Here is a 69961-nt window from a genome sequence, read left to right as displayed (position 1 = left end):
TAAACAAACAATCGTCTGCACGTCCACACCATGCAAAATTATCAGATTTGTTTCCTAAGATGTTTTATTAGAGTTTGAAAGTAATTCGTCGTTCTTGGGCAGATTTGTTCATCTCAAACTCAAACAATTAACTACAGAGTCATTTTTCATGAAAGCAAGGCACATATCCAATATGACATCATTCCGAAGGGACCCTGCTAAGCATGAACTGAACAGAAGCTCCTACAAGCAACAAGGCCAGGTGCATCATTCATGATCAGGAAGAAATTTAAAACTACTACAATTGAGCATGAAAACGTACTTCTTAGTCAACACATGTTCAGTTCAGACTTCATAAAGAAGCTAATCCATATCCATACTGATGAAAATTGCAGAACAGAGGAAATGAGTGACAACATGTATATTCAGTTCCAACTTCCAAGGTTCCATGTTAAGTAGAAAGGATATTTTGACCCATATGAGTACCACCACTATTCTCACTCAAAATTCCCAGAAGAATGCATAAGTGTAAATAATACCCAGATATCCGAAATAAACATAGATATCTGTGTTTCTTGGGTTTAGCAGATATATTCCTTGCTCGGCATAAATTTAGATCAATTTTCAAGATCTTGTCATGCATCAATTACATGTACAGTAGATGAATAAACTCGTATGCATCAATCACCAGTTTCAAGGACCCACAACAAAAAATAGGTAGGACTAGCAAAGTTCTTACTAGACTTTCATAGATCCACCGTTTCCTATTTTCATATTACTGAATAAACATGTGGTAGTAACTGCAATGAAACAACTGCTACAAAAGTACACAGATCAGAAAGCTTTGCACAAACAATGACATGGGAATTATCACTTTTATTCAAGATGCTCTTCAGTTTGTTCAGAACACAGACAACTATCTTCTGATTTCTGAAACAATCTAGCATGTAGGCAGACTTGTTTATAATTGATGATCAGGAGAAATTTCAAGAGAACCATAATGGAGCACGAAAACTTACTGCTTCTTCAGCACTATCCAGTTTAGGGAGGAGCTATTCCATACTTTTGGAACTCTGCAGAACAGAGAAACGGAGTAACATTAGTCTCACTCATTGCTCACCAGAAGGCAAAAATGATAATTAACCCATCAATTGTCAAGATCTCATCACCCATCCATAAGATGCACAATAGATGAATGAATTCTTAGCACCTCTAACCAGTTTCAAGGACCCACCATAAAACGAAAAATAGGTAGCAGCAGCAAAGCGTACCTGCAGGGGTGAAGAAACTGCTGAATGGAATCAGGCCATTGGTCCGACCATCACTGCAATCAACTCTCGTGACTTCGGTAGATTGGATGATGAAGGTCTGTTGGTAGAATGCAAGGCAACCTTCTAGAGTATTCTTCATAAGACAATAAAAAAGATATTTTCATGGAGTATTGTAGAATTAGTAATAAATAAATTAGAAAACCTTGTAATACTTAAGAATTTTGTATAAGGTGGGGGGGGGGGGCAGGTATCACCACCCTATGATTCGCCTTGGCCTATAAATAGAGGAACGCCTCCTTGCCATGGCATCAATCAAAAGAGTATGATAGATGAGAATGGTGAGTGCTAGGATAGCCACAAAGAGATGGTGTGTTGTGTACTCTTGTTTAATACTATTGTGTTGTAATAAAGTGTTTTGTAAGTGTTAGTCTCCTAGTTCCCGAAAGTAAGAAAGCGGCTCTGCTGTCGAAAGAACTACATTGAGTAGCTAGAAATTGGAAAAGCTAACCAACTCTAGAGTGAGTTGGCGTGTCTTAGATGTAGATCCTCAGCATAGTGGGTATGTGGTTATATCCTAATTCTAGGATATGATACGGATATGGAGTAATTCGTTGAGCTCCATGACTATGCTTTCATCCGATCTAACACCTTCCTCGGGCTCTCTGACCATCGACCATTGGAGTATACTTAATTTGCAATTCAATCTAATCCCAACCCACATTTCTCTATCGCTGTGAGAACCCCATGGAAGACCCAGTTCTCTTCCGGCAGCTAGACCTGAGTCATAGTTTTGGTTGTGAGATCGTACCCTAATGCTCCCCGCCAGTCATCAATCACGAACCAAAGAATGTTCCCGACATGGGCAGGGAGCACAGGCTCAACACCCATGAGCGGAGAGGGAGGACCATAAGCAGGCGCGCTGCAGGTATCCTCATCTGAAGAATAGAAGTGAATGCGTAGTACCTTGGTGTTGGAGTCGAGGAAGACGACGAGGAAGTGCCGCAGCTACAATGGACGTGATCGCACTCGCCTTGCGCGGCAGCGCAGAGCACAAACGCGTTCCATTGGAACGCATCTTGCAGCTCATGGGCTATCGACAGCGCTGGAACAACCCGCCGCTCGTCCATGATGGGAAGCCAAACGTCAATGTCTGGAACCCAGGGCATGTCAGCCAAGAGGATGCGACCATGCCAGGCGTCAAGTGCGCCGCAGTTGCGATACTTGAGCAAGGTAAAATCGTATTCGTCCTTCAGTTATTTTCAAGTTTTTTCTCTTGAGTATTTTATGGCTGTTTTTTCAAGCACTAATTTCAAAGTTTAAGAAGTGCTTGTATGAGCTTTTTAGACTAAGGATAACAGGGTGTCTTGCCTAGTGTATATGTGCAGACAATTGATGACTAGTTCCCCTCCGTGCTGTGTAAGCTTTTTGGGTGTTCCAAGCTCCAGCAATCTAGCCATTTTGACTTCATCAGACAATCGATGACTACTTTTTCCTCATTACTGTATTAGTTGTTAGAATGTTCGACAGTCAGCCGTTTACACTTCATTTTGTGATGTAGCCCCGTCATAATACTTTTTGAACAGGATGCTCTTTTGCTACCACTAGTGTATGACATGAGTGATCACAGCAGGAATTGCTGGCACTGGATGTACTTGCTTAGTGCTCCTAATTTCCTAAACTTGGATTTATTTCGCCCCTTTGCGCTTTATTTTGCGATATACAAATGTATAACATGAGGGCATAAACGGTTCCTTTGTTTCTCATGTTCTGATCATCTTTTTACTTCTTTTTTTTCTGGGAAAGCCTGGGCTTAATTCGGAATGTGCTAAACACAATGGTATTCTTTTGTTTTTTTATTTAACATCCCAATTAGTATTAAAACCTACATCAATACATATTAGCAAAAATCCAAACTAAAATCATTAGTATACAAAACTTATGCTTAATCTTTTGTTTTGTATATCATATGTGGTGGAGTGCAGATGGGCGTCGGCGCCGAGGAGATGACGGTGGTGGCTATTGGAATGGGGCGGCCGTGGTAGCGAGCAGTTTGGCCGCAATGGCGGCGAGGAGAGGACGGTGTGGTGAGCAGATGGGCTGCGGCGGTGGCGGCGAGGAGAGGATGACGACGTCGAGCAGATGGGCAGTGGCGGTGGCGGCGAGGAGAGGACGACGACAACGAGCAGATCGGCGGTGTTGAGGAGAGGATGGCGGCGGCGAGCAGATGGGCTTTGAGAGAAGAGAGAGTATGGAGGAGAGAGAAACGAGAAGAGAGATAATAGAGGACATGTCAGCGCTCGGTCCTTGGAACGACGGGGGACTATTTGTGCCGTGTTTGGTTGTGGGTGAAAAAAAATTTCACGTAAATTTTTCGCCACTTTGACCCCTAATTAGAGGTATTAAATGAAGTCTAATTACAAAGCCACCTCCGCAACCATGGGTATTATAGTAATACTGTAGCTAATGAGGTCTTTGACTGTGCGATTAGAGGAGGATTAGAGCATGGTTACTGTAGCATTACTTTATTTAATCATGAATTAATTATGCTCATTAGATTCGGCTCGCAAAGTTGTACCTATCTATGAAAAGATTTTACAAACAGGCTTCATTTAATACTTTATACATACAAAATTCTCTTTTCGCGAAATTTTTTCGTTGTAACCAAACACGGGACCAGCGCGAATCTTGGAAACTACAGCCAAGCAATAGCGCAGCCGGCCGCAGACGGTCGAGAAAATACTGGGTTGGTGGAAAATCATACGCGGACCAGCCGGCTAATTGGTCCACGTACCGCTCCCCATTCATCTTCGTTAGATTGAATCTCGACCGTACACCCTGGATTCAACGGCCAGAATGCCACGACCGTAAACCAAATACTGTCTAAACCCCGGACGGTAATCCATCCCCAACCAACCCAGGTCCCCGCGCCCCTCGCCACAGGTGCCGCGACGCCGAGTGTGCGAGTGTGGCTGGTGCATGCGCGTCAACTGCCGCCGCGCTCAGACGGCGGCGGCTGATGGCGAGGGCCTCACTGGAGACAGCATTCACCGCGCCGTGACCCTTCTCCCGAATCCCAATACTCCCCACCACCACCGACCATTATACCAGGCGGCAGGCGCCCCTTGCCGCGGCTAAAGGGCTGTTTAGTTCCAAAAACGAAAATTTTTGGATGTCAAATCACATATTTGATTAGATGTCGGGAAGGTTTTTCAGATACTAATTAAAAAACTAATTTCAGAACTCACTTGGAAACCGCGAGACGAATCTTTTGAGGCCTTTGACCGCATCATTAGCACATGTGTGTTACTGTAGCACTTATGGCTAATCATGTATTAATTAGGCTCAAAAGATTCGTCTCGTCGTGTACATCCAAACTGTGTAATTAGTTTTATTATTTAATTACATTTAGTGCTTCATATATGTGTTTAAAGGGGAGGTGAAAATTTTTGGTAACTAAACCGACTCTAAGCAAAAATACAAAGCAACATGTACCCGCTAAGCGCTGCTTATCTGCAGCGTCCATTTCGCCTGCATGCAGCGCACCGAGATCCGTGTAAAGCTGCCTCTCCCCTTTATTCAACAGTATTTTTCTTTTCCCACCCCCGCATTCCCCAGGTGCGTGGGACCCCCATTTTTTTTATCCGTGCACATCATCCACCACACCCCCGTCACATGGCCCCCGCACAGATCCAGGCTCCCCAAAACTCGCCGGCGACCGCCCCCAAACTCTCCGGCGTCCCCAGCTCCGCTGGTGGTCGCTGCTCGCTGCCGTGCTCCCGTTGCTCACCAGGGTAATCCAGCTACCGCTGTGTACCGCCGCATTCCATTTCCGTCGCCACCGCGCGCTCCTCGCCGCAACCCAGCTACGTTTCCAGCCGAGCGCCGCCGCAAACCAGGGTGCTGCCGTACGGGATCTACTCGTTCTCGGCTACACGTGCTCGGGCGCCATCTCCGGCGCTCCGCCGCAAGTCTTCTTCGCATCCAGGTGTCCTTCCCCAACTCTCCCTATGTCCCTGGTATCCATCACCAGAGGTCCCGTCTTCTTGATTTCCGCCTATCCGGTGGGCACTATGGTGGAGGCTCACCAACAGTGCAATTGCATATGCTGCCGAGTATGTGCAATTCTCTACGCTGTCAAACTTGGGGTACATGAACTTTTCAAAAAAAAAAACTTGGGGTACATGTCCTCGCTGATTTTGTTCGCTTCCCAGTCTGCTTGTTTTCTGTTGGTATGCTGTATGCAAGATGAGGATATGGGAAGAATGTGCTGAACCAATACCGAATTGTTGTCAATTAGATAGGGCTGCCTGCTTCCGTAGCTCACACTTTTTCTACATATTTCGGGGAACATTTGTTGTTTCTTGCCTGATTTTTTAATGAAACTTTACTATGCATCTTTTGTATGAGTCTGTTCAGTTTGATAGTCATTTTATACCCTTGCAGATATTGTGGTGTGCTCAAACCTAATATATGATTACATTTCCAATTGGTGTGAGTTTCTTAGCATGATACATGCATGTGTTATGATATTTGCACTATTTTCCTACAGTTTCACAGTCTTGTCTGAGCCTTCCTGAGATTGGATTCAAGTGAACGTACGCAGATCAGAAGGCTTCCTACAATAGTATGCTTAGCAAATTTTGTGTAACTCACATTCTATTATGTTTTTTCATTGTCGTTACAAAGTATGTGAATATGACTCATACAATGCATTGATATGACTAGTCGGCTAGTAGCTCAAGTTATGCAACTAGTAGCTGAATCTGATACTTCCATGAACAAGAGATGCGCATACTCCCTTCTGTGTAATCCTCCCTATTTTTACTAATAATTAATTTCTAGTTAATTCACATAGTCAGTTCCATGGATTTTCAGCAAGCTGATTAATTATGCAAGCAAATTTTTTAGATGAGTTTTTATCTGACTAATTTTATAGTCTAAAGTGGGATGCTGGTTTCAGGCAATAGTAAGTACATGCATGGACAGATAGGTCTTATCTGACTAATTACTTGTTATATACTCCCTCCGTCTTGAAATTTAAGTCATCCTGGGAGTGTTTTACTGTGTCCAGATTCATAGAATGTTCAATGAATCTGGACATACAGTTTGTCTAGATTCAGATAATGTTCAATGAATCTGGTAAAATGCCAGAATGACTTACATTTCAGACAGATGGAGTATATCATCAATTACACTATTATTTCAATGTAATTGAGGTGTAAATAATGACCCCCTTAGGCTTCAATCCTTTTAAAATTTGAATTTTTATATTTACAGTTAGCACTTACTATTTTTTACACCATCAATTACACTGTCATTTAATTAAGGTGTTAATCATTACCCCTTTTATGTATTTGAATTTCAAAATGGTCCTGCCATTTTATTTTAATTTGAATCATTTTTATTTCCTAACTTATTTTCTGGTTCCTTTTATGTAGAACTTTCTTATACATCTAGCTCAAGGTTTTTCCAGATTCACACCATCAACATCAAGGTAAATGCTGTAATTATGTATCCGCCTTATATTATTTTATATTACATGTTGAATTTGGCAACGAACATTTTTTTTCCGAAAAGCTACTCTGTGTTCCATAAGTTTTATTTCTACAGTGTGTTGAACTTTTGTAGGATGTTGAAGAACCTACTGAAGAACTATCTTGGTGGAAACATGACTATATCCTCTTGTGCCGTCAACTGATGGGCCAGGGATTTGGGAATTATAGGTTTAATATGGTTCAGCTTGAAGAATTCATCGTGGCCTGTTCATTAATTAATGATGCTATAAAACTTGATGAGAAATGCTAAGAATTTAATCTGGTCGAGTTGGACACAGCCGTATCAAGGAGATCTTCCATTCTATTCGATGCTGATAACATTAGCTTAGTGGAGGATGCTCCTTTGTCACCTTATGTCTCTGAAATTGTCCCTAGGGACAATTACAAGAAGTGCAAGTGCTCAAACCATGTCAATGTCTAGAATTTGCTAATATGTGTTATGAGACATGGTTAAGTCTTTTACTAATTTCTATCAATGGCCATGTATATCGAGTTCATCAGGTAGTCTTTTGTAAAAATTATGAGTGTGGATGGTTGTCACATCAATATGATTGTTTCTATTACACTCGTTTTTGTCGATGACCTTTTTTGTCAGATGATACCTCTGCAATTTTCTTCTTTGTGTACATCATTCATTCTTGCTGCATACATATGTTCACAACTTCACAAACAATACGTCTAAAATGGTTTGACAGTGATAATGACAGTCAGTTTAGTGTTATGGATGTGTAACTAAAATCTAGTTATAGTGTTTCTGATATTTTTACACACATACCGAATTTAATTTTTCTCAACTTTTTCTGTACTATAGCATGACTGTCATCTCCATGCTGATCATGTGAACTGTCGTGCGGTCGTGCCTAGCCTATTCTAATCTCTTTTATGTGTCTGCATGCAAAGATTTTTTTCTTCACAGCTGTGTCTGACCATGGAAAAGTCAGATCTTGTATCGTGAGATTGTCATATATGGTCACATCAGCTCAGGCCATCATATCTCTAGTTGACACTTAGAAAATCAGGTGTGAAAGAAGTGAAAAACACCCTTTTTTTTTTTAACTTGCTCACTTTCTTTATTCATCGAAGTCTGGATCAGCGTATTCGCGATCCAACAACACTCTTACAAAACTTGGGAGGGGATCGAACCAAAGTATCGGTTGATCCGAGTCCCGTGAGAGGCCAAAGTGAGCTAACTTGTGAGCACAACGATTACAAGAACGAGGAGCATGGGTGATGCTCTCAGGATTGAAATGCAAAGATAGTAGTTCTCGGATCTCCCTGAAGATCACACCTCCCGGCCCAAAATCCATCGCAGAGGATTTGATTGCAAAACACCCGATTTTCACTGCCATGGATATTCGTGTGTTTCAGGACCTTCTGGCACCTGGGTGCCGAGGCGCGCAGAAATAACCGAGTGTGCAGTAGAAGGTCTTGTTTTAATCTTGAAATTAGTAATTTAGGATCCAGCGTTGCTGGTAGAGAGTATCCCTGGCAAATCGGCGAACAATGTGCATTGATGCATGCGAGGCTAACCGTGCCGTGTGTCTAGTATATGAGCCTCTACATTGCTTTTCACAATATAGCCAGCACCATCTAAACACAAAACAAGAGGTATCTTAATTATCTGCAGCGCCTGAAGTCAAATTGGCCCTCTAGTGGCAGGTCATCAAAAGCCAAGTTAAGGTACTTAATTGGCCACAGAAGGAGCTACTTTTAGACGGTGACAAACATTTCCATGACCCAATTAGCAGCACGATTCTCTCTGGTATACTTAATCCTTGCACGCTAACACCATGTGGTTTCTTCGTCACTAACAAAAGACTAAATCTTTTCACGCGGACATCGGTTGGTTCCTTCCTCACTAATAACAGATTTGCTGTCTGGTGGGATAAGTCTTTCGGAACTACTTTGAGCCACCTCCTTGACGTTGCATTTTGTGCAGCTTTAGTCATCAATTGTCTGAACATAAAGTTATAAACACAAGGCAGCTTGCCCCTATTGTCCTTCATCCCGAAAGCCTCATACCGCAAGTAGTACCCTTTAAATTTCTGGATTGCCTGTTAGTAAACAATTGAAGGGGGTGTCAGGTTGCAGCATTGCGAAAATGTGAGAAGTCTGATATTTTTGTGCACTCACGTTGGTTGTGTGGACCTTGTTGCCACCATCCAAATTCTTCATGCAGTACAAGGTGTAAAACCCAGTCTCAGACCTGAGAAAGAAAACAAAACAGTTGTTTTCTCTAATCATACGCAAGGCACTGGACAAATCAAACTTATGGGTCTGTATCAAGTACGTATTGCATGATCTATCTGAAATCTTGACTACCTTCTTCTCAAAGCAAGAAAAGTTGATGTCCTAGCCCCTGAACATATTGCTTATGGTGTAGACGATGGAGTGTTCTAGTAACTTGATAGTGTTTGAATGTACCATTTTGATAAAATCGTCATCAGCTCTTCCCGCGGATGGGTCAATAATGTTCACATAGTGGTCTCTAAGGTCCCATGCATAATAAACCCATGACCCCTTGACATTCACTGAAACCATTAGCCGTAAAAAAAAAATCAAGCCACACTTTTCATATTTTCCCCGCACACTGACAAGGTGCAGGAGTGCTTTGTATGCGCGGTTCGTACCAGGCAGCATTAGTACAAGTCGTAGTCAACCATGCTGCCGATGAACTGGCCTCTCTGTCGTGCTGAACACTCATATCTTCAGTATTGATGTCAGTTGGTACGACACAGCTTGAAGTAATCCCTGGAATGAACCACAACCTCCTGAGAACTTCCATTCTTCTATTCCTGTATCTGCTCCTGAGAACATCTCAGCGTTCGTTACAGCTAGCTGCTGGTACTTCCTGGCAGCTGTGAGGGTGTTTAAAAATTTGGTGCTGCTGAGCTTAAACTTGGTAACTGCATATTGAAACACTGAATAACTGAAATGTCACTAGCTATTTGTAGATCAAGGGTAGGATTGCTAGCTCTGAATGTAGAATTAATACATTTGATGAAGCTCGCATCAGAATGTTATTGCATCTTGAACAGGCATGAGAATACTGTACCATCGTTTGATTACTGCTGCAACAGGACCAGAAAACTATCGGCAGCCTTATATGAGTTGTATGAGAAACTGAGTGCTTAATATCACTCATTGCTGCAACATGTTTGAATTTTCCAACCAGGACGCAAACCTTGCATTCAACTCGTGATTGGTCAGTGCGGTTGCCAGCCTCCTGCTGGGCCAGCGGCCAGCCGCGGCCGGCGGGCGTCCGCCCCGCGCATCCCCATCCACCAGCGGCTCGGGAAACGGGTCGAGCCTGCGGGGCAGCCGGCTCGCCGGCGCAGGTTCTCGCCTCCGGACGCCGACGGATGGCGAGAGGTGCTCCCTCGGGTCGACGGCGGCCAGGCCGCTGCGGCGGCGAGCCGTCGCCACTCGCCTCCCACGCCCCGTCGTCGGCTACCTGCGGAGCTCGATGGCAGGTGCCTCAACTGCCTGTCCTACGACCACCGCGTGGCCACGTGCAGGTTGCCGACACGGTGCCTTCGTTGCCATGGGTTCCGGCACCTTGCTCGGGATTGCAAGCGGCCGCGATCCTTCCCGACCGGCAGCTCTGCTGCCGGGGTTGTCCCCTCCAGCTCCGCGCGGCGCTTAGTGCGCACGCGCCGGCGGTCGCGCAGCCCTGGCACCCCGCGCGGCGCGGGCTCCGAACCAACACTCCCGCCACCAATCTCTCGGGGGCAGTCCCCCTCGCCGCAGCCGTCCCCCGTGTCCTTCGACGTGGCGGTCCCCTCTGCTCCGCCGGAAGGGCGATGCCGCGGGGAAGCATGCTACATCGACTTCTCCGATGACATGGCGGCTGAGGAGGACCGTCTCCGCTTCGCCGTCGTGGCCCTGGCTGGCAACGCCTCTCAGACCGTCTCCCTGGAGGCGTTCTCTGCTGCCGTCCGGTGCTCCACCGACGTGGAGATCGGCTGCTTGGTTCGGCCGTTCTACCCAGAGAACTTCATCATCCTCTGTGGGTGCCAGGCTGTGCGCGACCGTCTGCTCGCCGCCGGTCGGACACCGGTTGGGGGAACCATGATGGTTTTCCGGCCATGGACGCGCCTGGCACATGCTTCGTCGACCATCCTTCAGATTCGGGTACAGGTCGAGCTCGAGGGTGTCCCGCCTCACGCCTGGAGCCTCGACACCGCGAGCAAGCTGCTCGCCCCGTCGTGCTGGGTGGAGAAGATCGATGCTGCGACTGCGTCCAAGACGGACCGTGCGTCGTTCAAGCTCACTGCCTGGACATCCGATCCTCCCTCCATACCCACGTCCAGACCTCTACACATCGCGGAGCCGGAACCGCCTATCGACCATGCTGATCCGGGGCTCCAACTGACTTTCGGCAACCTGCCAAGGTACCTGCGCCGGAAGAAGACCTTGGCCTACGAGGTCCTCATCCACATCAGGAGCACCGCCGACTTCACCCCTCGTTCGTCGTCAACCTCTCCATCTCCGCTCTTCTCCAATGGCGACAGCGGGCACGATGGAGATCCTGATCGTGACTACGGCGAGTCGTACGGTTCCGGGCCTCTGCTACAGGGCTTCGCGGTCCGTCGCGGCGTGGCAGATGACGCGTTCAGCGGGGTCATTCCCCGCCGCGGTGGTTACTGCTCGGACGGCGCCGCCTCGCTTGGGGTCGCTGGCGACACCCATGTGGCGGCGTCGGCGCCCAGTCGGCTGGTTGGTTCCGGCATGCCAGCTGCTCCGGCGCCGGTCGCCTGTATAACAGCTGCGGCCGGCGAGACCGCCGCCACGGCGACCTCCAGTCAATTCGGAGATGCGGCCGTGGCCCCACTTCTTGGGATTCTGCCGACTTCGTCTGCTTTGGGCCAGGGTGCTGACCTGAGCCCTGCCTGGCAGACGGGAAGGCACTTTTCTGAAAAGGAAGGTGCCGTTGGAGCCGCACTACCACCAACGACCTCCGGAGGCGACACCTCCCCCTGCCGTGCCCTGTCCTACTCCCGACGAGGGGGCAGGCGCACCAGTGGTGGACCCCTACGCCGATCCAGCGGTTGTCTGCTTCCTGGCAACTGCTGTCGATCCGGGGCCCTGTTTGGTTTGGCCTAGCACAAGTAGCACAAAAACTTTGACCAATAATTAGGGGTACTAAATAAAGGTAATTTACAAAACTAACTCCACAGCGCTGTACTACTTCGCGAGACGAACCTAATGAGGCCTTTGACCGTGCGATTAGATGATGGTTACTGTAGCATAACTATAGCCAATCATCGATTAATTACAGTCATTAGATTCGTCTCGAAAAGTTACACCCATCTGTAAAAGGGTTTTGCAAATAAACTTTGTTTAGTGCTTCATGCAAGCAAGATTCTTTTCTCGGGAGTTGTGTGCTACTTGTGCTAGATGAAAACCAAACGGGGCCCGGGGGCGACGGCGACCGATCCGATGCTTCTCGCACCGGACATCTGCTTCGGGGGGCACACGGGTTTGGCGACACAGGCGGACCGGGACACGACTGCATCGCCCTCCTACGAGCCGGTCGTGGTGGTTCACGTGCCGCCAGCCTCCCCGCTCGCCCCGGATGCCGACACATGTGCGACGCAGGTGGCCATGGGGATGACGCTGCCCACGGTGGCCCCTCCGGAAGCGGGGGCACCAGCTGCCCCCGTGCTCCTCTCCGACGAGGACGCGGCGGACGCTGCTTGCCCCTCCACTTCTGTGCAGCCGACTGTTGCGGATGCTGCGGCCAGCGCGGAGCTCGAGCGCTTTACCGCTAGCGTGCTGCGCCAAGTCTCTACGCCGCTGGCTCCTAAACCGTCGCGCCAGCGGACTCCGGCGCCGCCAGCTACTGACAAGCCCAAGCGAAGCTCCAGGCTTGCGAGCACTGCTCTTGCAAAGGTGCCGGCGGCCAAACGTGGAGAAGTGATCCTGATGCGCCGCTTCGAGCTCCTGGCGGACAATGCTCCTGTCTGTGACAGCGCCAGACGTGCCTACAGCAACGTCTACCAGAGCGGCTTGACGCGTTCTCATGCCGAGGCCATCAAGGAGATATGCCCTTCGAGGAGGACAACGTCGACGCGCGGATTGGCAAGCATCCCCGCCTAGATCCTTGCCCCAGCTCCCGGTTGTGATCGTCCATGGATAATCTAAACATTTTGTCCTGGAACGTCCGCGGGTTAAACTCTCGTGCCCGTTGCGACGATACGAGGTTGTTGGTAGAGGACTGCCGGGCTTCTATCGTTTGTCTCCAGGAGACGAAGCTTGATGTTGTAACCAACGCTTTCATGCTACGGTTGCTGGGAGTCCAGTTCACGGACTTCGCTTATCTCCCCGCTTCCGATACTCGAGGTGGAATTCTAATTGCCGCTCGCCAGGGAGCCGCCTCCATCTCCGACGTACACGTTGGCTGTTTCTCGCTGACAGTGCGTGTGCAAACTCCGGGTGATGAGGACCCGTGGTGGTTGACCTCGGTCTACGGACCACAGACCGACAACGAAAAACAGCTGTTCATGGAGGAGCTGCAAGCTATCCGCGGTGCCTGCGCTGGGCAGTGGGCCGTTGTAGGTGATTTCAACTTGATCATCTCTGAAGCTGACAAGAACAACGCCAGAGTTAACCGCAGGAACATGCGGCTCTTCCGACGGACCATTAACCAGCTGGAGTTGCAAGATCTCCACCTGCATGGACGATCTTACACCTGGAGTAATGATCGTCTCCATCCCACGCTGGTCAAGCTCGACCGCGCGGTTGTTTCGCTTGACTGGGAGGAGCGTTTCTCTTCCTGCTTCCTTCAAGCTCTGGCCTCCGAGTGTTCCGATCACTCTCCCCTGTTGCTGCAAACGAACGCTGCATTCACGAGGAAACCAAGATTTCATTTTGAAATCTTTTGGCCAAAATTCGACGGGTTCATGGAGGCAGTCTCCCGTGGATGGAAATGCCCGGACACCGTTCATGACCCGTTCCGGCGGCTCGATGAATTTTTCCGGCGCACGGCCCGGGAACTCCAAAGCTGGTCAGCCAAGCAAGTCGGGCACATAAAAACCCAACTGCTTGTCGCCAGGGAGGTGATACTCCGGTTGGAGCAAGAGCAGGATCGCCGCCAGTTGTCGGAGCTGGAAGCCGATCTGCGCAAGGAGCTCAAGCAGCAATGTCTTGGTCTGGCTTCCCTGGAACGCACCATCGCGCGTCAAAGAGCCAGGGTTCGAGAACTACGTGAGGGCGACGCAAACACCAGGTATTTCCATCTGAAAGCTCGGGATCGGCACAGGCGGAAATTCATCGTCAACCTTAGGAATGGTGACGAGATTGCTTTTTCTCATGATGAGAAAGCTGATGTCCTACATAAGTACTTCTCGAGCATCATGGGCAGGGAGGAGATCAGGGAGGCCTCCATCAACCTCGACACCCTAAACTTGCCCGCGCTGGACCTATCTGGTCTTGATGCACCTTTCTCAGAGGAGGAGGTTTGGGCGGCAGTCAGGGACATGCCTTCCGACAGAGCGCCCGGTCCAGACGGGTTTACTGGCGCCTTCTACCAAACCGCCTGGCCAATCATCCGTAGCGACATCATGTGGGCTGTCAACTCCTTTCACTCCTCGGCACATTCAAGCTTTCGTTGTCTAAACAATGCCTTGCTAGTTCTCCTCCCGAAGATCCCTGTGCCGAAGGAAGCAAGAGATTACAGGCCCATCACTCTTGTTCACAGCTTCGCCAAACTTCTCTCCAAACTACTAGCAAATCGGTTGTCAGCCTCGCTGCCTCGGCTGGTTGGGGACAATCAAAGCGCTTTTATCCGAGGCCGTTCCATATTGGACAATTTCAAATATGTGCAACGAGCCTCAGTCATGCTACGAAGGAAGAAGATACCGAAAGCACTGGTAAAGTTGGACATTTCCAAAGCTTTCGATACGTTGTCCTGGCCATTCCTCCTTGAGGTCCTTCAAGCCCGAGGGTTCAGTAACCGTTGGTGCTCCTGGATTGCCACTTTACTCTCCACTGCCTCCTCCAAGGTTCTGCTGAATGGTTCTCCCGGACAACCAATCCAGCACTGCCGTGGTGTGCGGCAGGGGGACCCCTTATCCCCCATGTTGTTCATCATCGCCATGGACGTCCTCGACCGACTCTTTCGGAAAGCTCTAGCTGAAAACATTCTGCAGCCGTGTGGTACCGAGGCAATCAAGCATTCCTGCAGCTTCTATGCAGATGACGTGATACTATTTGCCACACCTACGGCGCGAGAGGGACGGGCCATCGCCAGGCTGCTCGACATCTTTGGCAAGGCTTCCGGCTTGCATGCCAACTTGCTCAAGTGCTCGATCACGCCAATCTTCGGCGAGGCAACCTGCTTCACCGAGCTGCAGTGCGAACTGCCATGCCAAATCCAGCACTTTCCAACAAAGTACTTGGGGGCGTCGCTGTCTGTCAAGTCCCTACCCAAATCGGCTATCCGGCCGGTCATCGAGAAGGTGGCTTCTAAGCTTACACCTTGGCATGGCACTCTGATGAACAAAAGCGGTCGTCTCATCATCGTCAAGTCCGTGGCTTCGGCGGTCCCTATCTATTTGATCATGGCGAACTTCTTGCCAGCATGGGCAATCGAGGAGATCGACGCCATCCGCCGTAACTTTCTCTGGGCCGGCGGGGATCAATCGGCCAGAGGGAAATCCATGGTTGCTTGGCCTATCGTCTGCCGCTCTGTCTCGGCGGGAGGACTGGGAGTGCTTGATTTTCGCCTTGCCAACACGGCGCTTCAGACTCGCTGGCTCTGGTTACAGAGAACCGACCACGAGCGTGCTTGGTCAGAGCTAGACATCCCAGTCTCTGCGGAAGTACAAGCTTTCTTCAGAGCCTCAGTCCTTGCTGTGCTTGGGAACGGTGAATCCATCCGTTTCTGGTCTGACAGCTGGTTAGATGGAGCTTCCTTCGTCTGCTTGGCCCCCAACCTACTGAAACTTGTTCGAACCAGACCTAGAAATGCTAGGACGGTGGCACAGGCCATCGCCAACCGTCGCTGGATTCAGGACATCACTGGAACCATGACCGAGCCGGCTCTGCAGGAGTACAACTTACTCTGGGATCGCCTGGAACGCATCACCTTGCGGCCAGATGTCGCGGACACATTTGTCTGGAGGTGGACTGCCTCAGGCACATACTCTGCGCGCTCTGCGTACAAGGCCCTTCAGCTCGGGTCCTCCTCACTCCCCGGGCACAAACTCATTTGGAAAGCCTGGGCCCCCCTCAAAGTGAAATTCTTTCTTTGGTTGGCCTTCTTGGGCAGGTTGTGGACGGCTGAACGCCGTTTCCGTCATGGCCTTCAAGCGGATGCCACCTGCAGGCTGTGCGACCAGGACGAGGAGACCTGCGACCACCTTCTGTTCCGCTGCTCTTTCTCCCGTCAGGTTTGGTGGGAATTTCTGCGCAGACTTAGCTTGCAGAACATCACTCCACAAGCCGGCATGTCCATCTCCGAGTGGTGGGCACATCTCCGCAGACAACTCCCGATGCAAAAGCGAAAGGGGTTCGACTCCTTGTTCGCTTTGATCTCCTGGCAGCTGTGGAAGGGGCGTAATGATCGCACCTTCCGCAACGATAACCAGCAAACTCTCATGGTTTGTCGCTTGATCAAGTTCGAGGGAGACAATTGGATTGCCGCGGGCGCTACAAACTTAGGTTGTCTCTTTTGCGAGGAGTAGCCTTTCGGTCTTACTGTAGTCCCCGGTCGCTCTTTTCTGTAATATAGTGTTCGGTATTTGGGGCCGGCGTGTTTCACACGACCGCGCGTTGATGTAATTTGAAACTATTTTCCTTCTTAATACAAAAATGCGCAGCTCTCCTGCGTATTCGAGAAAAAAAACTCGTGATTGGTGAACGTTGGCACCTGATAAAAAGTCAGCTGCTTTATTTTCAGTGGCATTGTCACGATGCCGACCTCATGCCTGTGCGGGGTCCACCATAAGACCGGCAGCGGCAAAATACACTACTAATGCCCTTAGAGCAACATCTGTGGGTACATTACTTAAATCGACATTGACAGTATTTATTGGGTGATTTGATTATTATTATTTGTTAAAAACACGTTTTCTATCCTTATAAACTACAAATCCCATGTGCATATCCGAGATGCAGGTGTGCTAAAGAAAAATTCAAGTTGAGTGTATGGCTTCCAGAAATTCCCTGTGCGTCTCCTCACGCTCGTGCCGCTAACTATGCAGCCCGTTGCAAACAGCAGGGGTGCAAATTGATAAACTTAAGTGTACCTATGACCCTCTTTAGTTTTAAAATTTTGTACTAATTCTTCGGAATGAAATCTCATTTTGAAGAATTAGTACAAAATTTTAAATTAAAAAGGGTTGGAAGCCTAAGGATCAACAATTGACACCAGAGCAAACAGACGGAGACGCCGGTTACGTTTCGAGGACGTCGACCTCGGCGATATCCACGCTGGAGACGCCTTCGGGGCAGAGCATTCCCGTCACTCTGGCCACTTTGTGCTGCGGCATCTGACTGATCTTGAGCCGGTCCTCGTCGCTGAGCTCCCAGTCGAAGATCTCGGTGTTCTCCCTGAGCCTCTCCTGCTTCCAGCTCTTCACCACCATGCTTGCGCCTTGCTCGTAGACCCACCTCAGCGAAATCTGGGGGGAGAGAAAGCATGCCGATGGGATGTTGTCAGTCACGCTGCTAACACGATGCTAACAATGCTCCGATCCAGCAGTTTCAGTACACATGGAGCCTTTCATGGTGAGAAACTAAGTGTATCGCAAAACTGGATGAAGAAGCATTGGGACTTTGGGAGAATACAGTCGATACCTGAGCCACCGATTTCCCTCTGGCCTGCGCAATCTCATGTAGAACCTTAGACTCTAGTACTGTGGATCCGAATTGGCCTCCCAAGGGAGAATAAGCAGTCACATGGATACCCTTGTCTTTGCAGAACTCGATTAGTTTCTGCTGCTGCCAAGATGGATTTAGTTCGACCTGCAGAGTGTTATCTCATTCATCAATATCTCTGATACTGTGACATGTGAGACAGTGTGGACACTTGAGAGTTGAGACTAGAGAGCAAAGCCAGATACAATCATACAAATTAAGTTGGCTCGAGCTCTTCTGCTCTAGCATATAGTAGCATTTTTCTTTTTATATTTGTATGAAGTATAGCACCCCCTCAGCTTCACAGCACTTGTTTTAGAGCTGTGGTAGATAATGTGACCATCTTACCCTCTAGTAAGTTGTTTAAGGGTAAGACTAAAAATAAGCGAAAGTTGTCTTTGTCTAGGAGTTGTGCAACAACAGCAGTTATTTTACGATAGTTAGAAATACTAGAAGAACAAGTGTTTTGAACTATGCAAGTATAATATTTTTCTTGGTTGTCGTATCTACTATGAAAAAGGAACTGCTGCCATGTGTGACTATTCATCAATCGATCCACACGAACCTGATTCACTGCTGGGGGGATCTTTGCTGTCGCAAGCAGCTCCTTGAGCTTCTTGGTCGTGAAATTGCTGACGCCGATCATCTTAGCAAGGCCCAGCCGATGGCACTCCTCCATTGCCCGCCAGACGCCGGCCAGGTCCAGGGGAACGATGTCCTCCCTCTTCATTGGGAAGTGAGGCTTGCTAGGCTTTACAGCCATGGGCCAGTGAACCAGGTACAGATCAACGTACTCCATTTGAAGGTTCCTGCAGATGAAGAGATCAAAGAAGCTTCAATTCTGGCTCGTTTTTTTTTTAAAAAAAAGAAGAAGCAAGCTTCAATTCCCGGAGCTTGACATCCAAAGCAAAGCACAGTGATTATTTTGGTGCAATTGAAATTGATACTCTCAACTCAGCTGTCGCGGAATTTTAACTAAAATTCTACTGGAGTAAATTCAATAATCGAAGAGTTATTAAGAAATAAAAACGAGCAGCGAGCTTGATGGCAGAAAGCTACCGCAGGCTTTCCCTGAGGGAGGGGAGCACGAGGTCCGGGTGGCACTGCGTGCACCACACCTTGGTCGTGACGAACACCTCCACCCTGGACGCCACGACGCCGCGCCGCGCCGCCTCGGCCACGGCCTCGCCGACGGTGCGCTCGGAGCCGTAGAACGCGGCGGCGTCGAGGTGGCGGTAGCCGAGCCCCAGAGCGGCGAGGACCGCGGCCCGGACGTCGTCCTCCACGAGCGGCAACGAGAACGTGCCGAGATGGTGGAACGCCGGGGCCCACCGGGAACGCCGGGATCCTGGGGGAGCGAGCGGCGGCACTCCCTGGTGGCGACGCCATGGGCGGCGGCGGCCGCGCGCTCTGCTCTCTCTCTGCTCGATCTGTCGAACGATGGCAGGCAGGAGTTGACTGCTGAGCGAACGAACCGCACCGCCCCCCCCCCCCCCCCCCCGGCTTCCGACGCAAATGAAAAGAGCCTCGTGAACCGCGAGGGTAGGTAGCATTTAATCTGGCACGCGCACTGCTGTCATGGTCAATGGCTCGTTTAGATGCACTCAGGGCAAGAATAGTGGTTGCGCCGGCCAGCCGGCTGCATGTGAGGCCTGCCGCCTGCGCCCACGCCCGCTGCGGGCTGCAAGCCGACGAAGAGCTTCATCCGGGCCCATCAGCAGCGAGCAGCGTACTCTATTCAGCCGGCGACGAGCGGAGCGCCCGTTTTTCTCTCTCTCCTCTTCCCTCTCTCCTCCACATTGGACTTCGCCGGCTTGCAGCCGATTATAATACCTGCTCTCATGCACCCAAAATTTCAAACATTGCTTTCGGCAGACTGGAGCTGAAAGTTGGAGCTAGAATGATGTGAGAGAAAAATACTGTTGGACTGGCTGGAGCTGGAGCTGGTGGCTGGAGTGGTGTAAAAGAAAAATACTGTTGTGGTGGAGCTGGAGCTGGCTGCCAAACGGAGTGAAAACCTTTTAAAACTGTATTATTTTTTAGAATTTTAAAACTAAACAGACCTTTGTAAAATTTTAGATGTAAAGGTCTAGTTTCAAGGGTCTAAATTTTTTGAAATATACGGCCACATATTTGAAGTATCAAATGTAGACTAATAATAAAATAAATTATAGATTCCACCTCACCTATTTGAAATATCAAATGTAGACTAATAACAAAATAAATTATAGATCCCACCTGTAAACTGTGAGATAAATTTATTAAGCCTAATTAATCTATCATTAACAAATGTTTACAGTAGCATCACATTGTCATATCATGGCGCAATTAAGGTCAAAAGATTCATCTCACAATTTACATGCAAACTGTGTAATTGATTTTTTTATCCACATTTAATACTCCATGTATCCAAACATTTGATGTAAAGTTTACAACCATTTGGAATGTAAAGTTTACAACTATTTGGAATGTAAAATTTTGAAATGTAAAGTTTTTGCATCTAAGGCCTCAGTGATTTATCTGTCGACGCTCCGAAAAATGTGTGACGTCGGTCTCAATGGAAATGGAAGTTTTCTAAAAAAAAATTTAAGTACATGAGCAATTTTGCTAATTTGGTATTATTTTTTCTCGAATATATGCGCATCTTTTTAAGAAGAAAGAGAAACAGGAGTCACAGCCTCACATGACTAAATTGCGAACGGTTACGGGACTATATGGGCTAATCGCCTAATTGGCGTGTTGAGTCTCTTTACGTTTTTTTTCAAGGGTCAATTGCAAAACTGCCCTTGTTTTGAGTTGTAACAGCACGTTTGTCCCTATTTTTTTAACTTTGCATATTTGTCCCTATTTTTTTAATACGAACGTTCCATTTGCCCCTATTCCGTGAAGGAGAATTAACGGTGTTAAGTACAAGCTGAAAAGACAGAAATGTCATCAACATGTCAATTGCATAACTACTCTTGTTTTGAGTTGTAACTGCACATTTATCTTTAATTTTTTAACTTTGCAGATAATATATAAGCATAATATTTACAGACAATATATAAAACATAATATTTAGTAACAATACATGAAGAGAGATCCAGATAATATTTTGCTACAAATCCCGTGCCTAATTCATCTGCCCATCCAGTTCGCTGCTAGATGGGAGGAGGCTGCTATAGGTGGTGCTGAGCACCTGCAGCACGTCGAGCAGGCTGACGACGCCCACCAGCTCGCGCTCCCCCCTCCTGTTCGTCCGCCACCCACATGGCGGTGCGCTATTGCCTGCACCATCACCGCCACCAGCGAGCTCCCCCTGCGGCACACGATTGCCTCCGCCGCCGCCCACCATCATGCTCGCTTCCCCTCAAGCACAACGATGCTAGGAAGCTTCTCTCATCGTCGTCATCGTCGGATGAAGAGGACGAGGCGGAGGAGGAAGACGACGAGGAGGAGGCGACGCCGTAGAGGAGGTTGCGCCGGCGGAGACGGTGGCGGACGGCGTGGAGCGCGGCCAATCGCCGGCCGAGAGTGCCGCGCCGGTCCCCGCCCGCCTGCCGCCGCACCGAGCAGCCCGAGCCGCGCCAGTCCCCGGCTGCCTGCCGCCGCGCCGAGCAGCCCACACCGCCTCGGCCCCGGCCGCCTGCCGCCGCGCCGAGCAGCCCGCGCCGCCTAGGCCCCCGCCCGCCTGCCGCCGCGCCGAGCCACCTGAGGTGCGGCAGCCCCAGCCCACCGCTGGGCCCGTCGGACACTGGGGCCCGCCCGCCGGCCGCCCCCAGCACGACAACGCCGGCCGATGTGAATGGGTCACGAAGGAAACAGAGAGAATGGGAGGGGAGGAGTTGTGTGTTTTGGATAAGAGGTAGTATGGCCTTTTCCTCTCTTTTTTTTCGCGAAATTTATTTAGGACTATTATTGCGTTGATAAACAGGGGTAAACAGTGCCTTCAATTTCGAAAACCAGGGGTGAACATGCAAAATTAAAAAAAATAAAGGCAAACGTACAATCTCAAAACAAGAATAGTTATGCAATTGTCCTTTTTTTAATAAGTCGAATTGGCCCAACTGGCCCAACTGTCAAAGGCTTCTTGGCTTCTCACTGCTCTACGATAGGTCCATCCACTAGACCAAAGGTGAATTCTGCCCTAGGTAAAATTTCAAGCGAGCTCCGCCACTAGCACTCCTTCCAAATGTGCCAACCGGTGAGCGTGAAGAGGGTATTAAACCCTTTTGCTTCGTAGCGAACTACAGCAGCTCCATTCCTCCCATCATTCTTGGATAGAAGCTTCATCACGCTGAATTTGCAAGTGCAGTTCGCCCAGGATGCAGTCCTCCACTACACCTTCTTTGAGAATGGGCAGTGCAGAAGAAGGTGGTAAGCTGTTTCCTCGACTTGATCACAAAGCAGGCAAGCTTCATGTGCCTCCAGGCCTCGCCGATCAGCTGTCCAGATGCGCCATCTGCACGTCAGACAAAAGAATAGCTTGACTCTCGCAGGTGCCCAGGACTCCTAGATACGATCAGCACTGTTAAAGGGAATTCTGCCAATGTGCAGTCCTTGGTGCGCTGATTTAGCTGAGTAGCAGGCATCTCCGGTCCATTTCCAGCGCACTGTGTCTTCCAGGTCCGGCTGCAACTGTATGTTCTCCAGGCGCTGCTAGAGGTGTATGTAATCCACCAGAGATGCACCTGACAATGCGTCGGAGATGTCGCGAACCCAAACTCTCCTTGTGAGCGCCTGGTGGACAGTTCTGTTCTGCTGAATTCTCTTGGAGAGGAGAGGCACCAGGGATGGTGCAAGATCAGTGACAGAATGGTCATCCAGCGACAGAATGGTAGTATTATTAGGTAAGGAAGAGTTTTATGAGATGTGAAAGAAGTTCATCACCATAAAATTCAACTAGCACAATCATCAATTTCTTAGTCTCGATAATTGTGCAATAAAACTGTGTACTGAAACTGACCGCATACTGCATATCCAGACTAAATGGCCACCCAAACATGTGCTCTCGAGAAACGGAGCCCAATAAGATCCTGATGGAAAATTGATAAGAATAAATCCCTTCAATTCTGTTGGTGAATAAACCCCCTTAAATTTCTTTCAATCTAGAATTAACGAAGACAATGAAAACTTGATGGGAATGGGATGCATAGCGCATCAATTGTCCAGGGAATAAAATTTTATCAAAAGTAACCATTTTGTTCATATTGCTAACAAGATTTTTCAAAAAAAAAGAGTAAATTCCACCATAGTTTCCCAAACTTGTTTATCAATTTCACTTAGGTTTCTAAGCTCTCAAATCGTCCATTTGGATCCCCAAACTGTGTAAGTGATCCACCACGAGTCCTTGAAGATGTCTCCACGAGTACTTGACGCCTGCAGGATTCGACTACGAAGAGCTCGGGGGCTTGTCAGACCCTGGGCAACGGGATTGCTTACAGGCATAGAATATTCTGGAGTAAGGAATAGTGCATGGATGTACCTTACCTCTTTTGTAACTACCCGAATAGACGTAGAACTAGGCGTAGTACAAGAAAACTACCCGGTCAAATTCTACGCCTATTCGGGTAGTTACTGTCGGGTGCCACAATTAGGGACACCCTAATTGGGGTACTAAAGTCGCTTTAAAAAACACAAACACCTGTTAAAACAACTGGGCCCACGAAGGCCCACGGCCTGCTTCCCGTCCGGGAGAAAGGAATGGACTCAAAGAAGCCCAGCATGTGGCCCGTTCGCACCCCTCTCGGGCCCACCGGACAATCTCCGCCTCGCTCGAGGGTAGCGGATCTACCCTCGAGCGGGTCACTCATCTCCGCCTCGCTCGAGGGCTCCCCTCGGGACCCTCGACCGCGCAAACGCATCTCCGCCTCGCTCGAGGACAGCGGACCTGCCCTCGAGCGGGTGGTCAGTCTCCGCCTCGCTCGAGGCCGTCTCTCGGCACAAGGGACAAACGGCCCCGCCGCCCAACCAACCGCCGTACGAAGGCATTAATGGCCAGCCACTCCGCCACGGCTCAAAGGACGGGCGGCGTCAGACTGCCACTCCCGCAGTGGATGTGACCGGCGTCCCGACCACTGACCACGGTCACCGCTCCGCCACCCCGGTCGCTGTAGCAACACAGTGGGCATTCAACGCGGGACAAGACAAGTTGGCGCCGCCCCCGTTACTGTCACGCCGACATCAACCATCCGAACACACCTCCCCCTGGGGAAGGGGTCTGGCGATGTCACGTGCCCTTCAGAGAGGGGCACTCTGCATGCGCGGGCGGGACCCCGGACCTCCCTCTCATGGGGTCCGGGACTTCCACGCGCCCCCGGACCTTCTAGTGCGCACGCTCGCACCCCGACCAGGGGGTCCGGGACCGTCCCACGCCATTACTACCGCTGGGACACTGCGGGACGACCGGCACAATCTTCGCAGGGCCAAGGACGGAGCCCAGGACGACAGCGACGCACGCCGCCTTCCCACAGTACACTTTCTACAGTGTTCGACCACTATACCCGCGATTCGGGGGAAAACGACGACTTCCGCGCCCCTACACTCATGTACACCGCCCCTCCTTACAACTATAAAAGGAGAGGGTGGGCTTCCTTTTGCGTGTGGATAAAAACTTTCTCCAATCTAAGGTGAGCAGCAGGTTCTCTGGTCTTTCTCCCTCAGAAAGGTCTCTGCACTACTGAGCACTCACCTCAACCGACTCCACTCCTAGCAGAGACTTGGGAGCTTCCCTCCCTCTCTCGCTTTGCTTGTATCCCCTACTACAAGCACTCCGGGTGCAAGATAATACAGTGCCCTCGCACACCCCCTTTGCTGGACGTACGGCCCCGCGGCCGGAACCAGGATAAAACCGTGTGTTACTGTGTTGCCTCTTGCATCACCATCTGGGACGAGGAAACACGCAGCATTTACTAGTTGGGATTCAGGCCCCTCGGGTCGAAACACCGACAGTTGGCGCGCCAGGTAGGGGGGCGCTGCGTGACATTTTCTCTCTTTTTCCCATTTGATCTCAAGGAATGGCGAGCAGATCCAACCCATACCCTATGGGTGTTTCGGATCCGTTTCCAGCAGGATGCGCGATCTCGTTCGGGAGTCTCGAGTTCAGGACAACCGGCAACGGTTACCTCATGCAGCTCCTCTCCTCCGAACGCAACCTCATCACTCCGACTTCGCCAGCCCGGCGCAACAGGCGCTCGGGTCAGCGTTCGCGACAAGCACGCGCGGAGCGGCGTCGTGCGGCACGCCACAGCTCCCCCACGTGGGTCGAGGCTGGCGTGTCGCAACTCAGCATCACGGCCAATGGGGCAACCGTTTCGCCATCGCGTGCCTCGGCGTCATCTACGCCGGCACCATCGCCTGCGGCAACACTAGTGCCTCCTAGGGGGGACTCGACTTCGGCGTCGCCCTTCCCCTTTGGGATGCGCAACGCTGCCGCCCACGCCTCGTCAACCGTCGTTGACTTCATCGAGCGTGGGGATCTGCCGGGTCATCATCTTCGGTCGATTCGCAGCCCCATCGCGTCATGTCCTGACGAATCCTACCCCGAGACGGCGAGCTCGATCGCCGACGACATCGACTTCTTCATGACCAACTTCACGGCCGAGGAGGCCGAGGACTACTCCGGGGCCTGCAACCCCGACGCTCTCCGCGCGTTCCAGCTGGCGACGGCCTACTGCCTCACCTGCTCCGAAGACTCCAGCGAGGGGGATTTCGATCCTTCCCGGGAGTGCTTCATGGTGGACCTTGCGGACGAGCAAAATGACAACGCCCCAGGCAACGACGGGGAAGGCGGGGCGGACGTACGGGCAAAGCAACCGGTGGTCCCGCCTGCGGCCCCTTCCTCGCCAAGTTCAGCGGCGCGATAAGCTCAACTGGCGCAGCTCAACGAGCTTCAAGCCAAGCTCGACGAGCAGCGTCAACAAACCCAGGAGCTACGCGCCGCACTCGAGCAGCAGCGTGCCGTGCCTAGTGCACACGCCCAGGCGGCGGGACGTGTTGCCCGGGAGCGCATTCTGGCCGACGACAACGTCGACAAATCTCCGGAACTGAAGACGGCGGGCGAGAAGCTCGTCGCTGCGGCTTACCTACTCCAGGCTATGCCCGAGCCATCGACACCTTCGGGCCGCAACCTGCGCCGCGAGGCACAGGAGCTCATCGAGCAAGCTGTCGTGCAGCAGGCCGAGAGTTCTGCGTCTCGCATGCGCTCGAAGGCCCCGGAGCAGTGTGATGGGACTGCGCACCAGGACCGTGAGGTTTCCGTGCACACACCCCCAGCGGCGAAGAGCAAAGCAGCCGTAGCGCCCGGCGCGAGGGCACCCTCGGTGCACGAGCGCATCGGGAGAATTCCCGTAAGGGAGCGAATCCGTGACACTCGCGGGCACGTTGGCGACGGCGACGCCCGCAACGTCATCGACGGCAGGAGGTACACCCCTCGACGGGGTGGACGCTTCGACCCCGAGCACGACAGGGGTGAGTCACCGGAGCCTCCGGGCACCCGGGTGTTCAGCCGGGAGATTCGGACCGCGCCCTTTCCCCCGCGCTTTCGACAACCCAACACCCTCGTCAAATACTCGGGCGAGACTGATCCTGCAGTCTGGCTTAACGACTACCGCCTAGCATGCCAGCTAGGCGGCGCGACGGAGGATGCGGCTATCATCCGCAACCTTCCTCTCCATCTTGCTGACGCCACACGAACGTGGCTCGAGCACCTGCCTGCGGATCAGATCCACAACTGGGCAGATTTGGTCCACATCTTCGTGGGCAATTTCCAGGGCACGTACGTGCGCCCTGGGAACTCTTGGGACCTCAAAGGGTGTCGTCAAAAGCCCCGCGAGTCCCTGCGTGACTACGTGCGACGCTTCTCCAAGCAGTGCACCGAGCTCCCCAGCGTCACCCACGTCGAGGTCATTAACGCTTTCCTCGAGGGTACGACGTGCAGGAACTTGGTGCATGAGCTTGCGAGAAGCCGACCCATTAACACCAATGAGTTGTTCGACGCTGCCACCAACTTCGCCGCCGGCGAGGAGGCTGTTGGTGCCATCTTCGACGACAAATCGAGCAAGCGCAAGGACGATGCGCCCGCGGAGGGCGGCAGCGTCAAGCCCAATGCCCCCGCCAAGAAACTGAAGCGGGGGAAGAAGGGAAAGAAGCCAGTCCCACCAAGCCAGCGCGGGTCGAGACAGGCAGAGGACTCCGAGGAGGCCTTTGCAGCTGCCCCAGACCGCAAGGGACCTCGAGGCCCCCCTCGAGGCGGTGGTGGCCAGTTCGACGACATGCTTAAGAAGCCGTGTCCTTACCACAAGGGCCCGGCCAACCATACCCTTGAGCAGTGCGAGATGCTCAAGAAATACTACAACCGCGTCGCGCATTGCGACGAGGACAAGAAGAAGGATGCTGGCGACAAAGGTGGAGATGACGAGTTCCCCCCAGTGGAGAACGCCTTCTTCATCTTTGGAGGAACAACGACGAATATGACTTCTCGGCAGCGCAAGCGTGAGCGCCGCGAAGTCTTTTCCGTTACCAAAGCCACGCCATCCTACCTCGACTGGTCGAAGGATACCATCGCCTTTGGCCGCGAGGACCACCCCGACTACATCCCGCATCCGGGACGGTATCCGCTCGTTGTCGATCCCATCATCGGCAACACTCGCTTCTCCAAGGTGCTCATGGACGGAGGCAGCAGCCTCAACATCATGTACGCCCCTACCTTGGAGCTCATGGGGATCGGACTGGATAAGCTTCGCCCCAGCAAGTCGCCATTCCATGGCGTTGCGCCGGGGAAGCGAGTCCAACCCCTCGGCCAGATCGATCTGCACTTCGTATGAGGCCCTATCATGCCATCCTTGGTCGTCCTTGCTACGCCAAGTTTATGGCTGTCCCCAACTACACCTACCTCAAGCTCAAAATGCCGGGTCCGAAGGGCGTCATCACCATCGGCTCTTCGTTCGAGCACGCCTACGAGTGCGACGTCGAGTGCGTTGAGCGTGCGGATGCTCAAGCGGAGGACGAGGCCCTCGCAGCCACCCTCGACAAAATGGCGAGCGAGGCCTTAGACTCCACGCACCGACACGCCGGGAGCTTCGAGCCCGCCGAGGGTATCAAGAAAGTACCCCTCGACCCAAGCCACTCCGACGACAAGGTGTTGCAGGTCAGCTCCACCCTCGACGACAAATAGGAAGTGGTGCTCGTCGATTTCCTCCGCGCCAACGCAGATATCTTTGCGTGGAGCCCCTCGGACATGCCTGGCATACCGAGGGAGGTCGCCGAGCACTCTCTTGATGTCCGACCCAACTCCAAGCCGGTGAAGCAGCGCCTAAGACGCTTCGACAAGCTCAAGCGCCGGGCGATCGGCGAGGAGTTGCAGAAACTTCTGGCGGCCGGATTCATCAAAGAGGTATTCCATCCCGAGTGGCTAGCTAATCCAGTATTAGTAAAGAAAAAGAGTGGAAACTGGAGGATGTGTGTGGACTACACTAGTCTAAATAAGACATGTCCGAAGGTTCCCTTTCCTTTGCCACGAATTGATCAGATTGTAGATACTACTGCGGGATGTGAGCTCTTATCCTTTCTTGATGCTTACTCCGGTTACCACCAAATCAAGATGAAAGAGTCCGACCAGCTCGCGACTTCTTTTATCACACCTTTCGGCATGTACTGCTACGTTACGATGCCCTTTGGCCTCAGAAACGCCGGAGCTACCTATCAACGGTGTATGCTCCACGTTTTCGGAGACCATCTCGGGCGGAGCGTAGAGGCATATGTCGATGACATCGTTGTAAAATCCAGGAAGGCGGACGACCTGGTTGCCGATCTCAGGATCGCATTCGATTGCCTACGGGCCAAAGGGGTAAAACTTAACCCCGAGAAGTGCGTATTCAGGGTGCCTCGAGGCATGCTCTTGGGTTTCATTGTCTCCCAGCGGGGCATCGAACCAAACCCTGACAAAGTCTCGGCCATCACTCGGATGGGACCGATCCGAGATTTAAAGGGGGTACAGAGGGTCATGGGATGCCTAGCGTCCCTTAGCCGTTTCATCTCGCGTCTCGGCGAGAAAGGCTTACCCCTGTATCGACTCTTGAGGAAAACCGAGCACTTCACGTGGACCCCCGAAGCTCAAGAAGCCCTCGAAAGGCTGAAGGCATCCCTCACTCATGCTCCCATTCTTACGCCACCTACGAACGGCGAGCCCCTCTATCTGTACGTAGCTGCGACGACCCAAGTGGTCAGCGCGGTGATCGTGGTTGAAAGACAAGAGGAGGGTCAGGCTCTGCCCGTCCAGCGGCCGATGTACTATATCAGCGAGGTGTTGTCCGAAACCAAGATACGCTATCCGCAGATTCAGAAGCTGCTCTACGCAGTAGTGCTAGCTCGACGCAAGCTGCGCCACTACTTCGAGGCTCACCCCGTCACCGTTGTCTCATCGTTCCCCTTGGGAGAGATAGCCCGCAACCGGGAAGCCGAGGGTAGAATTGCCAAATGGTCTGTGGAGCTGATGGGAGAGACCCTCGCCTACGCCCCCCGCAGAGCGATCAAGTGCCAAATCTTGGCTGACTTCGTGGCTGAGTGGACGGACACTCAGCTACCCCCATCTCAAATCCAGGGCGAATGCTGGATTATGTACTTCGACGGGTCGGTGATGAAAACTGGCGCCGGAGCCGGCCTCCTATTCATCTCACCCCTCGGAGAACACATACGGTACGTGATCCGCTTGCATTTCCCTGCTTCGAACAATATGGCGGAGTATGAGGCCCTCCTCGGTGGCCTCCGCATCACCATCGAGCTCGGCGTCAAACGCCTCGACGCGCGCGGTGACTCTCAGCTTGTCGTCGACCAAGTAATGAAAGAGTCCAGCTGTCACGACCCGAAGATGGAGGCATACTGCAACGCGGTGCGCCGCCTCGAAGACAAATTCGACGGTCTCGAGCTCAATCATGTCCCGCGCAAGTACAACGAGGATGCCGACGAACTGGCCAAGATAGCCTCGGGGCGGACCACTGTCCCCCCGAATATCTTCGCCCGCGACATCGCTAAGCCCTCCGCCGAATTCAAGGACCCGCCGGAGCCGGGCCCCTCGTCCACCGGGTCCCCTGGTGGGAACCCCCCGGCGGACGAGGTCGAGCCCATAGACTTTGACTTCGGGACCACCTCCGCGGACGAGGCCGAAGCAATGGAAGTCGACGAGGCCCCCACCTCGCGAGACTGGCGCGTCCAGTACCTTGACTGGATGATTCGAGGGATCTTACCCTCGAATCGTGCTCAGGCACGGCGCCTCGCCAGGAGGGCCAAGTCCTTCGCTCTAATCGACAATGAGCTACACAAGCGCAGTCCCTCGGGTGTCTTGCAGCGATGCATCCCCCTCCCCGAGGGCAAGGAGCTGATCCGCGACATCCACGCTGGCATCTGCGGCCATCACGCCGCGCCACGTACCCTCGTGGGTAACGCGTTTCGGCAAGGATTTTACTGGCCCACCGCGGTCGCCGACGCCACCGACGTCGTGCGGACCTGCGAGGGTTGCCAGTTCTATGCTCGAAAAACACATCTTCCGGCCTATGCTCTGCAGACCATCCCCATCACGTGGCCATTCGCCGTATGGGGGCTGGACCTCGTCGGTCCGCTGAAGAAGGCGCCCGGGGGCTTCACCCACTTGCTGGTGGCGGTCGATAAGTTCTCCAAATGGATCGAGGCTCGACCCATCAGCAAGATCAAATCCGAGCAAGCAGTCCAATTCTTCACCGACATCGTCTTCAGATTCGGGGTCCCGAACTCGATCATCACCGACAACGGCACCCAGTTCACGGGCATGAGGTTCTTGGCGTTCTGTGACAGTTTCCACATACGTGTGGACTGGTCGGCTGTGGCACACCCACAGACGAACGGGCAAGTAGAGCGTGCCAATGGCATGATCCTCCAAGGACTAAAGCCAAGAATCTTCAACAAGCTGAACAAGTTTGGCCGGAGGTGGCTCACGGAGCTACCCTCGGTCATCTGGAGCCTAAGGACGACCCCAAGCAGAGCTACAGGTTTCTCTCCGTTCTTCCTCGTCTATGGCGCCGAGGCCATCCTCCCCACCGACTTGGAATACGGGTCGCCAAGGCTCAAGGCATATCAAGAGCAACGAAACTAGCGAGCTCGCGAAGACTCGCTGGACCAAGTGGACGAGGCTCGAGACATGGCGCTCCTCCACTTTGCGCGCTACCAACAGTCCTTGCGAAGGTATCAAGCGCAGAGGGTCCGGCGCCGAGACCTCAACGAAGGGGACTTGGTGCTAAGGCTTCGACAGGACAACAAGGGCCGCCACAAGCTCTCACCTCCATGGGAAGGACCATACATAATCGCCGAGGTGCTCAAGCCCGGCACGTACAAGCTAGCCAACGAAAAAGGCGAAGTCCTCACCAACGCTTGGAATATACAACAGCTACGTCGCTTTTATCCTTAGCATTTCAAGCTATTTGTATATTGTTCGTACTCGCATTTTCAATTTCCCGAAATGATAAGGAAGTACGCTTTACTTATTGCTTTTTGGGAACATTCCCGACCCTCGAGGGCTCGAGCGCGCACGAACATCGAGGTACGCTCGGCTTTACCCTCGGCAAAGCCGAGCCTCCCTCGGGGGCTACTACGGGGGGAACCCCCGAACGTCCCCAAAAAGTCGCCAATGTTTTTTCGAAATATTTCCGTCTCGACCATAAGCTTCTCGTATCCTTGGAAAAAACGGACGCGAGGCATAAGCAACTACGGTACGGGGCTGGCCGAGTCGTGGGGCCGCCTACGCCTCCGGGATACGGCACCCCCCTCACCACCCTACGCCTACGTTGCTTATGAATGCGAACTTCCTCGCAGATGTTTATCTAAGTCGCATACGAAGAACACGGAAGTAAAGTAAAAAAAACACAGGCTCGAACACACGAGGCCACGACAGGCCACACATTCAAATTATGAAATAAAATTTCATATATTCATAGGATGCGATTACAAAGAGCGACTGTGATAAACACTAATCTATTTACAATGGGCTTCGAGGCCCAACTTTCCTACAGGCTACCATCCCCCCCTGCGGGTTTTCAGGGGCGTCGAATTCCGCGATGGGAGGGATGTCTGCCTCGAGCTTCTCGGCGAGGACAATGGCGAATTCCTCCGCGGCTGCGTCAGCTTCATCCATGATGACCGACGCGGCGTCCGCATCCGCATCATCGGGAACGACGTACCCCGACGACACCCTCTGGAGATCCATGAGGTAATGTGTCGAGGCCACGGCGAGAGCCCGCAGGACACCGAGGCGGAAGGTACTCTTGGCGTGTTCGGCAATCCGGCCGCCTAGCGCGCGCAGGCGGCTGATCACCGAACTGCCCGAGACGGTGCCCTCCCCCTCGAGCTCTTGACACACGCTCACGGTGGTCTGCTCCAGCTCAGCGAACTCCATCTGTGCCGCCGTGAGCGCGGTGTGGACCGCTTCCTTCGCCGCGGTCTCATCCGCCACCTTTTGCGTCAGCTCTGAGCAAAGGAAATCAACATTAGCCACGAAAGAAAGCAAAACGACGGAAAATCGAAGGTACTCACCCGCCATGTTCTTTTGCGCCTCCTCCCTCTGGGTACGGGCGGCCTCCTCGAGCGAGGACATGGAGGCTTCCTTTTCCTTAAGGCTAGCCCCCATGTTCTGGAGGGCCACCTCCCTCTCTTCGAGGGCCACACCCTGTTCCTGGAGGGTCCCGGCGAGCGCAACCACGGCCACCTCTTTGTGGAGGAGCTCGGCTTTCTACTGCTCAAGAGTGGCGCTGAGGCGTTGCAGCTTGGCGCTCTGCGCCTCAGCCTCCCGAGCTCTTTCCTCGAGCGTCATCCGAAGGTGCTGCAGCTCGGCAGCTCGCGCCTCGGCTTCCCGGGCCTTCTGCTCTGCTGTCGCCCTCTGGGCGTTCCGCTCATCGGTGACCCGCGCCAGTTCCTCCTCCAGCGCTCGCTGACGCGCCCCCAGATCGGCCATTTTTGTATTGGCGTCGATGTTTTTGAGCACCAGCTCGGCGTTGTGTTACCCGAGCTGGCTCATCTGGGAGTACAGCCGGTTCATCTCGACGCTCTTTTGGCGCGAGATTTCCCTCAGCTGCTGCAAAGGGGGAGGGTGTGGGTGAGGACGCGTAAAAGCTAAAACCGAATCCGAGCAATTTCCGGGGGGAAATACTTACCTGGCTGACCTGGTAATCCCCATTCTGATGGAGCTGATAGGCGCGATCGAGGGCCTGCAAGATCTCGCGCCCAACGCCCATCTGCTTGTTTCAGGCCTCCTCCTCCTCCTGCTCCTTGCGAAGGAACTCTGAGGGGACACCGGACGGGACGATAACCCCGAGGTGGCTCCCCTCCGACACCCCCGCTTCGAGCACGCCCGCGCTGGCCGACGCGAACTCGGCAATATGTGCGGCGGCGCTCGCCGCAGCAGCGGGGTCGATATCCATCGAGTCCCCATACTCCTCGCTGCTGTCTGGCAGCTCCACCACCGCCGTTGCGCCCCCCTGCGCCGTGGGCACAGGCACTATCGCGGCGGTACCCTCGTCTCGGGCCTCGGGGGGCTCCGAGATGGGGGCTCCTTCTACCGCTGGCGCCTCTTGCGCCATTTCTTCTGCGAGACCCTCGCCCTCGGCCCTCGAAGGCTCGAAGACGGGGGTCTCATCCGCAGTTTGGCCGGCAGGGTGCTCCTGCGCGCCCCCGCCAGTTTCTCCTCCTATGTCCGGCCGGGCGGCGATATCTGCGTCGCCCTGACCGGCCTCAACATCAATGACCGCTTGGGCGGCGCCACCGGCACCGCCCTGGCCGGTCTCCTCGGCGTCGGCCGCTTGAGCAGCCGCCTCGGCGCCACGGTGGCCGGCGTCACTCTGACCGGCGTCACCCTCCTTCTCCTGGGCTTGCTGCGCCGCCTGGGCCCCTCGGGCCACTGCCTCCCGTAGCCTAGCGGCCGCCGCCTCGAGATCCAAGGCGGGCGGGGGCTGCGGCGCCGTGTGCGGAGTGCTACGAGCCCCGGTCTTGAGAGCCTCCGAGGACTCAGGTGTGGCGGGCCGCGGCTTCCCCTCTGCCTGAGCGAGCTGGCGCGCCTTATCGTGCGCCGCCTTCCTTTTCCTCTTCCTCTCGGCCTTGGCCTCCGCCGCGTCCTTCCGCCTCTTCATCTTCTCCGCGTGGAGGCGATTGATCAGGCGCTGTTCTGGGACCGGAGGCCTCGAGGTGCCGCATCTCAAACCCTGTACAACACACACAGATGGGGTCAGGAAAGGGGAACTACACGATGCACGACGAGTTCGAAGCCAAAACTCACCAGGGAAATATACCCCGGCTCGGGGCGCATCTTGATCCTCCAAAGATCCGTGGGATCTTGGGGAAACTCCGCCACCGCATACCTCGCCCTCCGATCGGCGTTGGGGTGGGAGAGAAGCTTGCTCGACGTCCTCGAGCCCTCGACCTTGCTCCCGGGGATGAGCCGGTAAATCGGCAGGGCCCTCTCCACAAGAGGGATCACCCTCTGCCGGTGAAAGTTCGCGATGACGGCCGCCGCTGTCAACCCCTTCCTCGCCAAGCGCGCCAGCGCGTCGGTGAGGCCCTCGAGCCTGGCTTGTTGGGCTGGGGGCGACACCCCCCAGTCCCACTTCGCCGGACGCTCCCGAAGAACCTTGTTGGTAAACGCCGGGAGCGCGCCGCTGAAGTTTCGAAGGTAGAACCACCCTCGGCTCCACCCGGAGTTGTTTGTTGTCATCTTGCTTGTGATGTAAAGGTTCCGCCGGTTCGGGCGGACGTGGAGCGTCAAGCCACCGGCATGCGCGAACCGCCTCGGCTGATTCCGCACGTTCTCGACGAAGAGCTCGCCGCGGAACAGGTGGATCCAGAGATCCCAGTGGACGTCGATGCCGAGGTACCCCTCGCAGACGGCGATGAAGACCGCCGCCTGCGAGATGGAGTTGGGGCTGAAATTGTGCAGCTCCACTCCGTAGTACTCGCACAGCGCCCTCATGAACTTGCTGGCGGGGACGCCGAAGCCCCGTTCGTGGAGGCGCACGAAGCTCACGACGTAGCCCTGCGGGGGCTTCGGCTCAGACTCGTCCGGGTGCGGGGAAATCCACGCCGGCGCCCCCGTGTCGGAGTTCCGCGGCAGCAGCCGTTCGGCGACCAGCTGCTCCAGCACCGCGACGGTGGCGGAGGACTTCCCCCATGGCAAGGGCTCCTGGATGTCCGACATCTCCGAGAGTCAAGGGGGGATGGAAAAAGGAAGACTCCGAAATGGCTAAAGTCTCTCTCTCTCTCTTTCTCCCTTCCCCTTCTCGCTCTTGGCTACGGGTTCGGAAAGCAGCGGAGGCGGAGAAGGCGAAGGCGAAGCGGGACGGAGGCAAATGGCCAGGTGAACCCAAAACATTCCTTTCTTCTCCGTATTTATTTACCACGGGGGGCGCACCCACAGCGACGGCCCATATCTACCGCATTCAATGCGGTAGATTTTGATATCACTGATGGGTGGGCCCCACGACCACGGAGTTTCCCACGCGCGCACGCAGCGATAAATGCGGCACGGTAACCGGCGGGCGCGACGCGACTGTTGTGTTATCCCATCCGTCAGCCGCCTCCCACGCCGCTCCGTCTGCCCGAGGCCGACGCCTGAAAAGGCGCGCCCACGTCGCACCACACGAATCGGGCCACGTTTTCCCACCACCAGCGGAAGACCCGCGCGCACGACTTGCGACTCCACGTCGTTTCAAACCAAGACGGAATATTCCTTCAGGGGTCTCTTTACCCTCGAAGGAATTGCGTTTTGAGGCCTTACTGATCAGGGGATCGAAGCTTGGCCCTTCAGGGGGTTCGACAGGCGCCCTAGATCACCAGAGTCAGGGACTGCAGGGATGTGCCGTACAAGCTACCCTCGAATGCGGAGTTCGAGACATCCTACGCAGTGTTCAAGGCCAGTCGAGAGGTGCCTAGAAGGGGGATCCCATCGAGGGAGAGCATCGAGCCCTCGAACCCTACCGAATGGGTTCGAGCCCCGCCTAGCGAACCCTCGCGAGCGCTTTATGAGACGTGTCTATGGACCACGAGCCGACCCCTATCAAACGGGGCACGGACGTCCACTTGAACAACCCGCTAATAGCTCACTGAAGCAGCCATAGCTCGCGGCCCGGGCATGGGTAGCATGGTGCGCGTCACCCCTCCTCCCTGCGGAAGGGCGACGAGGGTCGTAATTGAAGTCGAGGGTTTCCCCTGAACGCCTTCACACGGGCCTAGGCTCGGGGGCTCCTCGCACACCACGGTTCAAAACCACACCCTCGAATAAATCGACAACCATCACTTATGAAGCTCCACGCGTAAACCGAACCCACCGCTATTAGCGTACGTCCCCCTAACGGCTAAAGCTGAACGCCAGATCGCCGTACCAGCACTAAGAGTGCCGAGGCCGGCTGAAAAAGTGCCGATGCCGGCTGAAAAGACGCTGGACGGCCATCCCAGTAAAGCTACCCAGTGGGACAACGTTTGTAGCCCTTGGACGAGCACAAACGCTCCTCCAAGGCCTCGGGGGCTACACCCGCGGGTGCGCTGACGCGCCCCCGCGAAGGAGACTTCACACATATTCGAGGGTCGTAACTCTATGTATACCCCTATACCCTCGGTAATCCTCCCCACAGAGGAGAAAGGGGACTTTATTGCTTAATGCAAGTAAAGATTACAAAGGGTCACCGGCGCGAAGCCATCGAAAGATACAAACACCTTGCCACCTACGTGGCAATTTTCCCTGTCTTGGGGAGGAGCGAGCGACGAAGAAAGGCACCAAGCCCCTAGTTGACGCAGCGGCGAGGCTGCTAGGGATGCGAGAAGCGGCCCCCAGACCTCACGGGTCCAGCGGGACGCTCTCCTCGCAAGCCTTCTTCTAGCGTCTCCTCCACCGAAGACCACGCGGGGGGTCAAGCTGGCGGACAGCGTCCTCCGCACCGTCTCCCCGAGAGCAACCTTGTCGCCGGGGGGGACGATGCAAAAAACAGCCGCCGGACCTGGCGCCAGCGCCCCGGTCAGGCGTCTCCATCCCCCTTCAGGCTAGGGGACATCGCAGGAGCAGGACCCCACGGGCCCAATGCTCTTCTGCTGATCCCACTGAAGCTGAGGGATGGTGCGCACGCCCACTCCGGTCTTCCCCAACTGCTCGCAAGCATTTTTCTAGCGCCAAAAGCCTAAAAAAGCCAGGCCACCTCATCTGGGGGCCGGTCGCGAAAAGGCAAAGGAAACATTACAAGATTTAGGCAATGCTGGAAGAAAGAGTCGGAAGGCTGGAGAAGAAGGGAAATCCCACGACCCCTATTTATAACTGCGCCGGGCACAAAGCTTCGAGCTTTTCGAAGAGCGGAGGCTTGTATCGCCCGTGACAAAGCAGCGCTCCACGAGCAAAGGATGTCCTCGGTCCCTGCGCCGAGACACGACCGAACGAAATAAAGCGGAGCTGAGCCCCCGGATGCTAAGCGGTGCAGCATCGGCCCTGGCCGGATGCCCTCGAACGGCGCGCCGTAAAGCAACCAGGAACGCTGGGGCCAAGGCCCTACGTACGGGACAGCACGATGGGAGCACCAGCTGCCAAGCAGCGGGTGCCACCGTCACCCTGGCCCCCTCAGTGCGCGGACACGTCTTGTCCTTTACACAAACAAACGAAGACGCGCGCGCCTCGAAGTACTCCCCCCACGGGCGTACTATCCCGACCGGCGTGTTGTCACATCCGCCGGGCCTGCGCTCAGGCGCGCCCAGCGGGTGCACGACTTCGACTAAACACGTCAAGGGGGAAATCGCGGAAACACCCTTTGGCCGAATCCATCAACTCGACCAAAGCCTCGGGGGCTACTGTCGGGTGCCACAATTAGGGACACCCTAATTGGGGTACTAAAGTCGCTTTAAAAAACACAAACACCTGTTAAAACAACTGGGCCCACGAAGGCCCACGGCCTGCTTCCCGTCCGGGAGAAAGGAAAGGACTCAAAGAAGCCCAGCATGTGGCCCGTTCGCACCCCTCTCGGGCCCACCGGACAATCTCCGCCTCGCTCGAGGGTAGCGGATCTACCCTCGAGCGGGTCACTCATCTCCGCCTCGCTCGAGGGCTCCCCTCGGGACCCTCGACCGCGCAAACGCATCTCCGCCTCGCTCGAGGACAGCGGACCTGCCCTCGAGCGGGTGGCCAGTCTCCGCCTCGCTCGAGGCCGTCTCTCGGCACAAGGGACAAACGGCCCCGCCGCCCAACCAACCGCCGTACGAAGGCATTAAAGGCCAGCCACTCCGCCACGGCTCAAAAGACGGGCGGCGTCAGACTGCCACTCCCGCAGTGGATGTGACCGGCGTCCCGACCACTGACCACGGTCACCGCTCCGCCACCCCGGTCGCTGTAGCAACACAGTGGGCATTCAACGCGGGACAAGACAAGTTGGCGCCGCCCCCGTTACTGTCACGCCGACATCAACCATCCGAACACACCTCCCCCTGGGGAAGGGGTCTGGCGATGTCACGTGCCCTTCAGAGAGGGGCACTCTGCATGCGCGGGCGGGACCCCGGACCTCCCTCTCATGGGGTCCGGGACTTCCACGCGCCCCCGGACCTTCTAGTGCGCACGCTCGCACCCCGACCAGGGGGTCCGGGACCATCCCACGCCATTACTACCGCTGGGACACTGCGGGACGACCGGCACAATCTTCGCAGGGCCAAGGACGGAGCCCAGGACGACAGCGCCGCGCGCCGCCTTCCCACAGTACACTTTCTACAGTGTTCGACCACTATACCCGCGATTCGGGGGAAAACGACGACTTCCGCGCCCCTACACTCATGTACACCGCCCCTCCTTACAACTATAAAAGGAGAGGGTGGGCTTCCTTTTGCGTGTGGATAAAAACTTTCTCCAATCTAAGGTGAGCAGCAGGTTCTCTGGTCTTTCTCCCTCAGAAAGGTCTCTGCACTACTGAGCACTCACCTCAACCGACTCCACTCCTAGCAGAGACTTGGGAGCTTCCCTCCCTCTCTCGCTTTGCTTGTATCCCCTACTACAAGCACTCCGGGTGCAAGATAATACAGTGCCCTCGCACACCCCCTTTGCTGGACGTACGGCCCCGCGGCCGGAACCAGGATAAAACCGTGCGTTACTGTGTTGCCTCTTGCATCATCATCTGGGACGAGGAAACACGTAGCATTTACTAGTTGGGATTCAGGCCCCTCGGGTCGGAACACCGACAGTTACAAAAGAGGTAACGTACATCCATGCACTATCCCTTACTCCAGAACATTTTATGCCTGTAAGCAGTCCCGCTGCTCCGAGTCTGACAATGTAATCGTTAGGTGGTGATGTGGCATACCACCATGGCAAAAATATACAAATAACCTCTAATTTCTATCATCTTTTACCAGTCAATCCACTACTCCCCACTCCCCTGTCTCTCTCTCCTCGCTCCGTCCCCCATCTCTCTCCTCAGTTGGCTCCTTCGTGCGGGTCAAGCCCAAGCCACTGCCATCCCAGGACTCCTTCGACTACTCCTACAACGGCCTCGGCCTCCCGTACTCGGAGCCGGAGCCGATAACGCCGAGCAGCGGCGTCGCGATGCTCAAGACGGAGGAGGCCGCGCCGGGCGTGGTAAGGGGTAAACGCTACTGCGGGGTCCGGCAGCACCCGTGGGGCAAGTTTGCGGCGAAGATCTGGGACCCGCCAAAGAACGGCGCGCGCGTCTAGCTCACCACCGACACTGCCGAGGATGCCACACTCGCCTACGACCGCGCCGCCTACCGCATGCATGGCTCCCGCGTGCTCCTCAACTTCCCACTCCGCATCAGCTTGGAGATAGCTACCGCCACCACCACCGGGACAAGCGGACATCGCCCGAGCCCTTGACCTCCTCGCACTCGTCCTTCTCCACGTCCTCCTCGTCCTCTTGCTCAACGAGCGGCTCGACGAAATGGTGAAAGCGAGACGTACGAGGCCACGGCCGCGACGATGGCCTTAGCCCTGGTGCCCCTGCCTTCCCAGCTCAACCGGTCGGCCTAGCCATGGTTTCCTGTCGTGGTGGCAGAGTCGGCGAAGGCAATGAGGCGTGCCACGATGGACTCGCAGCAAAGGCACGACGCAACAACAGGACGAGGCTCCTAGCATCGCACCTGCATGGTGCCAGCCGGGGCAAGGAGCTGTCGGCCTAGGCGCCGCCCGTGCAAGCAAGGAGCTTGGGCACTTGCCCCCTTTTCAATCATTCTCCACTTGGACGGCGGTGCCGAGGCATCAGACGACCATGCTAGCAGCCCCGACGGTGAGGTCCAGGTCCAGCGGCTGGAAGTGCACCTTGCTGAAGACCCACGCCACGCGCTCCTGGCCATGCTCAGGGCCGTCGACCGCGGCAGCCCATGCCTCGCTAACGGCCGCCGCTGCGCCACGCCCGTGGCCGCATCCCGTGCCGGCCACCGCCACGCCTCCCCCATGGACCCATCCGCGCCACGCCACGCTCATGGCCGCATCCCGCGTCGGCCGTCACCGTGCCAACACCAACGGCCACTACTGCGCCACACCCGTGGATGCATCCCGCGCCGGCCTCCCCCACGGCCACCGCCGTGCCACGACAACTGTGAAACCGCCAAGTTAAACGGCTTAATTAAACGTAATGGTCATTATTTGAACGCATCAGACACATTAGCTTAATTAAGTGTAACCTGACAGCCTGTTTCCAACCCACAGTCCGATCGAAACACACCAGAAGTCTCGCGCGACGGCGAGCACAGACGGTACCGGCATAATATAATTTCACAGAAATAGATAATAACATAAATATTTATAAAACAGTTTTAAATTTAGAATTTATATAAAATAAATGACAGCAGCGGAAGAAAATATGACCTGAGAGAAGGAAATTTGATTGAGAACCAATAAAACAAAACGATAACTACGAACATGTGTGGACGTCACATCGAGCCCACTGATGCGAATCCTGGTTAGCTTCTATACCTGAAACAGGGTAAACAACAAACCCTGAGTATACTAATACTCAGCAAGACTTACCCGACTATGGTTATACATAGCCCACTATCTAGACATGCACGGCTTTTTGGTTGTGGGTTGTTTTGCGGAAAACCATTTAAGAGTGAATCCTTACTTTCAATATTTTAGCTCAAGATTAGGAATGAGTACCTATTTTCTATGGTTTGCATTTCTACACCAATCAGTGTGGAAAAAACAATTGATTAGGCACAGCCATATAGATCATTTCACTCCCTTCCATGTTCTTACTACGATGTGACTCGGAGATCAAGGTGCTCATGTCCGAGAGCGACTGACGGCGAATCGATCCGATTTAACCTTGCAAGGTGGACCTAACCAACACGGCACGTATTAGCCCCGTCGGACCATACGGACCAACCATTCCCCTCCCCGCCTCGAACTACAGGACCGCCCCATCATCATATGGTCAGCCGAGCTCAACGTGAGACCACCAAAAGTAAACATATGCAACCCCATTTTTCCGCGACTACTCGACTACCCCAGGAGGTGAGATGGAGTCCTGTACTTTCGAGGTGAGGCAGTACTCGGCTTACCGGTTTCGACTACCTCCTACTCCCGGTATGCGGTGAGTACAATTCAAACATGACCAGCAGGGCCGACAACGGTACGGTCCTTAACCGACACAGACGGGGCTAGACAGTTCCCGCCCGGTCTCCAATTCATTTCCTTTCCTCCATATCCCAATATTCTATAATCAAATCATAAAGATATCCTATATCTCGCGAGTAACCGGAAATTACTCGACTTCTACTGAATCCTATTTTTAGCATGGCAAGGATAACGACATACACATACTAGTATTCCGACCAATGGATCCTAGGAATCATGCAACTAGGGTTTCATCCAACGCCTAGAAACTTAATGCATAATCAAGTAAATATATATATAACATTTCATAAGTTAAAATAGTAGGTTATGCTTCGGGGCTTGCCTTACTTGCAGGTTAAGTTAGTTTGCTTGACGCCGAGCTTGATCCATGGCGATTCCACCTGGGTGAACTCCCAATTGATCAACCGCGACTTCGTGAACGATAAGCGCATATTCCGGCTCTACATGAATGATAAAATGCTATGCATTAGTGCAATGGATGAATGCATGCATTTACGAAACAAACATAAACTACACAGTGAAGTGCGGTGACTACTCGATAACCAACAGATAGGGCAGTCAGTTACCGAACCACTAACTATTTACTAAACCACTATAAGAGGCAACACTAGTATATCTACTAACAACAAGAAAACTATTTTAATTAACTAAGTCCTAATTAAATTTAACTAGTTTATCAAGCATAAAATAATTATTAGCAACTAACTAAATTATTTTGGCATGAACCCCAAAAATATGTTTTTAATACAAACTAGCTAAATTCACCATGAGTAAAATAGATTTACTAAAATAGATCATGAGTACATTCTAGTGATGAGCAAAATCTAGCATGAAACAGCTACTGATACAGTGTTCTAATTTAAATTAACAAGATTTTTCTTACATATAATTTATTCCTTAATTTATAGATATACTAAGATATGGAGAACCCAATTAAAATATCAAACTATGTTTTCTAAACATGAAATTTTTATAGTGGACTACACATGCATAAAATGAAGTACCGCAAAAATTTCATAATTTTTGGACTAGCAGATTTGCAGAAATTAATTAATAAACCTAACCACAATTTAAATTTTTCCAAGGGTAAAAAGATCATTTTGCAAGAATTAATATTTTTCCCTTATAGATACAGATGTAACCACTCTAACAAAACTAATTTTGTATTTTTAATATTTTTCCTTGATTTGTTATGCAGTCTACAAGTTTTCGTCAAATGAATAAAAGTTAGAAAATCCTACCCGGCCATGGCCGGCGGCGGGCACAGGGCGGCGGCGTTCGGTGGCGAGGCCGTTCCGGCCGCGACAGGGCCAGGCGGCGGCGTGGCAACGCGGTGTGAGCATCAGTGCAGGTGGGTGGGCTCGGTGCGCGCGGGGTGAGATGCGAGGTCGCGTGAGCGCGGCCCGCACCGTGCGGTGGCGGCAGGCAGGTCGGCCGGCGGCGGCATGGCCGCGTTCCGGCGTCGACAGCACCTGAAACAAAGGGAACGAAGGCCGAGAAGGACGAGGGCTCACCGTGGGATCGATTTTGGGGATCAATTTAGACGGTAGTGGTCCGGAGGCGCAGATCGATGGAAGGGGCGGATGCTCTGTTCTTGGTTTCTGGAGGTTGAAGAAGAGCTGAGCGAGAGAGTGAAAGGAATGAGAGGAAGCGCAGGAGAGAAGGAATGGCAGGTGGCGAGGTCGGAAGGAGAGCGTGAAGGACTTGACGACGTCACTGGCGGCCGGGCGACGCAGCAAGCTTCGCTGACGGCCAGCGCACGGTGTTAGCGGGCGACGTTCGTGGCCAACTTGGGCACGGCTTGGTCTGTGTGTGTGGATGCTTCCACAATTAGTGCTAATGATTATATCAATCTCTCAATTAATCCTAATTAAAGTAATTATTACGTGGGTTGTTACACGAACGGCCACCGCCCGCGCACCCATGGATACGAGGACTTGTGCATGTCCACCAGAGCATGCCGATGGGCACGAACGCGGTGAGGAGCAGCAAGACGATGCGATAGAGTGCGGCACGAAGGAGGTCCGTGCGCCCGGCCCTGAACCTTGTGTGTTGTTGTGGTGGCAAGGAAGAAGGAGGAGGTGCACGATGTGGTGTGTGGCCGCCGTGGTGGACGCACCACCGCCCGTGAGCTCCACAACATGCCATTGTGGAGCTCGGGCAGCTCCAATGGAGGCCAGCGGTGATGCGGTAATTCCAGCGGGGAAACAAGTGGGAAGGGTGAGGCAGTGGAGTACGGAAGGATGCTTGCCAGAGTAATCGGGCGGGGAAGGCCAGTGGCCGCCATATTTGGCTCGGCGTTGTCCAAGCTGAAGTGGAGGAAGGGAGGGGATGAGGTTGAGGGAGGTGCTTGGGAAGCAATGGACTTATTAAAAGTTAAAGATGAATAAAATTGGAGGTTTTTTTTGCAAATGTTTGCGACCGTGGTGCCACGTGGCATGCCACGTCGGCTTTAGAGGGTTGCGTGGCACATTTGGGTCCTCGAGTGGAACACTTACACAGTTTAGGGACCTAGGTGGATAATTTGAGAGTTTAGGAATTTAGATGAAATTGCAGAATAAGTTTGGGACCGGAGGTGCAATTTACTCAAAAAATAATAAGGATCACCACAACAGCCGCCGCCGCCGCCAGACCCTCTCATCACCGCCCCTAGTCCACCTCCACCTTTGTCCCCCTGGTGGCCTCGCTAGTAGGTGGAGGAGCGGAGATCTGTCCTCTACATAGATCTAGTCTTTTAGTTTTCTTCTAGATTTGGTTCTACAGCAACATTAACGAGGTAGTGGTGATGATGGTGCCGTGGAATAAGGTCTCTCCGATTTTTCCCTACCTTGACGACATCCGATCCGGTGCCGACGAGGGGCCAATGAGAGTTGGTTCTGCCAGATCTGAAGGTTCTAGGGATAAAAATAGTCGTGAACGGACGGGAAAACTCTTCAACCATTTTTATTTTTATATTTTATTACGGAAAACGGGAGCGGGAGCTGAATAAAAAGGAAGCAAAAACGGGATATACAGGTTACGCAACCGGAAAATTTACCGAAAGATATTGTTGTTTAATCTCTATTCACCTTGTATGAACACTACGTACTCTTATACGCAACCTGTTTTTTCAAAAAAAACATGATTACGGATTCATACTTTCTATGTTTAAACGTGAAGTGCACTGATTGATGTTGTGGAGCAAGTGAAGATATATAGTGTGCCTAATAAATCTTTTCTGGATTTCATAAATACGGAACTAATACGGGAGCATCCTGGTTTTTAAAAACGGGATCCAACAAATATGGACGGGATACACTCCTTCCGTATTTCGGTCTGTTTCCGTACTTGTTTGTAAATACAAAATGGACGGAATAAATAAAGAAATACGGGTGGGACGGGACAAGATTTTTTCTATCCATTTTCATCCTTAGAAGGTTCTCTCTAGATCTCTACAGTCGGTGTGTCAATCAGAAAATGCAGTTGGCTGTTTTTTATTGTGACGATTTCGACCTCTTCTTTCGGTTTGTTCTACGATAAAATTTGATTTCTTTAACCCTCTGTTTTGGTGGTGAAAGATTGCAAATCTTGTGTTGATTGGGATGTTCTCAAGCTGATTTTTCTTTCAACAGTTGGCGTAGGACGGTAGGAGGACACCGAGAACAGCGGGTACGGGTCCCAGTTGGCGACCGCGCGCCCGCTGGACGTGCACGGGACCCTGGCGTGCGACGGCGGGCACGCCGACCAGACCAGCATTAGATGCCGGCCGGGGCGCGTGGGTACGTGCGGCATGGCACCTGCCGGCTGCCGCGACCCCGCCGCGTCCGTTTAAGCTTGGACGCGCTGTGGCAAAAACGACGGCGTGCCCTCCTCTGGCTCCGGCATACCCACCCAGACCCAGAGACACCTAGAGCCATCAGCGCCACGGTCCTAAAGAAATGGCCTTGGCAAAATTCGGCAGATCTGGAAGGTAGGCCGCGGCAGCCGATGGAACAATAGCACGTGGTGGCCTCGAGTTTATCATCAAGAAAGAAAGGTTGCGTGCAAAACGATGTGATCTGGGCCGGGGTTAAGAAAATTGCATCGCTCCGACTCCATTGCCGATACGGTAAGATTACAACTTAACTGTCATGAAACAATCTTTCCCAAACAAATGACTCGAGAAATCTAAAAGATAACTTGCTGACACAATCCTGCTAGCTCTTCTTCAGTTTCTTCGTCGACTGGGACGCTCCTTTCTAGCCCACAAGCCCAATTCACTTCTCTTTCTTGCCCACTCTAGTGTCGGTCCATTCTTCATTGGTTGCCTGGCATCAGATTGACACGTGCCCAAAAACGATATCAACATTGTGCTCCTCAACCGCCTCTCTGTTGCTTCAGACTTCAGTGGTCGGGCCGCGGCAGGCGACGTGGTCAACGGCCAAGCAGATGGCATGGCATCGTGGCGGGCAGCCACAACGGCAGGCGGCGGCGCACAGCGGCGTGGTTCGGTGCAGCGGCTGGCGGCGTGCGGCGAACGTAGACCGCGGCCACGATCCTGGAGTCGACTGCTTGCCGCGTGCGGGGTACTCAAAGGAAAACACGGCGCAGTGGCGAAGCCAGCCTGACAAGTGACCTAGGGCGGAACAATACCAGTGAAACAGTGCAACGCGCCACGGAAGGCGCGCGTGCAGGCTCGCTGGCCGCCGGTGCCCGGCGCTCCAGGCCTCCGGCCGTTCCGGCGCAGCAGCCAGGGCCGCCGCAACCCACGGCGCCGGCCGCCGGCCGGCTCCGCCCTCCGTCCACCGGCCGCCGCCCCACGCCCCCCCCCCCCCGGCTGCCTCCACCTCCGTCCACCAGTCGAGGCAGGCAGCAGGTGGCCAGGAGCGCGGCCGGCGGGAGGCGCCGCCGCCGAGGGCCGCCCGAGGCAGCCTGCAGCGGTGCACGAGACGGCCGGACGGTCGGACGGGGCGATGGGGCGACGGCCGGACGGCCGAGACGGCCGGATGGGGCGACAGCCGACGGGTGGCCGGGCGGCGGGCGCAAAGGCCAAATGACGAGGCGACGAGCTACGGCAGGCGCAGGCGGGCGGGGCTGGGGGTGTGGTCGCGTCGCGTGGCTAGCTTGCGCTGCTGGCCAAGCGGCCACCAAACCCCACGCAAACCCTAGGCTGCGCTGGGCTGAAGCCTGAAGCGTCCCGCAGCCCAATACTCGGCCCACGAGCCACCAAGTCTCGGCCCAGTACGCGGTTGCCTGTCTTCCTCTCAAATTTCAGCGTCGTCCTCGCTTCTGGCAAGCGCCGCCGCGATTTGCTCCCTTCCCGGCGGCATGGAGCGGCATGGAGAACTGAGGTCTGAGGATATCCTCTACTGCTCGACCAAGGGGACCTAGGGCGGCCGCCCGGGCTCGCCCTAGTGGTGGCTCCGCCCCTGACACGGCGTCCTGGAGGGAAAAAAAAAAGAAAACGTCGCCCAAATAAAGTGCTATGCGGGCGGGCGGGTACAGGAGGGTGAGTAAACATAGATGCGGTGACGAAAAAATTCATTTTGGGCGGAATCACAGACGCTGTCAAACATATGCCCTTTATGTGGGCCTTCAAGAAGTATTTTGTGAGGGAATGGGTGGATTAATTTTGATGAGAATTATATTCAATTGTTTCAAGTTTTATAGATAGATATATTGCACGATTGAAATGAGTATTTAGGCCTAGGGTTTCACGTTTTCTCCCAAAATGACCCCTGTTCAGTGAAATTTGTCATATATTAATTCACGCAATGAGATGCAAATCCGTGAAATTGAAGTACTCGTCAGCATTACTGGGATGGAGGTAGCAGCTAATTAGCTGCTAATAGGTAGCTAATTAATAGCTGATAATCATTAGCTAATTGCACGAATTAATTTTCTTGATTTTGAGGATCTCCACAGATTCATAGCCAGAATTGATCCATAGCCAAAATTGCATTTGCATTATCGGGATGGAGGTAGCAGCTAATTACTAGCAGCTAGGTAGCTAATTAATAGCTGACAATTATTAGCTAATTGCATGAGTTAATTTTCTTGATTTTGAGGATCTCCAGATTCATAGCCAGAATTGCATTATTTTTGCGACAGAGGTAGTACCTATTAGCACTAATGGATCCAAACACAGTACATAATAAATTGACAACGTCTCTCGGTCTTGACAAACAACCCAGCGTTTGTGACCCAACTCAGTACAATCAGAAATTAAGATGGCGACAACCAAGCAAGTGATGTGCTCCATGGTTCTCATACTGCTGGTTGTATCGTCAAGTAAACCATTTTTTATCTGTGTTTATATCCCATCCTTTTTTTATGATTGGTTCTTATATATGGCTTTTACCCTAAAAAATTTTTAGATAAAAAGAACCAATCATAAAAAAGGATGGGATATAAACACAGATTGTTATACCCCACCGAATAGTGCATCTAGGAGAACTATGATGACGGCGACTGTTATTACGTGAAATTCGTCAACATTAGGTGCATGTGTCACAAACCCGGCTGCAATTAAGTGTACAAAAAAAATATAGGAATAAATTTCAATGTAGGTCTGATAAAGATCTATCTATATGTACACTAGAAGTATATCTTCTACTGAGTGCTGGTGTTACTTGTTAAGAAAAACATAGATCTATTACTGTGTTTCTACTATCTATCTATTCTATCTTCTATCTATACTATAAAGATCGAAAACAATTTGAATTGGGCCCACCTTACCACTCACGTTGGACCTACTTGACAGGTCAACGGAAGGCGAAAGTCTTGTGAGGAAGAAAAAAACAAAGCTTTCAAAAATGTTCCCTGGGTTTTGGCGCTTCTTTTTTCACCATGAAAAAAATCTACCCGCCCACCGTACCCACCTCAAATTCCACCCGGGAAACACTCAACTCATAATTGGTAATCGCAAGCATGCCAAATCTTATGCATATCAAATTTGCTAATTCCAACCATAATTACTGTGGTTATCTTTTTGTATATATGCAATCTAGTTAGCACAACTAACAAAGAATGTTGGGGAGAGCTAGCTGGTCAAGAGAAAAGCTTTAGGAAGCTTAGGAATGCTAGGGAACCAGCAGCCCCCACAAGAGAGGGCCAAGGGGTATAAATATCTAACTTTCAAAAACTAGCCATTATAACTGTTAGAGAAAATTTACTCTTGGCAAAAAAGAGAAGGGGATAATTTACTGCAAAATCAATTCTACAGATACAAACTACATAAAAATTTCTATTTTTTTCTTATGTAGGACATCATGTTACAAGTCATTCCACAAATTTTGAATATAAAACCAATTTGTACGTGGAGAAATGGAAAAAAACTGATCTCAATAATGATAGATTGAACTAATCAAGCCTAATTTTATTTAGGGTGCTAAGATGAACATATCGATCGAGTAGATTGCTTTAGATGATAAAATCCACATTTTCCCTCATTTTTATCCTTGTATGTGTATGTTTGACCATATGGTTAACTAGGAATGATTGCAAGTCTTTTGAAATATTGTAGTCTCTTCAACAAAGACCATAATTTTCCCAATGGTGTCCTTTATGTAGCGATTGGAGCAGTTAAACAAGGAGGGTGATGGACGATGGATGGTCATTGGCTGCAGCTACATCAACAGACATCTGCAGTTCTACCAATTGGTGTTAAAAAAAATAAATTTCATAAGAAAATCAAAACTTGTATTAGGGGATTCTACATGGATGAACTAGAAACTCATTTTAGCTGATATGGCTATGATGGGGTTTCTATTCTTGGATATGTAAGACCAGATCTTGCATGTCATCACTAGTCTGATGGTTTTGGTGAAAAGTGAATCTTAATTGTGGATTTGTGGTATCTTTGGGTGCAAAATCCCGTGTATTTTTTCAGCGAACCAAGTGATCAAGTGTTGTGCAGTATAGCTAGGAAATGAAGCTTTTAAAAAAAATGGCGAGATGAAGGGACTCCCTGTTCCTGAGGAGTCGAGGCATTTTTATTTCGGTTGCTAAAACGACAGTACACAGAAACTAACTGATGCGCCACAGGTACTGAAACGAGGTCATGGAAATAGACAGTCAGAAACCAAACGGTGGCGGCGTGGCGCTGGACTCATACGGCCATGCATGGAAGTTGAAAGGTTCACTTCTACGAGCTCCCCATGGCGAAGTTGAAGTTGCTGCAGGTGGTGCGCAATCCCAAGAGCAGCCCGCTGATCCCGACCGTCCCCTTCTCCAGGTCGAACAGCACCAGGTTATCCTCCATCTGGTGGGTCCCGATGATGACCGCCGGCGAGTTGGTCACCGTCGCCCCGAACCCCATATTTTGGAACGCGAAGCACAGCGTCCGCTCGTCCACCTGCACCAGCGAGCTGGCGCCGGGCAGCGTCCATGTGCGGCCGCCGTCGAGCATCAGGTCGATGTTCGCCACGCCGGGGCCGACCCGGGTGGAGACGAACGCCGACGCCTCGTAGCACAGGTCGTAGGGCGGCATGGGCTTCCGGCGCGGGATGCCGCTGGTGGCCGCGTCGAACGCGTTGATCAGCGGGCTGAAGATGTCGGAGCGCAGCGTGGTGTACCGCGTGACGGTGCTGAGCACGACGCCGCCCGTGCCCTGGCGGCGGTCGAGGTCGAAGGCGCCGGCCGGCACGGGCACCTGCGCCTGGTTGACGGCGACGCCGTGGACGCGGATGTAGTAGGCGCCCTTGTTCTTGGGGTTCACGAGGAGCGGGACCACCTTCTCGCGGAGGCCCTCGGCGAGCTCCATGGGCGGGGCGGCCTGGAGCTCGAACGGGCCGCCGCCGAAGATGGCCACGCCGGGGAGGCACAGCGCGAACTGCTTCGCCACCTTGAGCCTGGACGCGACCTGGGACGGCAGCGACAGCGGCTGCCTCGACAGCCCCGCGACGCCGGCGGCGCCCGAGGGGAGCGACGCCAGGAGCCCGTCGGGCGCGCAGGACGCGTACGCGGGGAAGGACACCGGGAACAGCGGGTTCCTGCCGTCCGTGCCGTTGGCGGACAGGGGCGTTCTGGTGAGGTCGCCGCTGCCGCACTGGCCGCTGGCCGGGTTGTACGGGTACGCGGTGCAGGCGCAGCTGGGGTCGGGGGACCCCGGCTGGCCGGCGCCCGTAGACGCGCAGCTGGCCGGGTGGTTCCGGTTGGCGACGGTGCACACGCTGGACTTGCAGGGGACGGTGCGGTGCCCGGGCTGGCACGGGGACCAGACCAGCGGGCCGGCGAGGTCGAGGACCAGCGGCGCGCCGCCCTTGACGGGGATGGTGTAGAGCGAGGTGGAGCCGTCCTTGGAGATGGGGGTCACTATGGGCTTGGACGGCGGGCCGCCATCGCCGCCGGCGAGTGTCCCCGGGGGAGACAGCAGGAGCAGCGAGAACACGAGCAGCGGGAGCACGGGCGAGCTGCTTCCGTGCAGCGACATCCTGAAGACGACAGTGATGGTTCTGATCGACGCCGTCGAGCTCCTTTTATAGCATCAGCGCGCCGGCGACTGGCGGCGGGGATCGGAGCGGATGAAGTTAATTTGGTCAACCAGGCGCGCATCCTGTTGCGCCAGATTGCGCGCGCCATGGGTCGGCCAACTTGAGCTCGAACTTTGGAGCCAGCTGGTGGGTCGCATTGATCAAGGCCATGTGTGGTTTTCTCATGGGGGGGACCGGCCGGTATGGCGGTATGGATGCCGATGCTTCTCTGCGCGCTGGCAATGGCGGTACATGGGCATGATCGACTTGCCAATCTAGGGTGAGATTACGTGGCGGCCTCGAGTCAGGTAAGGGGGAGGCTGCATGGAGAACGATGTGATCTGTGGTTACAAAATTGCACCGGCGAGGCGGATGGCGTGCGCCGTGTACCCAAGCCGGCGGCAGCGGGCACAGTCGGGTCGTCCTTTCTTCGAGTTGATCGATGGAAGCTGGAGCGCCGAGCCACCGACGCTCCGAGATGCCAGTATTGGATGCGTAGCGAGCAGCGGAAGCCATCGCAAATGGAGATGTTAAAAGAACCCAGCTCAGAATTCTGATGAGGGGGGCATATGGAACACAGGATTCATAGACGATATGGAAAAGGCGGAACGAAATGGAGAGGAAATATCTCCATTTCTTTTCAATTTTGTTAGCTCAATCTGCGCTCAGGTTCATAAATCAAAATGTACAAACGCGTCTCCTGTATGTTCAATTTTGCTCCAGACTCTTTTGAGTCTTGAACACCAAAATTGCTGCCATTCAAATTGGTGCAGACAGCTCTTCACGCCTTTGACCACCCCATAACAAGTTCTCCTGTGACCCGTGGGCACCAAATCCCCGCCAATACTCCCTCCGTTCCAAATTATAAGTCACAAAGAGTCTCGGAGAGTCAGTTTTTTAAATTTGACTAAATTTATATAACAAAATAATAACATTTATGATACTAATTAAGTATCATTAGATTCTTTGTTAGCTATATTTTCATAGTATACCTATTTGATGTCATAAATTTTTGCGTTTCTATTTATAATTTTAGTCAAACTTTGAGATGGTTTGACTCTCCAAAATTCTTGGAATTACTTATAATTTGGAACGGAGGAAGTAGCTCCTTGCGCCTTTTCACCGTGAAATAGATACCTGCTATAGATGTGTTCGGTCAAAAATAAAGTAAATAAAAATAGTATAGAAGAAAGGCAGCACATTTACATGAGGCCCAGAGAACTCATGTGGTAAAAGTGAAAACAGTGAAACAAAGTGCGCATTTTCCATAACGATTTTGGCAAACATTAGACTCCTAAAAACCCAAATTATCAGTTATTGGTTTTGAGAAGATTTAGACTCACTTTTTGTTTTTCCTATCTTATGTTGTAGGCCTTTGAAATGTTCAGCTCATTGATTCTAACACCTAACTACATAATTGTTAGGGAAAATACTGTATGGTGTGGGCCACAAAATTCAATCGAAAATATACAATGAGCCGAACATTTCAAAATCCAAGGGCAGCAGCAACCTCCCTAGTTAGAACCAAACAAAACAAGTGCTAACTGGAAAAGAGCAAGCTGATGAGATCAAGTCAACAAAAGAAACAGCTACACCATCAAGCAGTCTTAGATTTAATGATAACTATAAAATATATTCAATATAAAAGTCAGCATGGATGCTCTATGTGCTAGGAAAATGTTTTAGCATTTTAATCTTATCACAAGTTAAGGCAGAACAGAGTCAGGTAACCTGCAAGAAAAGAAAGGCCATGGGAAAAAAGGATTAGCCTATGCCAACTTGCTTGGGACTACATGTGAAGAAGCCTCACCTGCTTCTGACATATCAAACCCTCTGTACACTAAATTCTTCACCACCGCAAATAGGAGGTCACTGGCTCACTGCTACATTTCAAGAACATCAACATCCGAGATGTCCACACTGGATATGCCTTCAGGGCATAGGAGATTCTGCACTGTGATCAACTTGCGCTGTGGAATCTGAGCAATCTTCAACCGGTCTTCATCACTCAATTCCCAATCGAAGATTTCAATGTTCTCCTTAAGCCTCTCTCTTTTCAAGCTCTTCACCACCATGCTTGCGCCTTGCTCGTAGATCCATCTCAGTGAAATCTGGAGGGAACTGGGAAATCAGTTGAGCTGCTAAAATCACAAGATGTTAGCAAAACTGCAAGCATGGGACAGGTTCCCCGTATTTAATTCAGATTTCTGTCACATTCCGTTCAGAACATATATCAGATTGTGCTGTTGTGATATATGTTCTGACCATATATCAGAAGTCTTCTATGCTTGACCAAATACATATTTTTCTTGAGCTTAAGCATATTAGGTGCTCTGCCAAACTGCACAAAACTTTTTAGCCAAGAACTACTACACAATCCTCATAAAATCATCAACAGTACTACAACTATTTCGTGCGTGCGAGGCTGGGCTCTTTTGAAGATCTAAAGTTTGGATGGGAAATCAAATAATCAATTGAATTGCAATAATACGATTAAGATGCATCGAGAGAATACAGTTCATACCTGAGCCACTGACTTCCCTCTAGCCTTTCCAATCTCTTCCAGAATGTCAGATTGTCGTACTGGATTCATTTTAGGTATTCTTTGGCCTCCCAGGGGAGAATAAGCAGCCACCTGAATACTCTTACCTTTGCAGAAATCAATTAGTTTTTTCTGCTGCCAAGTCGGATTCAATTCAACCTGCAGAGATTATCACGTGTATGACACCACTGAGATGATATGGTAGACTTGAGACCGTAATAGATAAAACCTTATAGAACAAGCATTCATCCACTTGGCTCAAAGTTCAGTATAGTGAGTTCAGAACTGGAGAAGTCAGGGATTTCATCCCCTTTATCTATATATAAATTTCTGACGTTTCCAGGGGTTGTAGAAAATACAATTGTTGAAAGCTAAATTGCCCTTGAAAATTAGGGTATTCCTGTGGAAAGTTTATAAGCATGGGATTCAATCAGCTGACCCGTTGTTGACGAAGAACTGACCAGTGCAAGATGTGTGGCTTGGCTGAAACAACTGATCAAACCATCAAATAATGTTAATGCCCCTTGGCAATGTTTGTGTAGAGTATTTGGAGACATATCTTCCAATGGCAACATGTCCCAGTTAGCTTAGCGATATGGCAAATGCTACTTGATCAAGTTCAAAATAATAGCTGAAACAGAACCTTATTTGATACTTGAATGTGTACCTTGGACCTTATGTTAGCTAGGAATGATTTAGTCTTTCAAAATATTGTAGTCTCTTCCACAGAGACTGTGATCTTCTGAATGGTGTCCTTTATGCAGCAATGAAAGCAGTTAAACAAGGAGGATGATCAACGATAAGTGGACAATGAGCCAGAAGGCTTGAAGGGTCGGCTTGTGAGGCTACGTCAAGAGACATCTGCAGCTCTCTACCAATTAATCTCAGATAACTGATGTGCTTAAAAAAGTCGAGAGTTATAATAGGAGATTCTTTCTGTTGTCAAAGTTTGGAGGGAGCCAAGAGTGAATGTTTTTCCACCTTCGTCACGGAAGTAGAAACTCATTAGCTGATGGCATCATGATGGGGTTTCTTAGTCTCCTCTGTACAAGGACCAAATAAGCTCTAGGTCAGGAGTTGGCTGATTATTTGCTCACTTTTTGTGCAGCTGGTAAACCACAGTGGATGACCTTTGCTTCCTATAAACCTGGGCCCAAATCCCTTGGTCTAAAAGAAGTAACATGTTTTGATATTCTATTACATGAGGTATATAGAAATAGATTGGTAGTCATAAATAAAAGAAAAGAATGCAAAAGTCTTGGCGAAAAAAGACTGATAGATAATAGCAGAAAGTCTAGAAGGTTATTGCCATCAGTGGTTATTCAGTTGATTAACACAAACCTGATTTATTGCTGGGGGTATTTTTGCAATGGCAAGCAGCTCCTGCAGTTTCTTTGTTGTGAAATTGCTGACACCAATCATTTTAGCAAGGCCAAGCCGATGGCATTCCTCCATAGCCTTCCATACACCACTCAGGTCCATCGGCACAATGTCCTCCCTTTTCATTGGGAAGTGGGGCTTACTAGGCTTTACAGCCATGGGCCAATGAATCAGGTACAAATCAACATATTCCATTTGAAGGTTCCTGCAGATGGAGGGGTAAGTATCTTGCCTACCACCATAGTATATTGTTTCAAGAGTTAGGGTAATGCCAGCTACTGCAGAATTGGTTAAATACAATAACCTACCTACTGCCAACTCAAACACAGCTTGTAAAGGCCCAATTTCTGTACTAGTTTATGTTGTGAGATTTATGAACATTTGAATTTGCATATTAGCTTTTGGTTTGGACTGTAAGTACATATTATTTTGATTTCAAACAGGATGTAACGGTTCAAAAATTTACAGAATATCCTTCAATCCAGTAATTTGATTGGATCTAAATCAGGGTTGATTTCAACTTCTATTAGTGAACTGTTTCCAGATTCTAAATTCAACAATATTTGGAGCTCTGATTTTAATGGTTAGCTCCAAGCCTGAAACACAGCTAACAACTAGATAGGCACCGCATATGAATTTGCAATGCCAATATCTCTTATTATAACCTAAGTGAGAAATTGGTTGAAAGAACCGAGTATTTGACCGAAAAGCTTACAATTGGATTCCAAATAAGTGGGAAGCAAAATCAAGCTCAAAAAACTTACTGCAAACTCTCCTTGAGGGACGGGAGCATGAGCTCAGGGTGGCACTGCGTGCACCACACCTTGCTCGTAACAAACAGCTCCTCCCTAGACACCACAATCCCACGCTGCACCGCCTCAGCCATGGCTTTGCCAACAACCCGCTCAGAGGCATAGAGTGCCGCAGTGTCGATGTGGCGGTAGCCTAGCTCCAGCGCAGTGAGAACAGCAGCCCTAACTTCTTCCTCCACGAATGGGTGTGACGCTGTTCCAAGCCCCACTGCTGGCATCGGTTGCCCGATAGGGCCCACCAAGAACTCTGGAATCTTGGAGAGGCTGGTGCTGCTCCTTCCTGCCGGTGATGCCATGCCCCGCTGTTTGTGTGGTCCTCTGTGCTTGTGTGGTGAGGCAGGGGTGGTATAGAAAGCATGCGCAGGACTAAAATTCAGGATATGCATACGGATCCTACATAAATTTTTCTTGTTCAAACCAAATTTATACATAAATAGAACAGAAGCAAAGGGAAAAACAACGAGGCACCGATGATGATATCCAAATGATGAATGATTCACTAATTACCAATGATAGCTCACAAGTTTGTGCTAGTCACGATATGCATGCCAAACTTTGCAAATTGAGTGATGTAACCATAACTTTCTGATAACTATAAAACTCGAAAATAGAATGAATTTTCTCTCTTCAAGTGTGTTTGACATTTTTATGTTCCATTACTAAGGAATCTAAATACCCCCTACCAAGTTAAATGTGAATAAACAATGTTTGGAGACTTGGAGTCTGTCGACACGAATAGGATGACGAGGCAATTCCTCCTATTGGGCAGGTCTTGTGCTTCAGTACTACCCTATTCTAAGAGATAAGAACAGACAAAAAAAAAAACAGGAGTGATATTCAATGCATATACTGGAATTAAATCGAATTCGCCTCGATTGTGCGTCTAGCGCAGCTGCAATTATGCATCGGACTTATCAGTTGGTGGGTCATTGGAAATGTGGAATGTGTACCTGCTCCGCTCAGTCCTCCCCTCGACCCGCGGTGCTGCGGCAGCTGCTTGATGGTGCCGCACTGCCAGGAACCTGCCGCCGCTGCTTTCCGGTGCCCTGTGCCCGCCTTCACAGTCCCAGCTGCGCCAAGGTGTCTCGCCGGCCGCCACTGTTACTCGCTTGCTAGGGTTGCCCTTGCTCACGGCTCACCTGCTGCGTTCAGACTAGAGAGAGAGAAGCTGAAAGGGTTGAAGCGGTTTGCTGGCCCAGTACCCGTAAGGCCCATCACTCTGCTGCATCCAGTTGTGCTTTCAGTCTGTCAGCCTCAGCCCAGCCCAGGTAATTGACTAGCAAATTGTCCCAAGTAGGCTGTAGAATTACTGTACACTCAGACTACGTGAATGCACAATATTTTTGCACTGTTGTGGCTCTAGGGAGTAGAAATTCTGTCTATATCTGTTGACATGGTTGTCATGAGTACTTGGAATTTTTCATGTTTTTGCGATTAATTCATCATGTAGTGGTGATCATGATCCTGGAATAACCTCCTGGTAATTAATTCATCCTGGCATGGATCAGATACCTCAACCTGACCATCATAGATGATTGGCGACCATGGTATGCCAGTTGGTTGCCAGCACTCAGGAGCACGATTTACCAACATTCAAACTGTCACATGAAATAAATTTCTACACCGTGCCTGGTCGAATGGAGCGCGACGAAGCCGATCGATCGTGGCGAGACCCACCACCCCCGAGTCCAGCGCCGAAACCCCTGCGCCCTGCCGGGCATTCGAGCGGACGGCCGGCGTGCGCCTCCGCAAGAACCATGGCGCCCCGGCCACGTCGCGTCCATGCCCCCACCGCCGGCCCCAATCCAAGCCCCCTTTATAAAAACCGCTCCCTCTCACGGCCTCCGCTCTGTCCTCTCTCTGATCCGCCCCCCCCCCCCCCCCCCCCCCCCCCCCCCCGTCCCGGATAAACTCGGTCGGGAGAAATGGCGCTGTCCACGGCGAAGACGAGCAACGGCGAGTCCCTGCACTGCTCCACCTTCGCGTCGCGCTACGTGCGCACCGCGCTCCCGAGGTAAGCAACGCGGCGGCGCGAACGCGACGGCGCGCGCGCCGCCGCTTATTAGCTTACGGCCGGAGTCGATCGCCGCCGTACCTGGTTTTCCGCCGCGTAGTATCCCGGGGAGACTGACCCGATCCGCCGGCCGGCCCCGCGTGCCGTTCTTCCTCGCCGCGGCCGGCGGCGTGCGCGCGCGCGCGCAGGTTCAAGATCCCGGAGCAGTCGATCCCCAAGGAGGCGGCGTACCAGATCATCAACGACGAGCTGATGCTGGACGGGAACCCGCGGCTGAACCTGGCGTCCTTCGTCACCACGTGGATGGAACCCGAGTGCGACAAGCTCATCCAGGCCTCCATCAACAAGAACTACGTCGACATGGACGAGTACCCCGTCACCACCGAGCTCCAGGTATCGTGTCGATCTCTCTGCCGGTCTGCTTGCTGCTGGGGCCCGTCCGGGCGGACATCTCTGATCGCGACTTGGCACGTACGGGGAACAGAACCGGTGCGTCAACATGATCGCGCACCTCTTCAACGCCCCGATCGGCGACGACGAGACGGCGGTCGGGGTGGGCACCGTCGGCTCCTCGGAGGCCATCATGCTGGCCGGGCTGGCGTTCAAGAGGAAGTGGCAGAACAAGATGAAGGAGGCGGGCAAGCCCTACGACAAGCCCAACATCGTCACCGGAGCAAACGTTCAGGTGCACACCACCATGCTCTTCGATCTCCAGTGTTGCAGAAGCAGGAAGAACATGATCACTTCATCAGCCATGAGCAGAACGAGGCAGCGAATGCTGATTGATTCTTCTCGCACTGGCATGCAATGCAGGTGTGCTGGGAGAAATTCGCCAGGTACTTCGAGGTGGAGCTCAAGGAGGTGAAGCTCCGGGAAGGGTACTACGTGATGGACCCCGAGAAGGCCGCGGAGATGGTCGACGAGAACACCATCTGCGTCGCCGCCATCCTCGGCTCGACGCTCAACGGCGAGTTCGAGGACGTCAAGATGCTCAACGACCTGCTCACGGCCAAGAACGCCGAGACAGGGTGCGCGCCGCCGCCGATCTCGGGCGTGTAAAGCGACGCGACGCAGATTTCCGTCGTGACCTCGGTCTCGGTTTGGTCTCTGGCAGGTGGGACACGCCGATCCACGTGGACGCGGCCAGCGGCGGCTTCATCGCGCCGTTCATCTACCCGGAGCTGGAGTGGGACTTCCGGCTGCCGCTGGTGAAGAGCATCAACGTCAGCGGCCACAAGTACGGCCTCGTCTACGCCGGCGTCGGCTGGGTCATCTGGAGGAGCAAGGAGGACCTCCCCGACGAGCTCATCTTCCACATCAACTACCTCGGCGCCGACCAGCCCACCTTCACGCTCAACTTCTCCAAAGGTACGGTTCCCTGCAAGGCTCTGCCTTCTCTCTGTTGAACATTCTGCTTGATCGATCAGTTTCAGACTTTCAGTGAGCATGCAACACCCAGTTCATTTGTCTGCTCTCTTTGGACAGGTTCCAGCCAGATTATCGCCCAGTATTACCAGCTCATCCGTCTGGGATTCGAGGTAATAATGGTTGCAATCTACATCCGCGACCAGGCGACACGCAGAAAACGTGTGTTGCTTGTATCTGCAAGCAAACAAACACACAATCCATGCATTTTTCAGTTTCAGTTGGCTGTCGAGTCTATTGGCAGTTACATACTGTCCGGTCCGGTACTTCTTCATGCCATCCGAATGTTCTTCCTCAATTCATCACCAGCAATCACTTGATGTCATTGAAAAAGAATAATAAAGAGGCAATAATCGTAGCTTATGCAAACATGCAGATTAAAAAGTTTCATTAAGCTTGCTGAGATCCATGTTTTGTAAGATCAGGACACTCTCTACATATGGACTAGTAGACTAGTAGTAACGTTTTATGATCTGCAACAAACTGATGATCTGCTTTGGTCTCGCTAATGCAATGCAATGGCGTGGCAGGGTTACAAGGACGTGATGCAGAACTGCCGCGACAACGCGACGGTGCTCCGGGAGGGCATCCAGAGCATGGGCTACTTCGACGTGGTGTCCAAGGACTCGGGCGTGCCGCTGGTGGCCTTTTCCCTCCGGGACACCTCCAGGTACACGGTGTTCGAGGTGGCCGAGAGCCTCCGCCGCTTCGGCTGGATCGTGCCGGCCTACACCATGCCCGCCGACGCCGAGCACGTCGCCGTGATGCGCGTGGTCATCCGCGAGGACTTCAGCCGCGGCCTCGCCGAGCGGCTCATCGCCGACCTCGGCAAGACGATGGCGGACATGGACGCGCACGCCGGCAAGGCGCACAAGAAGTCGGCGCACGAGATCGAGAAGGAGGTCACCACCTTCTGGCGGAGGCTCGTCGCCAACAAGAAGAAGAGCAGCATGGTGTGCTGATGCGTCCGCCGGTCGTCGCCGGCAACAATAACGAACGTTCTTGAGTCTTGACCCCTAGCTGCTCTTCCTTCTTCTCCTCCGATTTTTCTCTCCTTTTTTTTTCTGTCTGCGCGTTTGAAATTCGAGGTTTGATTTGGTTGGGTTGGATTTGTCAGAAGCCAACTGACGAGACAACTTGTTAAGCCGAAGGGATGTAGGCATATGTACACATGTCGAGTTGAAGTGCAAATAATGGACAAGGATTTAGTACTCCCAGAAAACTGTTGACATTCAAAATTGGCAAATACCGAGTTTGCTGGATAATCGGGGCGAACCGGTCGGACCGGTCCTATAAACCGGTCCTATAAACCGGTCAGACCGGTCTGGATAACATTATCAAAATACCAATTAGACTGCATCATTGTGTAGATCTCGTCGAGACGATCGAAATGCATATATAGATCGTCCTATTTGGAGTCCGGATGAGGGAGTTATGCTTCCTGGAAGACTTGCACCCCGGTCAGACCGGTCCAGGGCAGTCAGACCGGTCCGAAACAGGCAATCCGAGTTAGGAGTTGTATTTTGACACGGGATTTGTTAGGGTTTCGACTCCTAATGGGTACAGACCTCCCCACCTTATGTATATGAAACCTTATGTATATGAAGGACCACGGCCGATTGAAATAATCACAATCGAATCAATATATTTATCCTTTATTTTTTATCTCCAAACCCTATCTTTTCCAACCCCTTGCTGTTTTTCGCTCGTCTCTACGGCGTTCGAGGGCGTTCTAGGTGGCCTGCCGACTCCAGGACAACCCTAAATCTGCGAGCTCCGACGAGGTCCCTCACGAGCTCATGGTTTTAGGTTTTCGCGGCGTCTCTGCCTCAAGCGGTCTGACCGGTCTGAAGAACCGGTTTGACCGGTCTGCGCAGAACCTCGCTGGTGAGGATCGTTTGCGATCTGCGCGTGCTAGCGCTTTCGTGTGTTGAGCAGATTTGCGTCAACAAAAACCAAAAATGATTTAGTGCAATAATGGGCCGTCGAAATCAGAATCTTCGTAGAAGGCCGTGGGCCGCACAAGGAAGGGAACGAAGCCCAATGGATCTCACGATCGCGCTCGCGAGCCGCAAATCAACAAGGGCAAACGTGTAAATTTCAAAGACGCTAGGGTTTGCAGAAGCCCCGCCGCCGGCCGCTCTATATATAAGCGACACCTGACAGCCAGGGCCATCGTCCCCCGCCCGCCCGCCGCCGCCGCCGCCGCCGTTCTTCTTCTCCGCCTGCTTCGATTTTCGTTGCCTGGTTCTCTCTGTGTTCGTTTTCTGTTCTGCGATGTTTTCTTTGGTGATTTGGTTCGACGTTGGACGATGATGATCTGCTCATTTATACCATCAAACTCTGAACAATCATACGCCATGTTGATGTTGATTGCACAAAGCTTACTCGAGTCTGATGCGCAACCTTTCTCCCCCTTTTTTTTTCACCCCTCGAGTCTTCGATCTTGATTCCATAGTTTGCTGCACTTATGGATTTCCGAATTCGATTCGAGGCAACAAATTAGAGTCTCTGATGCGCTTCTTTCAATAGCGTTTTCAGCGCTGTACGTTGCCGAGACTGATCGAGCTTAAGATTCTGGCACTCGCCATCCCCTTGTATGGCCTGTGCATTCAACTTGTCCGTACAGTTCTTCGATCGCTAGATTGATTTTCCCTTTTTATTCGAATAAATGTCTATCTTTTTCTGCATACACTACGATTAACATTTTCCTAAATGATGGCTGAACGAAAATCTAAATGATTTTTAGTGAATTACCATACGTGGAGGCAACAAATCAGTCTCTGATGCGTCTCTGTCAGTAGCGTCTTCAGCGCTGTACGTTGCCGAGATCGACAGGGCTAAGATTCTGGCACTTGTCATCCTCTTGTATGGCCAGTGCATTCAACTTTCCCGTACAGTTTATAGAGATTGCTCCTTTCAATCTTATGGTGATATCGTCTTGCCAATAAGCAAAGGCCTACTCGAGATAAGAAAAGATAAGCAAAGGCCTACGCTGAATAAATCAGCCTCGGAATTTGGGGGGAGGGAGAACTGAGAACAAAAGAAAATATTTGAGCTCTTACTAAGTCATGTGCGTGAATTTTGACCATCTTCTTCAATGATCCTTTTTATCTTAGCGAACAAACTTAAATTTTGACAATAGGTTCATATGACGCGATCAATTTTGTCAGTGCAGTACCATTTGACGATTGCACAACATGACCAAGATACACGAAACTAAAAAGTTCTGTTTAATGTTGACACTTAATAACTGTTCTTAACAACTCTATAATCAATCGGCTATTTTTTTATTACTCCCATTCAACAATATCAATTCCTCCCACCACATGTCAAAATCAAAGTTCCTCTTATTTGTTCCCTAAATCAATGCGGAGAATTGTAGAAAAAAAAATCATCATATGTGCTCCTGCTTTGAGCTCGTACCATATCACGTGCTAAGCTAATATTGACTACTTAGCCGTAGTGAGAACTGAGAACTCGAAGGAACTGATTTGAGCTCTTAACAAATCATGTGCCAAATGAATTTTGACCGTCTATTTAAATGTCACTTTCAACCTGCAGACAATACTAAGAGCCCGTTTAGTTACCAAAAATTTTCACCCAAAAATTTTTGCCTCACTTTTAAACACATATATGGAGTATTAAATATAGTTAAAAAATAAAACTAATTGCACAGTTTAAATGTACACGACAAGACGAATCTTTTGAATCTGATTAGTGCATGATTAGCATAAGTGCTACAGTAACCCACATGTGCTGATGATGCGGTCAAAAGTCTCAAAAGATTCATATCGCGGTTTCCAAGCAAGTTCTGAAATTAGTTTTTTAATTAGTGCCCAAAAAATCTCTTCCGACATTTAGTCAAACATTTGATGTGACCTTTTGTACCAAAAATTTTCACCACTAAACACCCCTAAACTTTTGACGATCTGCTAATCTGACGCCATCCATCTTGTCAAAGCAAAGGATGTGTAGGTTTTTTTAAATTATGGAAAAGATTCCGGTTTTGATCATTCACATAGCCAAAAGAGTTAAGAGTTTTTAGACACAACTTCAAACGAGGAATTTCACAAATACAAGAAAGAAAGCTATAAACCAAGATAGAAAACCAGAAGACTAAGATTCAATCTTCTTCGTTCCCGCTACAACCTTGCAATGTATTTACACAGCATCAATCCGTCACATCTCTCGTCTGCTTATAAACTTAACGTCCAGATTATCTGTTGCCCGCTGAATGTTTCGTATAAATGTCCACCTAGGGCCTAGGTGCGAGGAGCTATTGACATCACCTTCAAAGAGGTAGTGGCATAAAGAAATGTCACCAATGTCGACACTGTCATGCTGGACAAGAGCTTCCTCAAACCGTTTCCTGCATCAAAATGGTCTTGCAAAGCGCATGGACAAGGCCTTCAAGAAGGAAAGCTGCGCAAAAAATGTCGCCATTGCCGTCAAGGAGGAGCACTCTATATTAAAGGCAATAGCTTTTGGCCCCCGCGTCGTCTCCCTGGGGGCGACTCGGGCGGCGCCCCAGACCCACCGCCGCCACCACCCTCTAGGCCTCCACTCCACCTCGCCGTCGCCGAAGCAGGGCACCGGAAGTCCGTGTGCCTGCTAGGAAGGCGGCGGCGGAGCTTCTCCCTTCTTCCGGGGTGCGCTCGCCCCTAGATTTCGGCGCACCGGCGCCGGATTTGTAGGGCGGCGGTGGTGACCCGGGGTGGCGGATCCGGCGTCCTGGGGACCGGATCTGGCGCCCCCAGGGCCGGATCTACGCGGCGGCGCGGGTGCTGGGGTGCGCGCGGAGGTGCACGGCGACGAGCACGGCGAGGGCGGCCGCCTCCTGCCGTTGACGACGCGGTGGGCCTCGGCGCCGAGGAGGTGGCGCGGCGGTGGCGGCGTGGTGCTGTGCGCGTCGTGGGCTCGACGCGGACGCAGGCTGCTCCTGCGCGGCGGAGGAAGAGAAGGGGGGCTGCCCGACGAGAAGAGACTTGGCGCCGGCCTCCGCCGGGGGTGCACGGCTCTCCTGGCCGTCCTTGGCGCGGTTGCGCGCGGGCGGCGCGTCGCCGCAGCGTGCGGATGCGCTTGGGGCTGCAGGAGGCTGAAAGACCCTTGTTTGGTTTTGGTAATTGAGTGACAACTTAGGTGGACTAATAAGTGTTTATGTTGAGATACACAGGAGATTAGTCCACACAAAGACACTAGTATGAGCAACATGTGCCATGGAGGAGAAATGACTAAGGGTTGATGCTATGCTCATATAGTGTGATCGAGGAGCTCATTGCATATGAGACATGACATGGAGTTATGTGACCAAAGTGGAGAAGATCAAGACAAGACTTGGCTTGATGGACCGGTTGCAATGGAGAAGGGCAAGTCAAGGCTTTGAAGCGAGGGACCGCGAGGCGGTGAATCTTGGGCAAGATTTCGCGTCGATGGACCGAGGCAACGGTGAAGAGCAAGTAAGGTCAAGATCGATGGACCAAAGAGCTCATTTGATGATATGGAGTGGATCATATCATTAAAAAAAGATCAAGCCAAGTGTTGACTCATGATGATGATCAAAAGGCTTGATGGAGTTTGGTGCTTGTGTGCCATCAATATTTGGGAAGATGAAATGGAATGCGCAAGGCAAAGGTATGACTTGTAGGGCATTTCATTTCACCGGTCAAAGGTTGTGTAGATAAGTGCATGACCGGATTTAGGATAGATGGCCGTACTATCAAGAGGGGCAAACTTGTTTGCATATTGGTCATCTAGTGCCACTTGAGCGATCTAACATTGCGATGTTGCTAGTATCGAGTGGCATGGTGAGATCAAATGAAAATCCTTTGAAAATGTTTGTGAAATGTTAACACACATGCACATGGTGTTGTTCACGTGGTGTTGTTGGCACATTTGCAAAGGAGAAAGAGTTGAAGTTGATGTTTATCAACTTGGGGAAGCAAGAAAGGCTTTTCGATGTTCTTCGGAGATTAGGTTGGCTCTTGGAGTGAAATACTATTTTGATCCATTGTGTTTTGGATCAAATATTTAGTTGGGTTGTGTAGACCTCTGAATAAGCTTTCCATAGAGTCCAAGATCACCAAATTTGGACATAGGAGCTAAGAGTTATGGCCGTTTTACTGTGATACATTTATGCTGGAAATAGACCTACGGACAGTCCGCTCCTCGGGGGCGGACGGTCCGCCGCTATCTCGGATGAGCTCAAACAGAACCGTTTTTGGCTCTGTTGGTGGTCCAAAATGAACTGCGGACCATCCGGTCCATGGGGGCGGACGGTCCGCCTTTAAAAGCTGAAATGGGCGCAGAAACTTGGTAGTTCTGTCTTGGGTGTCCAAATTGTACTGCGGACGGTACGGCCCTTGGGGGCGGACGGTCCGCCTCCTACTGAAAATTTCTAGGACAGAAACACTGCGGTTTCTGTGTGTGCTCACTTTTTGAACGGCGGACGGTCTGCCCCTGGGGAGCAGACAGTCCGCTGGTCACTTCCAGATTTAGTCAGAGACGTTTGCAAATCGGTTGGTTCTAAGTTTTGAACCACGGACGGTCCGCCACAGGGGTGCGGACAGTTCGCCCGGGGCTCTAACGGTCGACTCTGACACATAATCATTGCAGTTCTAGCCGTTGGTTTTGAATGGCGGACGGTCCGGTCTCTGTGAGGTGGACAGTCCGCGAAAACTCTGTTTTCACGGGGATTTGTGTGTAACGGCTAGTTTGGGGCCTCCCTCTATAAATAGAGGGTGTGGCCGGCCATTTGAGGTTGCTGAGCACCTTGGGGACTTCGTGTCCATGTGTGAGAGTGCTTGAGAGCCCTCTACTCACTCTAACTTGACAGTAATCATCCGATCGAGTGAGAGAGCGATTATAGTGCGATTGCTTTGAGAGATTGCATCGAGTGGCACTAGGTGATCGTGTTGCAAGCCGTTGTGCTTGTTACTCTTGGAGGTTGCCACCTCCTAGATGGCTTGGTGGCAAGAGGCTTCGTTGAAGCCCGCAAGAAGATTGTGCGGTGCTCCGGAGAAGAGATTGTGAGGGGTATTGTGCTCACCCCGCGGGAGCCGCGAAGAGCAACTCTAGTTGAGCGAGACGTGAAGAGCAACAAGTGGTTCGGCCAGATCATGTGCCAGAGCTCGGTGTGAGCACTCCACGTGGGAGAGTGTGACTTGAGAATCACCACTAGCAAGATGATCGGTGGCAACCTTGGAGCTTGTCTCAACGGGGATTAGCTTGGTGGCAACCAAGTGAACCTCGGGATAAAAATCACCGTGTCAATTTTGTCTACTCTTCTCGGTGGTTTGCATTCTCCAAATCACAAGTCTTGTATTTATATTCATCTATATCTTGTGCTTGTGTAGTTGCTCTCTAGTGTAACTAGTTAGCTTGTGTAGCTTAATTAGTTGCTCTTGTTTAGATTGTGTAGCTAAGCAAGTTGAGCTCTTGGATTTGGATTGTGTATCCTTGTCTGTGACATCCCGAAAAATCAACCAAATTAAAACACGCGCTAAAAATATATTTTTTCAAAACTTTTCGTCGTTGAGCTCAAAACTTCATAAAACCCTGAACCCTAATTCCGGGAATCTTTTCTTGGTCCCGGACACCCGATTCCATTAGTCGATTCCACCTTTTCTTTTTCAACCGTACCCCGCTCTCTTTCTCTCCTCGCCGTCGTCCCATCCCGTGCACGTGCGACCGCCGACCGCGATTATCGCAGGCCGCATGCACCGCTGCCTCCCCTGGCCCGCGCACCCGGCCGCGCACGCCTTCCCTGGCCCATGCACCTGGCCGCGCACGCCTCCCTTGGCCCGCGCACCCCGCCATCGCCGCCGGCGCGCACTCACTCCCCCTCTCCCTCTTCCCTTTTTCTTTTCCCCATTTTACTTCCCTTTCTCCCTTTTCTATTTTTTCTTTCTCTCTTTTTCTCTCACACTTCCCTTTTCCTCTTTCCTTTTCTTTTTCTCCATTTTCCATTTTCTTTTCTTTTCTTTTTCCTCTCTCCTTCCTTCTCTCTCTTCCTTCTTCCCTCTGTCGTGCACGCACCGGCCCGACCCCCCTCGCCTCCCGCACGCGCGCTCGCCCTCGCCCCGGCCGCCCACGGCGCCCTGCTCCGCCCGGCCGCGCTCTCCACCCCTGCACGCGCGCCCCGCTCGGCCTACCCACGCGCACGCACGCACTGCGCTCGGCCTGACCGCGCCGCGACGCCGCTCGGCCGCGCACCGCCCGACCCCACGGGCCTGCGGCCACTCGCACGCCACCGCTGTTGCCCGCGCCGCTCGCTGCTCCCGGCCCCGCGCGCCACCGCTGCTGCCCGCACCGCTCGCCGCGCAAGCCACTGCTGCTGCGCGCGTGCTCCCCGCTCCGTTCGCGCGCACACGGCCACACGCTGCTCCCCCTGCCCAATCCCCGCATGCGCGTGCACGCCGCGACGCCCGCTGCGCCGCTTGCCGCACACCGCACCCCGCCAAGCCCCTCGCCGCCACCCTCTTGCCCTCGAGCACGCGCACGGCCGAGCCGTGACGCGCGCGCACCCGCACGCCGCGCCGCCCCTGCCCTGCTGGTGCTCCCATGTGCGGCACCCCGCCCCTCGCGCCGCCGCAGAGCCACCGCCTCGCCGCTCGCGCCAAGCACAGCGACCGGCCCCCCCACGTGCCACAGTGCGCGGCGCACCACTCGCCGCTGCCCAAGGGGTCACGTCACCCCTGTGCCGCCGCGAATCGGGTTGTCGCGGCTCCAATCGCCATTAATGGCGCCCGCGCCGCTCGCCGGCTGTCGCCACCGGCGCACCCCGCCCTCCCCGCCTCACTTGCCCTATAAAGGGACCCTCGCGTCGCCCTCGAGCTTCACATCCCAAGCCACCACCGCCCGCCGCCTCCCTAGTTCCCTAGCACCGCCAACAGGGCCGCCACGGGCCGCCCCCGCTGTTCATCGCGGAGCCGCCCCCTCGCTCCCTCTCAGCCCGAGCCAAGGTGGGGAGTCAACCCCCCACGCCACCCTCCTCCTTTCCCCCTTCTCCCTGGCCGCCACTGAGCACCGCAGCGGCGCCACCACGGCCGCCCCCCGCCCCCGTGGTCAGGCCACCTCGGGCCGCCTCTGGCCGAGCTTCTGCCGGGGATCGGGCCCCTGCACCTCCCTGCCCCTTTTCTCTCTCATCCCGACCGTCCCCGAGGCCCGGGCCACCGGCCAGGCCGTCGCCGGCGAGCCGCCTCCCCCTCCCCTGTTTCCCAGCGAGGGGAAAGGGGGAAGAAAGAAAGTTTTGCCTTTAGGCCCCCGCCCTCCTCTCTATTTCTTTAAGAGTCCTTCCACCTTTCTAACTATTTTGCAAAAGAAACCCCCTCTCTTACTATATTTCAAAACAGACCCTCCCACCTTTTGAAAACATTTAAAAATAAGCCCCTGCCCTTTCTAGTATGCCCAGACATTTCTGTAAATTACAATCTAGTCCTCCCCTTTACAAAACTAATTACAAACAAATCCCTAGACCCTTACTTAACCCCTAAAACCTTATACAACCTATCATTTCATGCACCAAACGACCTCGGATCGATCTAAAACTTTACCACGCCACTCATGACATAATTTTGTCCATGCCATTAGGAAACCGCTAGAAAATATTACTCCGAACTCCATATCTTAATTATTTCTGATTCGAGCTCAACGATAAAACTTTTATTTCTTTTTCTTGATTGTGTGTTTGTTTGTATGCGACGTAGATCATGGTGTGAATGAAGGAGAGCCCGTTGATGAGCAGTACTATGAGCAAACGAACGAGGATCAGTTCTGCGATCCCGAGCCCGAAGGACAGCACCTTGATCAGGACTTCTCCGAAGGCTTCGAAGACGACAAGTTCAATCCCATCCTTTGATGCATGCTTTTGTCCTAGTTTTTATAAACACAACCTATTGGCCTGTTTTACAAAATTGCATATGTTTTGCTTGCTGAAAACACGGTTGGATAGCCACCCCTTGATTTGTTATGATCATTTCTTGACCACCTAGATTAATGTCTGAATGTGTTGTTTGGACGTTAATCACTGCTAGAACGCTACGCTTAGGACCTTGAATTCAATGCAACTTGTTTTATAAAGAAAAGGTGTGTGTGTGGGAAGGGATAAAAATGTGAGATTTCGAAAGATGTGTCTAGGCGAGATGGGTGGCATTTCTGTGTGATTTGCCGATTGGTGTGCTTGTGCCTGTGTGGCAGAGCAAGGAAGGGAGATATCCATCTTGTCACCCCTAAGGACTGAGTTGGTGTTACATCTCACCTAACTCCACTTTCGTGCAAACCACTCGACCGTTGTATGGGCAACGGCTTAGCATAAACCCCACTAGTTAGTCTGATAGCCACCAGGAGAGCTGAGAGCAACGGGTGACTAAGGAGAAGGGATATGTTCTGTGTGACTTAGGCCCCGGTTAAACCTCGGAGATAGGTCAATGGCCCCTTGGTGGATCACGTGGTGGCTAGTCAGGTCTAGCTAAGGTGGGTAAAGGCTTTGTTGGGATCAGCACCGACACTAAGGTGATCGTGTTGTGGTACCCCACTTGTGGGTAAAGTTGCACACCTCTGCAGAGTTGAAACCTATTCGAATAGTCCGTGCCCACGGTACTGGGCGAGTTACGGTGTGGTCTCACAACTAGTGTTTATTCTGGGATGGGTTGGCGTGTGTTGTTTGGAAATGTGTCCGGCAGTTGTGCCGTGTGCTACGACGGATGAGGAGTCCGGTAGTAGCTTAAAACTTGGATCCTGTGAGGATCAACCCTTTGTGGCACTCAGTACAAGAAAACTAGTTTTGGAAAATGTTTTCTTTCAAATGAACACCTGCATAACATATTGCTTTCCACAAAATAAACCCTAGCCTTATCCTTGATTTACCCTATGCATTATATTCTATTTATACCCCCCCGTGGGTGTGGTTGGACTTCCTGAGTACGTTTGTACTCACCCCATTCATTATTTTTACAGAGGAAGATCCAGACTTTGTACCAGAGGACGTTGAGTAGGGTACCGTCTTGCACCCAGCCTTGCCTGTGGATTAGGGTCACCCGCAGGAGATACCGCATGGCACAAGACTCTGATGACTTTCTTTTTATATTTAA

General features: G+C 52.1%; 3 protein-coding genes, 2 long non-coding RNA genes and 2 pseudogenes across 12 annotated transcripts; 3 read left to right on the top strand and 4 right to left on the bottom strand.

The window, feature by feature from the left end:
- The first annotated feature begins 4874 nt into the window (after positions 1-4874).
- LOC120682250 lies at positions 4875-7382 on the top strand. 2 transcript variants are annotated; one of them, XR_005678329.1, is made up of 3 exons: positions 4875-5874; positions 6689-6744; positions 6879-7382. It is a non-coding gene; the product is annotated as an uncharacterized LOC120682250 (long non-coding RNA). The 2 variants fall into 2 exon arrangements; XR_005678328.1 differs by having other exon boundaries at positions 4875-6744.
- A 1014-nt stretch (positions 7383-8396) lies between these two features.
- LOC120682251 lies at positions 8397-10001 on the bottom strand. The gene is made up of 4 exons (XR_005678330.1): positions 9436-10001; positions 9128-9336; positions 8939-9011; positions 8397-8859 (listed from the first exon to the last, which is right to left on the bottom strand). It is a non-coding gene; the product is annotated as an uncharacterized LOC120682251 (long non-coding RNA).
- A 6773-nt stretch (positions 10002-16774) lies between these two features.
- LOC120682249 lies at positions 16775-19151 on the bottom strand (annotated as a pseudogene).
- Positions 19152-30815: 11664 nt separating this feature from the next.
- LOC120681154 lies at positions 30816-39659 on the top strand (annotated as a pseudogene).
- Positions 39660-49174: 9515 nt separating this feature from the next.
- Positions 49175-50662, bottom strand: LOC120682245 (chitinase CLP-like). The gene has a single exon (XM_039964066.1). It carries the CDS (start codon positions 50656-50658, stop codon positions 49372-49374), a length of 1287 nt encoding a protein of 428 aa, XP_039820000.1. The 5' UTR covers positions 50659-50662; the 3' UTR covers positions 49175-49371.
- Positions 50663-51293: 631 nt separating this feature from the next.
- On the bottom strand, positions 51294-56592 carry LOC120682246 (deoxymugineic acid synthase 1-D-like). 7 transcript variants are annotated; one of them, XM_039964071.1, is made up of 6 exons: positions 56383-56592; positions 55385-55825; positions 54582-54825; positions 53223-53399; positions 52509-52809; positions 51296-51835 (listed from the first exon to the last, which is right to left on the bottom strand). In XM_039964071.1, exons 2-5 carry the CDS (start codon positions 55816-55818, stop codon positions 52582-52584), a joined length of 1083 nt encoding a protein of 360 aa, XP_039820005.1. In that variant the 5' UTR covers positions 55819-55825; positions 56383-56592; the 3' UTR covers positions 51296-51835; positions 52509-52581. The 7 variants fall into 7 exon arrangements, with proteins under 7 accessions (XP_039820003.1, XP_039820005.1, XP_039820006.1 ...); XM_039964072.1 differs by having other exon boundaries at positions 55385-55750; XM_039964069.1 differs by having other exon boundaries at positions 51294-51838; positions 55385-56592.
- Positions 56593-57621: 1029 nt separating this feature from the next.
- LOC120682613 (glutamate decarboxylase-like) lies at positions 57622-60087 on the top strand. The gene is made up of 6 exons (XM_039964586.1): positions 57622-57839; positions 57931-58131; positions 58260-58474; positions 58561-58814; positions 58932-58984; positions 59402-60087. Exons 1-6 carry the CDS (start codon positions 57699-57701, stop codon positions 59831-59833), a joined length of 1296 nt encoding a protein of 431 aa, XP_039820520.1. The 5' UTR covers positions 57622-57698; the 3' UTR covers positions 59834-60087.
- Positions 60088-69961: the final 9874 nt, after the last annotated feature.

The sequence above is a fragment of the Panicum virgatum genome, chromosome 7N (genome assembly GCF_016808335.1).
Source record: "Panicum virgatum strain AP13 chromosome 7N, P.virgatum_v5, whole genome shotgun sequence".
Lineage (NCBI taxonomy): Eukaryota > Viridiplantae > Streptophyta > Magnoliopsida > Poales > Poaceae > Panicum > Panicum virgatum.
This window is presented reverse-complemented; position numbering and strand designations above follow the sequence as displayed.

What these genes read in the sequence shown, in the direction of transcription:
- LOC120682613 (XM_039964586.1), top strand. Translation starts at nt 57,699, where the DNA reads ATGCTGGACGGGAACCCGCGGCTGAACCTGGCGTCCTTCGTCACCACG. An exon ending in CCGTCACCACCGAGCTCCAG is followed by an intron (nt 57,840 to 57,930) that starts GTATCGTGTCGA and finishes TACGGGGAACAG; the next exon opens with AACCGGTGCGTCAACATGAT. An exon ending in TCACCGGAGCAAACGTTCAG is followed by an intron (nt 58,132 to 58,259) that starts GTGCACACCACC and finishes CATGCAATGCAG; the next exon opens with GTGTGCTGGGAGAAATTCGC.
- LOC120682246 (XM_039964069.1), bottom strand. Translation starts at nt 55,863, where the DNA reads ATGTATAAATTTGGTTTGAACAAGAAAAATTTATGTAGGATCCGTATG. An exon ending in TCCCTCAAGGAGAGTTTGCA is followed by an intron (nt 54,826 to 55,384) that starts GTAAGTTTTTTG and finishes CTCCATCTGCAG; the next exon opens with GAACCTTCAAATGGAATATG. An exon ending in GAGGGAAGTCAGTGGCTCAG is followed by an intron (nt 52,810 to 53,222) that starts GTATGAACTGTA and finishes AGTTCCCTCCAG; the next exon opens with ATTTCACTGAGATGGATCTA.
- LOC120682245 (XM_039964066.1), bottom strand. Translation starts at nt 50,658, where the DNA reads ATGTCGCTGCACGGAAGCAGCTCGCCCGTGCTCCCGCTGCTCGTGTTC.